The sequence below is a fragment of the Telmatherina bonti genome, assembly GCF_933228915.1.
Source record: "Telmatherina bonti genome assembly, chromosome: 3".
Taxonomy (NCBI): Eukaryota; Metazoa; Chordata; class Actinopteri; order Atheriniformes; family Telmatherinidae; genus Telmatherina; species Telmatherina bonti.
The window spans coordinates 6,902,366-6,974,454 of record NC_136621.1 but is presented as its reverse complement, the minus strand read 5'-3'; positions in this window follow the sequence as shown (position 1 = coordinate 6,974,454).

Here is a 72,089-nt window from a genome sequence, read left to right as displayed (position 1 = left end):
ACTCCCTGGTTTAGTGGGGAGAGGAATGGGACTGCTTCAATGCTAGCCTAAAAGAGAGAGTGCACGTTTTCTGAAATAGAGACAATTACTGCTTTCCTGAAGTGCTGGCTTGGCAACACAAAGATGATTGAAAACATAGATGTGGTTTTGATGTGTACGCTACTGTTCAGAAGAGCTCTGCTTTCTTTGACAATATTTCCTGCCAGCATTTCCACTGAAAAGCCAGCACAGATCCATGTGGCACACAGAGTAACAGCTTGATTTTAGAGGAAATTTTGCTCTTTGATGCAGATTCAAAGCGAAGCGTGTGATCCAGAGACACAATGGGCCACTTGGTGCCAGGCTATAAAGGACAGTTAAAGGGTGACTCCAAATCACACAGCTGCAAAACCCAATTAAGCATTTGACAAAGTATTGTTTGGACGGGCTTTGGCTTTGATAGCAGCTCAGAAAACTAAGACGCGCTCACCCAAAGCAACTCTGAGGTAGATTTGCTGGCCTTTGCATCCTCCTCTGCGGGTCAGCAGAAACATGATGCATCTCAGAACTGCTTTTAGAGAATTTCATACTGGAAGTCACAGGAAGGTTGAAGGGTTACAACAGTGTGTGGTTGGGAATAAATACTAAAGCTCCATTCTGTCCTCAACTTTTTCATTAGGTTTGTCTTTATCAGTTCCATCCTCCAAAATTAATATAAGGATCATGATTTTTTCCATTTATTCTTTTTTATTGATTTTTTTTTTTTTTTATTTGAAAGGTGCAATAAAGAAACCAATGAAATGAACACAATGCCCCTTGAATACATTTGATGACTGTGATCCTGAACTGTAAATTAGAGTTGGGATTGATGTTATCCTTTATCGGTAACAGGCTCCAAAACCAGCATTATTAATGGATCAGGTATCGGCCTAAATCCTCCAATCCACCTGAAAATTCCGTTCTTGTCACCTTTTAATCAAAACTGAATAACACACGCACCTGGGTGTCATGTCCTGGTCTGCAGTTATTATTCTCAGAGTGAACTAATGGGACTCGTTCATTATGAGAGACATGATTCTAATTTCTTTCATATTTGTACAGGCTGAGGGCGTTACAAGAGGGGAAGGAAAACAGTGATGCCGATGTCTCCTGACTTTAAAGGTTAGAAGTAGAACAACACCTGCTTCCCAGATTCCCAGCCGTCATTCTTAATAGAAACAATGACATTTAAGAGCAATGAAAGACACTTAGTGGGAAGTTCCTTGTTTTAACCTGAAGGGAGAGAGTTAGAGCCTTTATAAGGATAAGCGTGCGCTTCTGAGTCTTCATTTTTCACTCCACAAATATCATGTGACGTTTTTATTGTTCACGTCAAGAAAAAGCAAAGGAACATTTTATTTACATTTCAGTATAGTGTGGGTCAAAAGCTGCAGTGGGTTGGATCAGGATGTTCCAGTCGATCCTTTTGCCAGTTTGTGAAAACTAGTTTCAAACAATGTTGTCAGAAGGTTTATGATTGCGGGCAGTGAGGATGAGGAGTCCAGAGGGAGGAAGGAAACATCCCTGTGCAGATCTCTGGAATGCTGCTGTGCTGAAGTCAGCATTTATTTTAGCATCAGACTCTGAGGAAGATATTCATGTATTTATTTATGAAACCAGCTAAAAGCTCTTTTTATTGTGTAAAACCAGCGTTGTGTTCTGTGTGGCAGAGTTTGGTTTCCTTTAAACAAAGAGACTCACATGACCTGCAGGTAAACCAAAGGATCCTAGATCTGTTGACGTTAATAATGTCATCACCTCGGCCAAGAACGTTCTGGTGTTGCCATAAGGAGTGACCCCAATGTTTATTTGGGTCCTGGGTCAGCATCTGAATGCAGGAATGTTGTGAAGGATTCTTGCTCATTGTGAGAAAGAACCATTTTCAGTGTTTCTGCATAGAACTTCACAATAAATGGTGAGAAAATCCAGGAGAAGTTCCCAACTGGTTTTACAAGATATCAGAGATAGATGTGGGTTCTGGATGCTACCATCCAAAACAGGAACAAGGTTCTGGAAACTTCCATCCAAAACAGGAACATTCATTCATTCATTTTCTGAACCGCTTAATCCAGTTCAGGGTCGCGGGGAAGCTGGAGCCTATCCCAGCTGGCTTTGGGCGACACAGAATAGGAACAATGTTCTGGAAACTTCCATCTAGAACAGGAACAACTTTTCATCACTGCAAGAGAACAAACATGCAACAAACACCACAATGTAGCCGAGACACTGTGGATTCATTATCAATGGATCTGGGATCTGATGGTGGATCCATATTAAATGAATGTGTGCATGAGGCCATGTGCATGCAGTGCTGTGCATGCATCACTGTGCATGAAGCAATGTGCACGCATCCCTCTTTGATCCTGGTTAAAATGCAGAGATTGGTGTTTTGCCTTTTATACTTGCATGGACCTGAGACATGATTGCTCTCAAACTCGTCATGCAGCATTAATGCATGCAGCATGTTTTTCTTTGCTCCCTGAACTCCACAGGATGGCAACATAGCACTACATTATTATTATAACCTTGATGCATGGGGCTCATAAATGTTTTGGAAAGTGAGATTGTTTTCTGGTGCCAACTCGGTCTGCGTCTGAGTGGAGACATAATGATTTCATTGTATGTTAATTAAGTGACTGGAGTGAGTGTGCTCCATCACCGGGTGGTGGGAGAGAAATACTGCAGAGCCACAATGGCAATGCAAGCAGCGACTGCACAATGGAGACATTTCTCAAACACTTGAACTTCTTGCAAAAGGCATGCATGTAACCATGAGCCACCCAGTCTGGAAGGTCTTGTGAACGTTGGGGAAACAGACTGAACACAAACCCTGAATGCATCGCAAGCTGGATATGACTTATTTTAACATGACTGCATTAATTACCAGCTGATACTCTTTGTCATTGTGACACAGCATGGTTGGCCATTTTTTTGAACATATTACTCTGAAGATCATTGCATTGATCCCCTCTCCTTCTCTATTCACTAAATCACTTCAGATCTTTGCAGTTGACACAGGCATTGCGTTATTTTTCAGATATTATTAGAAAAATAGGAAGAACAGTAAGAAAATATCATGTTTTCTTTGATGTGTATGCATAATTCTCAAATTACTGTCGTGTTTCATTCTTCATAATGTTAACGAGCAACATTATGCGATGACAGAATATACTTCAGAAGATTTTTAATCATAATACACGTTAGAGTTTGCATTTTTTTCTTTAAAAGCATCATGTAGACCCAGATAAGGTTAGTGTTTTCTAAAATGTGTACAAACTTACTGCACATGCAAAAAAAAAGTACAAACTGATTTACTAAAAGCATACAGAGCGCAGAGGTTTATGTTTTTAAAAGATGGAAAATAGCATAAAAATGCAATGTAGGGGGGCTGCATGGCGCCATGGTGGTTAGCACTGTGGCCTCACAGCAAGAATGGTTGCTGGTTCAATCCTCAGCTGGGGCGAGGTTGGGACGGTGGCCTTTCTGTGTGGAGTTTGCATGTTCTCCCCGTGTAAGCATGGGTTCTCCAGCATTCTCCCACCATCCAAAGACATGCATGTTAGGTAATTGGGTACTCTAAATTGCTCATAGGAGTGAGTGTGTGCGTTTGTGGTTGTTTGTTTGTGTGGCACTGCGATGGACTGGCGAGCTATCCAGGGTGTACCCTGCCTTTTTTACAAAGTCTGCTGGGATAGGCTCTAGTTTCCCCGCAACCCTTAATCTGACTAAGTGGTTTGGAATGAATGGATGAATTAATGCACTGTAGGGTGTTCAATGCTATTATGTGTGTGTGTTGGGAGATATAAATGTAAATATATTAATTTAGCATCTGCAATGTGATCAGTCAGACCTGAAAACAGCTTTGCTCATAGAAACTGTGTCTGTATTCAAAACGTCTGTGACTGTAATTGCCACGTGGCTGCCATCATTGTCACATAGAAATGTTGAAACAAAGCAAGAAAATGCAGAGAACGTGTTTTATTTGGAATGAAGGAGGAAAAAAATATTGTTTGTCACATCTGGCCACCCCAGATGTGTCCAAGTCCTAAACACCCTGTGTCAGCAGACGGTTGGGGAAGCAAGTTTACGCTCTCTCTGCAGTCATTTAGTGAGTCATTCAAGTTTTGTTTTTTTAGCCAGATCACATAGAGTAACGGGAGCAAATGATTGTGTCCATGCGCAAAATACCTCAGGTCAGTGGCTGATTCTTTTATTTCAGGAAAACAGACTTCTGTTCTGCAAGTTGTGAGCTGATTAGTTTTTAGACGGCTGGTTTGTTGGTCGGTCAGTTTGTGAACTCCTTAGTAAAAAGAAAAGACTCAAAAATAAGCCTTAACCCTTTATTAGAAAGAGGGAAACAAGTGGTAAAGACTTCGGTGGGGAGTTTGTCAGATAAAAGAAAGAAGTGATGAATAGAGAAGAAAAGAGATGTGGTGTGTCAAGTCACTGCTCTCATTATGCTGTTTGCTAATAGCTCATGAGCAATCCTGTTAGATTTTCTAGCTGCACAAAACAGCATAATCTTTATTTAATCGTTCTGTGTTTAGTTTTCACTGATTTCCCGTTTGGTGCTTTGCATCTGGCAAAGTGTCCAGATTACAGTCCAAGGAGGCGATGAAGCCTCCGATTTCACCACTCTGGAATCACAGAGGAGCATTACGGAGAGAAGAAAAAGTTTCTAATGTTGTATATTATCCACATTTATTGGAGGACAATGCCAGTTGTTTATTACATTGGAATAATTGTAAAGTTTGTGGTGAGGGGATACTCAGTCTTCACAGCCGTATAACAGCTGCATTTGGCATTTACAGTAATACTATTGTAGTATTGTGTGTTAATCTGTCCTCTGTGTGAACAAAGCTTTCCGTTGGCATCACCAGCGTCTGGATGAGTTATGGACAAACAATACCTCTGAATAAATACTATTTCTTAGTGTGTCTGTTCTGAATATCTTAGGGATACAGCTGAGATACAAACACTTGCTCATTCCCATGCTGAGCGGAGTGTGTCTGCAGTATGTCTGTTGTCCATTTCTGCTTTATCAAGTTTACGTTCTTGATTTGGGTGTTTGCTTTATTTGTCATTTCATCATAAATATTATACTTATTATTTCTCTGATATTGTTTTATTTCTGCATTAGGCAAAGTGTATATGTACAAAGTACTTTCCATAAAACATTAAAAACTTTTACAGATGGAGCAAAGAAAGCACAAAAGAAGCAACAAATAGCAGAAATGACAGTAAAATGATTATGAAGGAAAATGATTAAAATGAAATCTGTATATGATAAGTTAAAAGTTAAGGTGCAGATATCATGCAGAGAAGCAGGAGAAAAGAAGTTTTTTTTTTTATCTCTGCTGAAAGTTTGTTTCACTTGTTGCTGGGATTATAAACCATCAGTCGGATTTTACTTCTAAATTGGTACAAACTGGAAACCAGTGGAAAGATGTTAAAACTGGTGTGATGTGTTCAGATCTCTTAGTACCAGTCAACACTCCAGCAGCAGCATCTGGATGAGCTGCAGATGTTTAATGTTCTCTTTAGGAAGTCCTGTTGAAAAAACATTCCGGTAATCCAGCCCGCTGGAGATCAGCGCATTAATGAGATTCTACTGGTCTTACTGGGAGACTAAACGTTTCTCTCTGTTCTGCTGAAAGTCAGATCAGAGTCTATCAACACTCTGAGGTTACAGACCTGCTCGGTGGTTTTTAGTGCCTGAGGCTGCGGGTGTTTACCAGCGCCAACCCTCTTCTCTGTGCTACCAAACAGAATTATCAGTTTTTGCTCATTTAATTGTAGAAAATTGTCTCCAGACGTCATAACAGTGACACAGTAAGTCTACTGGACTGCAGTCGTCTGGTGACGAAACCAAGTTGTGTGTTGTCTGCTTAACTGTGATAATTGAGGTTATTGTTCTATAATATTTAACCAGAAGGGATCAGATAGTGTTAAACAGAAGAGGTCCAAGGACTGTTCACAACCACTGGCTCAGATTCAGAGCTGCTGATCAGAACTAAAAAAAACCAAATAGCACCTGAACTGATGGAGATCTACTCCGTAATGAGGTCATCTTACTTGTAAATATATTCAACTTGGATTTATGTGAAGTTAATTTTCACCCTGAAGAAAAACCTCCATCAGGACCAGAACCCAGAAGCACAACCAGATCAGTTCCAGACTGCTGGAAGTGAAGAAAGAAATAAAGTGTTATTGTTAGGAGCTGAATTGTACATGCAAGGGTGGAGTCTAAGCTGAAGAGGAAACAGAAAACAGGTCTGTTAATGCCCCAATCTGAAGACTTTCTGGCTGAACTGTTCAGTTCTTCTGTAGTTCTTCTTGTTCATGCTGGACTCTTCGCTGCCTCTGTGCTGGTTGAAGAAATAAAGCGGTTAGAGAGAAGCAGCGTGTGCTTCACTGCTAACTCACTAAGGAAGTCAGCCTGGATGGATACATGTTGCCAACACACAAGCCAAATTTTCCTGAGAACCCGTGGTACACACAACGGTTAAGACAAGAGTATCAGGTCTGCAAGGTGCGGATAAAACCGTACGTAGTGTCCGTGCATGCTCTGCTGCACGGTTCCATGGTCCCACACATTAAACATTTTATAACGATTGTTTATTTCTTTTTTAAAAAACTCTAAATATGCTAATGTATGGAAACTAGTTTATGTTAAGTAGTTTTTATGCTAAATGGCCGCTGTCAGCGACAGTGTGTTTCTCTCATTCACCTGTCAAAAGCAGCTGATCTGAACCAGTCAGATAACAAGTTGCTATGGTGACACCTGTCTCAGAGTGATATAACAGTGATTTAACTTGCAGAACTACGAGTGTGTAACTACGGCAATAATGCAGCCAGTTGGCATCAGAACTCTTCCTGACCAGGTTATAATGCGCCTTACAACCCCGTGTGCCAGTATAGTCCAAAAATAACAGTACAGGGCTCCTCCAACTCACCTGCGCCACGTCCTCCCACCACATACCTGTTCCAAGCTCACAAAAAAGCAGCAAAATAACAAGAGCGTCATCTTCCAGGTGTTCTGCCTTTTAAAAGGCGACCTCCAGAGGTGATTGGAGCATACAGTGTAGAAACAGCCAATGAAGAGACGGGGTTGGGCATGTCTCCCGAACTGGTTCTTGTTAGGCTGTGATCAGCACATCACAGCTCTGTATATGCGAGGAAGAGTCTCTCGCACATACACACACACACCCACACACACAGACACATGCATGTACGCACACACATAGACTGAGACGGAGTGAAGTTATGATGACGCATCAAATTAACTGACAATTTGACTTCACCTCTCACTGGACAAGATGAGATACACGCAGGAAACAATTACTGCTGATTGGCTCATCTGGAACACACACACACATAATGACAAAATCATTCTATTAAATGAGCTGCCTCCCAAAAACTACCAGTGTGCACACGTGCACATGCACATACACGTGCACATGCACACTGGCAGAGCCAAAGTCAAGGAGGTTAAAGTGATAGCCTTGCATTTACAACACGTGTGTGTGTACGTGTGTGTGTGCGTTTCCTGGATTACTGGAGTGTTACTGTGGCCAGTGACACCACGCTCTGCTGAACTCTGTCACCAAGAGAGGAGAAACTCACAGAGGGAGAAAAGCTGAGCAGGAAGATGAGACGTCAACAGAGAGTCAACAAAAGAAAGCAGGAAAAGAGCGAAAAGGGAAAGAGGGAGCTCCACAGGGAACACACGAAAGATGGGACAAAAAGGATAAAAGTTGAGGAGAGGAGCAAAAGACGGCAGCAGAGGCACCACAGTTGCCTGTTTCTGCATTTCTATGTGTGAGGAGGTGTTTTTATGTTTATCAGGGGGAAAAGAGCTCACACATGCATGCACAGATGTAGCGCTTGCACACAACACATTGTCATTCATTCACACTGCGAGGAGACCACAACAACCGCTGCGTTCTGCTGCTGCTATGGGCCACTAAGCAGACCTCTGGGCTCACAGGCAGACGGCTGCAGTCGTCCCGCGCTAAAAAATAAAGTATAACAGATACAATGCTGACAACACTGGACATAAATACCGGCTAGAACCAAATGATGCACCCGCGGATCTGAAAGGAGCCAGTAGATGTAACAAAAACACAAATGAAAAAGCACTTCTACTCCTGAAAAACGCAACAGTTCGTTTCATAGAAACTGGAATCAACTGGAGTCGATTCTTATTACCAGCGTGCCGATTTTCTTTCCAACTGAAGAAAACCGTGTCGGAGATCTCTACAAGCACACAGACGTTTAAGTCCTCGCTGTATAGCTGTGTCTGGACCCGTCAGTCTGAAGAGAAGATCAAACTTGTCACTTGTAGGAGGGTTACTGGGGGAAGTATCCTTTAATCAGAATCTCATCATGCAGCTGCAGGTGGAGGCTGGATGCAGCGTTGCACATGGTTTCTGTCTAATCACTTTCACTTCCCAAATATAAAGTGTCAAATGAAGCTGGAGCCGAAAATCTGTCAACCGTTCCTGCCTCCTTCCAGCCAACATGGCCGATCGATGAGCCGCTTCAGGAGACGCGCACGCCATCAGCTGCGTTTTCTCTGCAAAGGCTCCAACATTTTCCCAATGTCTTCTGATGTTTGTGCATCTATTTTCTCTCCAGCATCCAGATCATCATCTTCTCCCATCTACAGCTCATATCCCAATATTTCCCCTTTTATGCCCACTTTTCCTTTACAGACACTGTACATGGAAGACTTAACAGAATACCTAAAACCGAGTGATACTGTTCATTGAACAGTTTCACCTCCTTCCACTTCTTCCAGTCCCACATGGAGAGTTTAGAAAATGAACTAGTTGGAAATATGCTGACAATGATATTTTAATCATTCTAATAATTTCTGTCCTGTTTAAACTTTCTTACTGCCTTCATTATGGAACGTCTCATTTTGAGACGGCTTGATTCTTTAGGAACCAGTCGTGAGGAATATCAGGGGGTCTCCAGATAAAAAAGATCCATAGTGTGACACAACCTAATATTTACAACGGTAGGTTGTGTTATCTTTGGGGTCGTGGCTCAGAGAGTTTGCTTCGGGTCATTTTGATCCCTCAGTTCATTGATCATGATGAAACTTTTCCTTTCCTTCAAAATGAAATCTTTCTGTTTAATCCGTGTTCTGGTTCTGTTTGGAAGAAACCCAGAACCTTTTGATTCTTTTTTATATTTCATTTTTTAAAACAAAATTAAATAAAATTTTCAAGCACTTGAATAAAAAGAATCAGAATAAAGCGAATCTTTTAAAACCTGCCTTCTTACACCCATAAACCAAAAAGAAATAAAGGTTTTTAACCAATTAAACTAAAAAAACAAAAAGAAACACTTACTGGCAACACATATTCATATTTTACTTCATTTATCATCTAAATCAAAACAAATCAATTGTCATATTTTCTAATTATCTTTTTTAAAAAAAGTGATTCTTTAGTTTTTCATCCAGATTTTTACGTAAAACGACTCCGGAACCTGAAACATCTCCATCGCTTCATCTCTGAAGTCTGGTTCTTTAAATATTTCACTAAATGATATTGATTATGTCTTTTTTCAGATAGTTTTTGTGTTTTTGCCTGCAAACATTTCCTGTTGGCGTCATGCACCAGCTTCAACATCCTGCAATTCTAGTTGTACTGACTGGATTTATTTATGTGATTCTTTTTAATCTTTTCTATAGAATGAAAACAGGATTGTTGTTCTTTCATATTTCACTGTGATAATACAGATATGGATAAATAATAGAATGATATAATAGATAAAGATTTTTATTGGTGAATGAATCCTTCATGTAACACAGTGTTGTTTTTGCTATATTCGTTTTTATATCATCAATATTTTCATCAATAATAAAACCCCAAACCTTAACTTCTTCCCCTCTGTTAATATTAATATCATCTTTATTATTATTATTTTTTAAGTTCTTTCTGGACCACCTTGTTTAGATGCTCATCCACAAAAAGAGGGGTGTCATCTGCAAAATAGCATTTTAATGGTGTAGATCATTAATGTCATAAACAAACATTTGTCTCTGGCCGACATGCAGGTTAAAGAATAAAATATTTATGTGTTTAAATGGGTTTTCACAGATGCAGCTCAAGGTTTTTGATCCAGCATTTTCTGATTGGTCTCTTCAAGGAAATTAGCTTCTTCTTCTTACCGACATGACAGGAAATCTGCGCCGGTGGTTTTCACATAGTCTAGATGAGAGAGAAAAACCAGGCAGACAAACGAGAAAATACAAAAAGTAAAATAAAGTAAAAAAAAGGTTTTCCCTGGACGGCGTGGAAACCACAGCTGCAGGTAGTTCCGTTTTCTCTCGTCCACTCATTCTTTCCTGACCTGCAGAAAGCAGGTTGAGGAAATGATGGTGGAAACTGGGCAGCGATCAGATTTTAGGCTGTTTTTTATATTTATATGTAAAAGAAAATAATTTCATTCTGTGTGAAATGTTTGTCCTGGACTGCACATCCTGTTGCATGGGACAGGATTAACATGAACCAACATGGCAGACGCTGGTGTCTCACTTTTCCTGATAAATGGCTTCATAGAGGAAGGATGCACTCATTTGGTCCAAAAGACCTGAAACCTGGATGAAGTTCAGGCGAGAACAGAACCCTGTCATCAGCAGAAACTTTCTTACACGGCCCAGAAGTCACACATTACAGTCTCTGAAGCCTTCCGAAAGGTTCAGGAGGACTTTTTACAATCATAAACATGTAAGTATGAAAGGAAAAGAAATATACACATTCGCATACCGTCTTTTTAAGGCTGGCGAGGTCAGTTCTCCCCCATTACTGCCATTTTCCTCCCACACGGCGCTCTGGCCGTGTGATGCCTGCATAGTGTGCCTTCTACCGGGTCCTGAACCCCTCACATTTATCATGGCAGAAATATCAGCCAGAGACCCTCCAAAAGTTCATGCTGAGGCTTGAAGAGCTGTCTGAGTGAGCGATATTATGTGGGCTCTGAGATGGCCGTGACTCCTTTCAGCTCGTACCTCAGGAAAAGATGACTAACATCAGCTTGTGTCTCAAACTGTTGAAGCAGTGTATTGATAAATTGCTGCCACCTTCTCCTGATCTTTTGTCGTTGATCATTTCCTCCAGGACCTTAAAATCAATTTCTTAATTATTTGCTTCCTTCTGCCCTTTATTTGTTTTTGCTCGTGTCTCGGTGTTTGTTGGACGCTTCCCCGTAGCCTCACTTCCCGTCAGCCAACCAATTCATTCTTTTTTTATCTTTGCCCAATCTACTGGCTGATCTTTCACCGTACCATTTAATCTTCCTCGCAGTAGCCTTTCTTCTCTTTCTACATCCCTTAGCCTCTGCTCCTGTCTGTAATTCTTTCTGTGTCTACCTTTGTTGCACGGCGCTTTCCATTATTCGCTTCTTTTATCCTCTCACCTCTCTCTTTTTTCAGTCATCTCACCCTCATTCTTTTTAGTTTCCCAAACTTTTAACATTTATCTTCATAACATTTGTGTTCAAAAGAAATAAATGAGAAAATGGGGGACTTGTTTATGAAAGGATCTTTCTGTAAAGAAACAGCTTTTAATGGGATGACATCATCAACATGCATGATAAATAGTTCCTTGGCTTTGACTAATTTAGTTTGAAATGACACTAATTTGAAAAATGAATGATGCTGTAATGAGAAAAGTGTCTTATTAGACTCAGGCCATTTGATGTTTTCTAGTTTCTCTGCAGCACTGAAACAGTTTCCGATCACCTTAATGTCACATAAAGCTGTGCTCTGTAATTCTCGCTTTGAAGACTTTTCTCAGCAACTTTCAGGGGAACTTTCACATGACAGTTCCTGGATTTATATATAGTCTGCTCCTCTGGCTGTGCACCCCACTCAGAGCTTTATACGCTGTGACCATTTTATAAGTGGAAGTTTCTGTAGAGAGAGGAACAGCTCCTGACCATTGCAGGGTAGAACTGTGCAGCTATTCAACATGCACTGCAGGAATGCGTGCAAGAAAGAACCAGCCAGAGGCTCGAGATGACAACAACTAAGGGACAGCGGTGGCCATTTTCCTGCTGAGAGCCGCCGCTAGCTTAATGTCACAAGACCGGATCCTGCAGAATTATCCAGAATCCACCTGAGCTGCACCAAATGAGCAAACAGGTGAGAACATTTTCCCACCTTGCTCTGTCTGGTTGGATGGTGGCCGTTCCCCCGTTGCTCGCGTTTATCTGCAGTTTACTTCGACAGGTCTAAGACAGAGCAGGCATGAGGGAGATGAGGGAGGTGGTGAACTGGCCTGAATGCCACCACCCGCCCGCTCAGCCAACCAGCTCACGGAGGCTTACTCATTCGGCCCTGTCCAAACGGGCGGTGACCATTTTTGCAGCACTAACAGGAAGCAGCCATTAACCATGATTTACACAGAAGGGCCGAGTGTCAAACGAGCAGCCTGAACACCAGGAACCTCCAGCTAATGTCTTTAAGCCTGAAGCAACTTCTCATCCAGGCTGAGCCTGATGTGAGGAGTGCAGAGCTAACAGCACTTTGTGTTGCTCTGACGGCAGAACAGTTACTAACACATAAAACTATTTAAGCCCCCCTCGCTCAAACACCAACATGAAACAGAAACACCTGGCAGGTTGGCCTCAGGTGTGTTAGCAACATGCTGCAACGTGATGTGAGATATGCTTCCGTTTTATTTCTTCTGCAAGAGAAAATTTCCAGAATGTCAGCCTCAGCTGGTATTTTTCCACACTTCCCACATCTGTGTGGATATATTAATGGAGACTTAGAAGAGAGAAGAAAGTTGACAATCATGAAATAATTACAAGCGATTTGGAGTTCTGATGGGTGAAAAGTTAATGGAAAAGTACCAAAAATGAGCAGTTTCATTATTACATCCACTTTAAAAGGCTGCTGTTTGATGAAAGTCTCCAGGTTATTGAGGTTAAATGGACTCCATTCCAGTTAAGATCCACTTGGTTTTACATCAACAGCACTAATTCACAAGAATTATTCCCAGGGTAGGGAGAAATGAAACTGCTCTGACTTCCAGCCATTTAGACGAAAGTGAATTTAATTTGCTGTAATAATATGATGCAAATTCATGAAATGTTGTTTAAATGGTTGATTGTTCAGACCGTACCACTCCTGCAGAACAACTAAACTTCATTAGGAACAGCACACCAACCAGCCTGTATGTCACGTTCTCCCTCCGAGTCCCCATCCTTAGTGAACAGCTGATAACGTCCATCCTGCGTAGAGTAAATCCTGACAAAGGCTCAGGGTGATTAAAAAACGCTCCGCCCAGCTAGATGTGGTGTTTCAGCCTTTAACACCATAAACACCAACATCCTCTCTGAACGGTTCACTCTAAATCATTTAATAGACTGGACACAGACCGTCATGAACTGGTTTCAAATCCAGTTCAGAGACAAGGCCTCCTCATGGCTGTGACCTTTATCCTTTTATCTGCCTACACCGATGGCATCTCCTGCAGCACAGGAGGAATGACCAGAAGTATGAAGATGACATGGGTCTGCTGGCCTACTTGACTGATCCCGAAGGAGCAAGACCATGTCTGCTTTGGGTCCAAACCCTTGTCTAAACCTTCGCTGAAACTGAACTTCACTGAACTTTTAACATCTTCACCATTCTGTCCAGAACAAAACTTCTCCCTGTCTTATTAATCAGGTCAGATAACCAGAAGAGTCCATCTCCCTCCGACTGACTGTACCAATGCTGAGTAATGAGGCTGGAACCATGTTCCATGTTACTGCCATCATATTCTGGTTGCTAGTTACATCCCTCCATTTATAACACTGGAAACAAGTTTGACTTGTGACCCAACAGATCAGGATGCCAGCCAGTTGACTGACTAACTAAAGTCAACTCTCCACCTCAACAGAAACCAAACGAAAAGTTATTTCAGTTTTTTCACTAAGTGCTCAGAGAAATGTTTAAAAAGCAACTGAGATGTGAAATAGCCTGTACAATAATAGGTGTTTGCACAAAAATCTAACATATCAACACAAAGTGCTCCCTGTGAACACCAGCAATCCATCCTGCTCTCTCCAGTTTATGTTTTTAAAGTCTGGGATATGCTCCAGCCCTCTGCGACCCTGACTCGGCTTATATGAGTACAGAAAATGGAGGGGTGGGTATAAAAGGATAATACTGTTTCATTGCTGATGCAGTCAGTTGTACATAACTCTTCTCCATTTTATATGTGTGCCGTTTGTGTTTCCAAGCCAAACTTTGGCTCCTAAACCATCTGTCTCTTTCTGACCTATTGGGTGTCACACATCTGATAAAATCACTTGCATCGGCTCTTTTACATGTTGGAAGGTCCTGCAACAAACTGTGTGTAGTTTCGTTAACAGACTGAAAAAGGTTGCAGTCAGGTGTTCAGCACTAAATCAGAAACATTCAGTAGTATTCACTATTGCTGCTACTTAAAGTCACACTACTGAAATCTCTGTGAGGTGTTCCCTAATGACGGCTAACTGGCATCGTCTTTGTCCCGTCTCTTCTCTGAGACTTCCCATAACATTTGGTTAATCCTGCATCGTCTTCATCCTGTCTCTTCTTTGCAATCTCTCCAGATAGTAAAAGTCAATCCTGTGCCGACTCTTGTCTTATTTCTTGCTCTGTACTTTTCTCTCTTTTATATTGTTCAGCAATCGTTTCTTGTGTTTCTTTGGGGAATGAAGTCACAGTGTCCGTTCTAAACAATGAGTGTTGATACCACTGTTGGGTGTGTGAAATCTTCCCACTATCAGAGATCTGATGGATACAAGATATTTCAGGGGAAAGGTTCTTCCAGGAAAACGCTAAGAGATCTAATTTACATGAGAACACAGAGCCGATGATCTGCAGTGAACTTTAGCCTGACAAATATTTTCATCATAGTCTTTTTTTTATTATAGCGTTTTTTTGTGGTTTTTTTCCCGGTTGCTGGATTTTCCATTTAGACATAGTTCTTACTACAGACAGCATGTGTCTGCAGGTGTGTGCTCCATGTATCTACACCAGTGGTCAGTTTATATGAATATAATCTGGCCTGTCAGAATATAAAAATTGAACTGATTTCAAGAGTTATTTGTCAATGTGAAGACATGGTGCTGTTTACAGCACTGACGATGTACACATTATCTACATGACTAATGTAAATTGGCCCATCAGGTAAAATCATACATGAATACAATATTACAACATGACCATAAAAAGTCTCCCTAAAAGAATTATCTGCAATTTTTTATTTTTTTCCATATTTACAAATGTTTGTCTTTCCAATACTGACAGACAGAAGTTAAACGTCTGGTCATTTGGCGGCAACTTCACACTACTTAAACTTCTTTTCATTGACTGGATCTGTCAAAACTCAAGCAAGTAAAACTATTTTGGGGGATTTATTATGTACAGAACTAAAGAATCAGTTTTAAAATGTACTGAAACTGAATCACCAGTTCTACAATGTGTGGTTCAAAACTGAAATTACTGTCGTAAATATAAACACACCAACAACAGGACCTTTCATTTAGTCACCTAAAGTAAAGCTTTTTTCTTCATTATGAATTATTATGATTTATGAAGGACGTCCCGCTCAGATTTGTGAAACATAATCCCGACAGGATGAGTGCAGATCATTTATGCAACGCCTTGAAAGCTGGAAAAATTCATATTTCCATGTTTCACTGGGAATGGCTTTGAGATTAAAGAGAAAAAAAGGGTTTTAGCTGCAACAAGCAGCTCTTCATTCCCTCTGTGTGCCTCATTATCTAAAAGTGCCGTACTGCTGAGTCTTAGCCACATTAATGCTTCTGGCCGACACGTCTGTGATTCTGTGTACAGCACAGATCACCTACCACCCACCGGACAGTTACAGTGTCCAGGGAAGGAAGATCAGAGGGCACTTGGACATGTGGAAGGACCGGCTGGGGCCTCTTTGCTCCCCTGCTCAGTCACAGCTTAAGGCTGTTGTAGAGATTCAGGAGAATTGCCCTTCGTCGATGAAAAAGCTTCATGAGCCATCTGCGCTCCCTGAAGACCTCCATGAGCTCAGTCAGATCATAGAAAAGTGCACTTCTGCTGCACGTTCTCAGTTTGAGACTTTTTTATGCCGTGACTGGTAACCTACCAACGACAAAATCTGGTTCTGTTTCTGCTTTCTGTGGGCTGTAAATCAGAGAGGATTAAAGTCTGCGGTTGTTTTCAAACAACACAAAACTGGGAATATTTTGGAGATGAAATATTCAAGTTTTAGTCTCTGCAGACTAAGTTCAATGCAAATTTAGAAATAAATGATGAAAATCTTAAATAAACGGGCAAGATGATAGAAAGGAAGATGGATTCCACGTCAAACGAGGACGATAGCAAAAGAGAAAAATTAGACAATGAGACGCTTGGCCACGGTTGCCATGGTGACACAACTCTAAATGAAGCAGCATGCAAACATGCTGCTTCTTTGCTCATTTTGTACAAATGTCACGTCTAAGTTCTGGTCCGAAGCAGGACGTGATGCATTACCATACGTTCTTTTGTACTTGATCATCACAGATAAAATAAAATAATTGAATGTTTTGTTTGTTTCATCTTTTTAATTCCTTACTTTCCCGCTAGAGATAAAGAAAAAACAGTTTTAGTTTAATTAATTTACTTTAATTTCATCAGTTTTCAGTCATTGCATGCCAGAGGTGATACTGGTCATCTCTCTGGGTTGCAGCAGACCTGAAGAAGCCTCTGACTGAACACTGGGTTGAGTGTTGATCCTGTCCAGCTCCATTTGCAGCTTTTTGCTCTGGCCAATCAGCTCATGGATCCAGACCAAAGATGACAACCAGAACTTGCAAATCTTGATTCTGGAAGATAATGTATGAAAACTCACTTTGAAAATCATTCACTGACATGAGTACTGAATGAGAAGGAAGCACATGTGCAGAAGGTGACCTTCAGAGAGACCCGGTCCAGTTTCAACCCCGCGTTCTGATGCCAGAGATTAGAAAGTGGAAGATATCTGAGACGTTTGTAGCATTTACAGTAAACGTGGTCACATTTTTACCCAGATCCACAGACAAACGTTGCTTACCACCCCGGCTAAAAACACGTGTTTTTTTTTTAACTCATATTTCCATTTTGTCTATTTTGGATTAACTGAGAAAAATTCAACAGATTTCAGAAACAAATATTTGTGGTATTTTTACTTCGGTCGAAACAAGCCAAATCTGCCGTGAACAGTGCATACGGGTTAACAGCTTATAGGGAGGTTGTCTTTCCCCTTTCCGAGAAAGTCTTTCCTCAGTCCGGTGATTGGAATGAAAAAGATTCATGTGATTAACATGACTTAGTTACAGACACAGTTTACTTATTGTCACTCCCACTGCTGCATCATTTCTCTGAGGGAAGAGAAGCATCACTGTCTGGCCGACTCAAACCTCTGCGTGTGTGACAGATTTCTGTAAAGCAGTTCCTGCTGTCAGACAGACAAGCTTCTCTCATTTACATTAAAACTATCCACAACACATGTAGTTCCTTCAGTCTGCGTTCCTAGCCTGGTTACTGAAGAGAAAGTGACATGTATTCATGCATGGTTGTTCTCGACGGTGTTAAACCAAGTGCTGCTCACTTCCTGAGCAGGTGCTGTTTCTGCTGGACTGCCTGCCAGTAATTGGTCGTATAAAAAAAAAACTGAAAAAAAGAGCAAATGTTTTTATTGTGCCAGCTGATGTGAAAGAATCCGCTAGGCAACATCAGCCCTGACCCCGTGCTGACCTTTGTCCACTTAGTAAATATAATACAACAAACAACCAGTTCATGGATGGAGGCCTGGGAAAGGGAAGGAACATGTCTGCACACAGATAATACTGAGGTCAAATACGGTGTACAGATTCTGCTGAAAAGGACAAAGTTAGCCGCCTCGCTAACATGGAAAATGCAGTGGAACAGCATTTTGCATCTGGGATGACAATTTGCAGTAAATTTCACAGTCAGCAGTGAAATGTCATTTTAATTCACTGCAGACAAAGTTTCTATGAAGGAAAAAAGCAGCAATCTGGGCTCTAATGTGATTGGACGGTTTACTGTGACATTGTGGAAAAAATGGTTCATTTATGTGGAACCAGTTCAGCTACAATAATTACAGTGATTTATGACCTTACACATGAGTCTGCATAAAATTCTGTTACATAGAGCAAGAACAGGCTGATTTCCAAGCTGACATACCTGTAAACACACACACACACACACACACACAGAGTTTGATGAAGCGCATCATGAGTGAGACCTGCCAATGAACCAGAAAGGTGAGGCGAGGAACTCTGTCACAACCAGTGAGTCTGAGCATGCAAAAGTGTGTGTGTGTGTGTGTGTGTGTGTGTGTGTGTGTGTGTAGTGGCTGAAGAGTTCCCAATAGATGATCTGAGATCTAGGAAAACTGAGAAATATCTCACCTTCCTCATGTCTCTTCCAAAACACCCATGTAGAGTTTTCACATGAGCAAGCAGACATCTCACATGTGCTGTTCCGGGCCACGAAGAGGAATTATGTGCAGACTCATCCAACCCAGACCCTCCAACCTGCCCCTAAATCCCAGTCCCAGATTCACCTTTAAAACCTCCTCGTTCTCGTTACTGGACTGACTTCATGTGGACTTGTGTTTTGTCAGACAGGTCCTGACAATATGAGTATGTAAAGACTTTTATTTTCCTCCAGCATGAGTTATATACACACACACACACACACACACACACACACACACACACACACACACGTGCATGTGACATCTGGAGTTTTTTCTGCCTCACTGCTTGTGTTACCATCCTGTTATGACTGACAGATCTATCACTCTATTTCTGTTTATTTTCTATTTATTTTTTTTAATTCTACTCTCTTGAGGAAGTTTTGTGTGTTCAGGTTTGTGCTGTGTTGTAAGACGTAAGTCAGGAATCTTCCCAGTGAATGTTTTTCTTTATAAACATTGATAAACCAACTGGTAGTGATTAAAGAGCCTCCGTGATTCAGGCCACAGTCCCACTGGAGATGTTTGGTCCACTTTAAACAAGCCCTGGTCCACGCCCACAGACAGCGCTTCCAGTGGAGTAGCATCGAGGTTCATTCTCACTCCAGTGTGGACCAAAGAAGTGAACTGTGGTCCAGATTAAAATTGGAGTCTCCTGGTTGGGTTCTCTTCCGATGGACCAGAGACAGGAAGTGAGACAGATAAAATTTGAATTAATGAAAGTTAGCGTTGTTTCAAACGGAGATAGTCAGAGACTTTAAGCAAATGCCAGAAAACGTGAAAATTAACAGGCTTGTTTCTTTCTATCAGTCTTGTTGTCTTAATGCAGACTGACAGAATAAAGTAGCTCCACAGCCAAATGAGAACTGCTTCAATAATCGACAACAACCAGTTTGCCCATGGGATGTTTTGGCTACTTTGAGTTCCAGAATGGTACCAAACGCAATCAAAGTGTTCCCTTTAAACATCTTTTAGCTGACTTTGGTAGAAATATATCAAGTATTTTTGTTTTGCTTTGCAGATTCCTCACATCAAAGCTGAAGCGCCGCCCCACCCGTGCCCCCACAGAGATGGAATAGAAAAAGAGGTCTGTTGCCATTGGCCAGTTCCAGTGGACCTACACACAAGTATGCATGCGCAGATAATATATGTGGACAGAATGACTGCAATTGTTTTGTGATGCTGAGTCTTCAAGCTTCAGAGTTTGAAAATTCAAAATAGAAACAGTCATGTAGGAAAGGTTGCGCCGTCAGAGCTCAGTCGCAGCGGTTTGTAGCTCCTCTTATTTTAGGTTGCATGGAAGCTGCTACCTATTTCTACTAGACTGTGCAACAACAATACTGTTGATTGATTGACTGTAGATTAATTTCATACATTTTCCTACTTTCTCAGAACCTCAATCTGGTGTTTAGAAAAAAAACAACAATTTAACATGCATCATCAAAAATGTCCATTTCTTACTTTTTCCTGTTCAAATCAAACCCAGATTAAATGTTCGACCAATCACACAAAACAAAATGTACTGAATGCTTAACATAAATGCCCCCATTCATGTCAGCAAGAACCAAATGACGTAATTTTGTTCTTTTGACCTCGAGAACAAGAAAAAGCTCTTGCTTCTCCTGAAGGATGGAACAGGCTTAGAAGCTTGAGGAAGCTCTGGCTGAAGCATCTAGACTGTAGAAAAGTAATCACTGTGCTGCACATTTTGATTTCTGATTCATTAATATTGTATCGTCTGCAGATTTTACACAATAAGAGTCAGATAATTTCTGCAGATGTTCCTTCCATATGTTGCTACGACAACAATGTTGCTTTTGGTCTGGATGATGTGTTTAAGTCTTGATATGTGTGAGGAGTAATTGTCTGCTCCTTCGTGGTGAAGTAGCTGCTCTAAAGAATTCCTTTATGTCTGTGGTTGGTCAGATGCAGCAAACTCCGCCCCTTTTCTGTTAGCGCTCAGACGCTGCAAACTCCGCCCCTTTTCTGTTAGCGCTCAGACACTGCAAACTCCGCCCCTTTTCTGTTAGCGCTGAGACGCTGCAAACTCCACCGCGCTCTGATGGAGATGGGAAAACTCTGGGTTGAATTACTGCGTTCATAACCAGCTTGTAGTAACGCTTATCCACATATCCGGGTTAGGTTGTTACATTTTGCCCTTCAGGCTTCAGAAGTCAGAATTGCGTGAAACAGAATTTATTAAACATTGATTCCAACAGAAAAAGTAAAAGAATCTGTGATTGTGGTGGACTACTTCAGACCACAGATAAACAAGAGATTAGTCATCTGTTCAATGGTGCTGATCTTTCCAGTTGATCTGAAAATTATGTTATTTGAACCAACTTTAAGAGACACGGTGTGAAGTTAAGAGGGTAGATCATTTATTCCAGGGAGGGATTGTATTCAGTACTTTAGTCATTATATAAGTTACTACTTTCTTTTGCTCTGCATTAAAACTGTCTTAGCTGGTAAAGAAAATGTCATGTTTTCAATACTTTAATAATTAAGAGGAGACAGTTGATTAATTCACAGTGTGTCATAATGTGAAAAGTCTGAGTGTGGACTTTAATGTCAGCATCCTTGTCTGGAGAAGTGATAAATGTGCAGCACTTGTACAGGTAAAGGTTCCTTCAGGTCCATGTTGTCCACGGTTTGCCTCTCTGCATAACATTTAGACTGTCTGGGGCTCCTCACAATGCAAACTAGTGAATGGTTTCATTAATAAAATGATGACAGGCTGTCGTCGCAGCAGAAGCTTTATCAAGATTTAAAAGAGGATTCTGTTCATGTAGCTGAACGCTGAGCCTCCAACCCTGTTCAGACGTTGGCTCTGAATGTGAGCATGTTTTATCTCATCTGGTACGTTACAGCTTCAATTAAAATAATAATTCCACTTTTAGCTTTCATTCACGATTAATTGGTCATAAATGTATACACCTCTGTCAGTAATTATACTCTGATCCATAAAAGGAAGACTGAGCCTTCAGTAAACTTACTTGCATGATTGTATTATATGATGTTAATAACATCTCAGCTAGAATCAATTGTTAGAATCAATATTTCTTTAGAAAACTGTCCCTACATCCCTCTCTGGCATGCTCATTTGGATTTACTTGTGTTTGTATCATCGGTATAACTGTTTTCTCTGTAAGAACTTTTTCCCCAAGAAGCAATTAGAACATGTCTGAAATTATTATTTAGAAACCATTATCATCTGTCATCTCCCCCTGACCTTTTATTCAGTAAGCGTGGTATCACAAAGTTCAGAGCTATCGATCAATCAGTTCATCCCCTCGTCTGCCAGGATGCTCGTTTTTCAGCCAAAGCCGTTTCACTAAAACTTTTTTCCTCATCAAGAAGTATGTCAGGTCGTCAACAAAGTCCTCTTCCAATCACAGTTGATAATGTCAGTAAAGTCAGCCTCCTGAGCAAATCGATGAATTACCAGTATAATCCATAACATTTTAGGCTCTTTGGTCAACTTTGTTGTGTTAAATGTTGTCTAGAAATTAGTTTGACATGAATAAAAGTACTTTGGCTTATATTGATGGTTTTGTTTCCACGGAAACTGATATGTTGGGAGGAAATGTGAATGGACTTAAAGATGATATGTGTAAATAAATGTCCAGTTAGTCCAAAGAAAAGTAATTATACTGGTTGCATCAATGGCTCGGATCCACTAAAAATTGTGCAAACTCACTGCACATACATAAAAAGCACAAACTGATTTACTAACAGCACACACTGAGAGTTGCATCTTGCAAAGGTGCAAAATAGTGTGTCTCTATCCGGTTTGTATGTCTGTGACCATTAATATGCAATATTGGAGCAATCACACACTATTCTGCATGTGTTGGGAGGAAATATATTAATTTAGCCCCTGCCATGAGATCTATCAAACCTGAGAACAATTTGCTCATACAAACTGCAGCAATTTTAACATGTTTTAAAAGTACGTGCAAACTGTCTGAATGCATAATTTCGCACATGGCTGCAGCTGAATGAAAACTAGAAGAAACTTTAGTTTGATGTTGTTTTTCTTTATGCTTGGAGAATCTGGGATCAGACTTTCAGTATGGCAGAATGGAATTAAGGAACAATCTTGCAGATCATCCTATATAATATGAAAGTATTAAGTGGCATAAATAGAAATGAGGCTATGGCTCATGAGGTCACTGACAGAGCCACCGAACCCGCTGTCTTATCTGTAAAAGGACCCTTGATGCTGTCAATGTCACTGAGAGGACAGTCTTCTTATGCAAATATGATGAAGGGACTTAGTCCAAAGTCTTGTCAGTGGATAAAAGAAATGTTTTTACAATCTAAACTAATCCATTATCAGGGCTGTAGTCTGGCGAAGGGATTGTTATCCTGCAGCATTCCACACAGCTTTCCTGGTGGATACGACGTCTTTGGGGAGGTCCCTCTGAAAGCTATGAAGTCTCAGTGGGACGATATCTGTTATCCTTTAAGATTAGTTGTTTCTGCTTTGGTAAAAGTGTTTTTCATCATTTGCCCTTTACTAGAAATTTCCTTACGGATGTATTAAACAGCAGCTGGTTACAGGAGCTCAGACTGAGACCTTGTCCCGTACGATGGGGTCATTTTCCTCCCGGAGATGCTTTGTCAAGTGTCATGTTAGTTTGTTTGGACTGACAGACGAAGTTTCAATTTTGCCCTTTTTTCCCTGGTTTGTACGACAAACCATTGAAAAGCTTGTGATCAACTGCCAGCTGAACTGAGCTGGAATCATCACCACACATGCAGCGTGATATAATCACTCTGCGCCTTCCACTGGTGTTGAGAGAAGAATGTTGTTTATTTATCAGTCTGAGGACAGTCATAATTCTGCTTCATTGAGCTAAAATAAATACTTTTTAAATTGTTTCCATGTATTTTATTCTCCTGGATATTCCCACAACAACATACTGACATCTTCTCTTACATCTGAACAGAAGATGCAGTAAGTCTTTTTCCTGTCATATTATCATCTGACTGCCATCATCCATCAGCCTCTGCAGGGCAATTACTGTGACTATTAACCTATACAACAAGTATTGATTGATCTGTTGTCACTCAGACTGAAAATCTGACATTTCTCAACCTGCCACCATTTATTTTCTATCAGAATGATTAACCAAGCATGTTAGATTATTAACCTATTCAGGTTTTATTGATAAATTCATTTGGAAACGTTTTACTTTTAGCAGTCTATGATGACTTTAGGCTGTTCTTTTTCAGCTATGCTACATAATGTGATTCTTAATATATTGTCTTGATGCACTCATTAATTTAACTTTTTGTTGTCACGCATAATTGGTTTCAGCCTCACCAATACATCAGTTCTCTAGTAAATTAGCATATTAGCAAAACAAAATGAAATTAGTGTGCAGGCGGCACACTTCTCCAGCAGAAACAGTCACATTACGGTGAGCTGCCACTACTATCAGTGCTTGTTATGTTTATAGGAAAATGTTTGTGCACACGCCCACAACAGCTGCTCTTTATTATAATCACAACAAAAAATTACATGCAAAAAGAAAGACACCAGTCAGAAGCAGAAGCAGATTTTCTGCTTCATGTCGCTGATGTTCACATTATAACTGCTTTACAGTCAGGAATGAACGAATGAATGAAACAACAATCAGTTCATCTGATTCAGGCGTAGCAGCAGACTCTAAAACGTGCAGGACAGCCTCAGTCCTGGACCAACCGGACACCTCTGACCTCTGGTTTTAATAGCTTATTCCTACAGAAAGTTATGTTCAGAGTAAAATGCTGTGAAGGGTAAGTCAGAGGTTGAACAGCCCTTTTCCTCAATATTTTATGAACAAAATGTTTTTATTTTCCAGATTTTATGCTTGCAAAAAGTTTTCCTGAATGGCCATGATGGTGCTTTTATTCAGACGCTTTTAAAACAGCTTTTAACATGTAAGTCACTGTTTTCACCACATTACACAACAGACTAAAACAGTGGATAAAACAGCCCGATGTCCCATCTGCAGCAAGGTCAGATCTGGGTCTGGTTCTGGCTACATGGACAATGATCAGATGTATGGATCTGGTTCTGTTTACATGGACACAATAATCATCAGATGTATGGATCTGGTTCTGTTTACATGGACACAATAATCATCAGATGTATGGATCTGGTTCTGATTCTACTTCTGGTTACATGGAAACTGATCAGATTATTGGATCTGGTTCTGGTTCTAGCTCTGGATAAACACTGAGATGAGTTCAGCCTGGAGCACGTTCACTAGTTGCTTAAAAACTCTGAGCAACATTTAAAGCTATAAAACTCGAACTTGTTTGATGAAAGAAAAGGAAACAAAATGTGATAAAATCATGTCTGACGTCTTGCTTTTACATAAAGTAGCTCCTAAATGTTATAGTTACAAATGAAAAGTTTGATCATTCATTATCAATGAAAAGTTCACATGTGCATGTCAACATACGTGTGTTTCATATCCAAAAAACAATAAACTGTCAAACATGGAAAACTTTTTCAGTTTTAATCTGAACATTTTCTCTGAAACATTTTACATTTATATTAAAGGAGGGGATTATATTTTTCATTTCACTTAATTCAATCCTGTCAAAGTCTGATATTTAATCTTGAATTTACGAATAAAAGATTTTCTTGAATTATTAAAGAGAACCTTTTTCAAAAAAAGTTTTTTGGTTTTTTTTTGTTTTGTTTTTTTAAGTAATACAGAAAAATGTGTATTGGAGACGATGTAAAAAGCTCTCCACCGTCTCAGTGGAACCTCTCATTCTAAATATGCTTCTACGGTAATCTGTGCGAGGTCGAAGGTGTGGCCCAAGTGGCTAATATTTATGTCCATGTACGATAAATGGAATAATGAATGCCACTTTTATTGGCTGGCTCGAAATGTGTTTTGCAGCAACATGATGAATGGCCGACATTAGACAGCTTTCTTAAAAGGCCTCAGTGAAAACCAGCAGCTCTGAGAGAGAAAAGAGTCGTGCAGAGTGTGTAATGGAAACAGTGTTTTATCCAATGTCACTGCGCGGAAGACCAGCATCTCCTGATTTACCTGGTTTACCTGGTTTATTCGTTCAGATATGAAAACTAATGATGAGATTAAATATCTTTCATTTTGATATGCCTGGAAACTTTTTTGTGGGAGAATATGAAGCATCCTTATTCAAACAGGTGAATAAAACGATTAACAAGAAACATTATTGTTGTCAGACACGGATTCCTAATGAAGATAAATGGGAGCAGGACAAAGTCCAGCAATGATCTAGACTGCCTGCTTTGACCACGTTAATATTAACCATGTGAACAATGTTGGCAAAGAAGCCCACATTCATAGTAAAGAGTGTCAACTGGTGTCAGCATCAGGTAGTTTTATGAGTCATGAGGTGGACACAGTTTCCCATGTAATCGAATGAGGGACAACTAAAAAAGATGCTTTTGTACTGTTTTACAAATATTTGTGATTATTTCAACAGCCAATGGTTTTAAAGTCCCTCTGTTGGTGTAAAACTAAACTGAACATGTTTCTGCAACATCATCAATAAGAAGAATGTGTTTCTTAAAATGTCTCCATAGTTTGTTTGATTGAAATGGTGTGCTGAAGATCCCAGATCCCAGCCAGCATGTCCATGTAGGGCCCCTGCAGGTTAAATTTGAGCTGCTGGTAAGGGTTTCACATGGGTTGGTCTGCAGTTCCCAGAGCAACCTCAGCTGCTGAGGCCCAACTGAAGCCCAACTTATTGCCCATTTAGCAGACTTGGCCCCCAATGCTCACCGAGCCACCTGTGTCCCGTATGGGGCTCATATACAGGGCTTATCCAGGGTCTTAAAAGGTCTTTAATTTACAAATCCGCCTTTGAAACCTTAAAAAGTCCTTAAGTTTGACAATTTTGTTCTCAATTTTTTTATAATAGGTCTAAAATTATGCCAGCTGTATTGCAAATGTTTAAAATTTATTGTGGTAAAATGTGCAGAACTGCAACATCAGGTAATCAACTAATTTCCTCCTGTTTTCTACTTGTTCTATTCTATAGTCATTTAGCAGACTCTTTTATCCAAAGCGACTAAAATATGAGAGTGAGAACACACACACACTCATACTCAGATATTCACATCGTGGGGGGAAACCTGGGGTTCAGTGTCTTGCCTAAGGACACTTCAGCACATCAGATTCATGAGTTTCGGATGACGTCAAGCATCCAGATTTAGAAATGGCTGCGCCCAGTGCAGCTTGTAGTCTATTGTTGTTTTTATTAAATTTCATTGTAATACATTTTGTGTCCATCTAAACAGCAACAAGTTGTTTTTAATATAATTATGTTGTCGCGGTAGCTTGTTCATACTTGGGAAAAAAAAAATCATTCCAATATATTTGATTTATTAATTATATTCACTTTATTTGGCTGGTCTTCACATGGTGTACAAACAGGTTTGTGATTTTCTTCTTATTCAACATTTGCAGATGCTCACAAATGACCTATTTTGTCATTGTATTTCCATTTTTCATCCATTTTTCCTGACTTAGTGCAACTGAAACGGCAAATACCTGATAACGACATCACCTTTCGACTGCTTGGAATTGCACAACAGTTGTGCAAGCTTTCACCAGCGGACGGAGATGGAACATGTCTGCAAACATGTAATCAGGCTGAAAATTAGACATACTTTTTGTCCTTTTTCTGAACACTCTGGGAATTGATTGAAGATGGAAGTGACGATTGCATGTCCATCATGGGAACGTGCACAGCTGAAAAACCTGAATTTATCATCATTCTATCATTTCTGAATCATATTTTGGTCTAAAATGCATCAAATATTTGTAGCGGCAACCACTGGTGGTTGAAAGTAAATCTGATGTGGATGTGCCAAAAATTGTAGTTCACCCCTCATCCACAAAGGGCTCTGCGTATTTATTCTGTGTTTGTGTGGATGTTGTTGTTTCATATGTCTCTTTTGACCTTGTTTTGTGATCCTGTTTTTTTATTAAGCAATTTATACGAAGCCAATGAAGCCAAAAATTGGCTCACTGCTGATCAAATCAAATCAAATCATGGGGATGGAGATGTAAAGCTCTTGTCACACTGGTCTTAACGAGGTGGTCAGGATGCAGATCAGTCTTGATGAGGTGGTCCAGCTGAATCAGATCAGTCTTAACAAGGTGGTACAGATGCGGATCAGTTTTAACAAAGTACTCCTGAAGCAAATCAGTCTGAAGCAAATCAGATGCCGATCAGTCTAAATGAGGTGGTCCAGAAGCAGATCAGTTTGAACCAAGTAGTCCTGAAGCGGTTCAGTGTGAGTGAGATCTTCCAGAAGCAGATCAGTCTTGACGACGGGATCTGGAAGCGGATCAGTCTAAACGAAGTAGTCTTGAAGTGGATTAGTCTAAAAAGGTGGTCCAGAAGCAGATCAGTCTGAACAAGGTGGTCTAGATGCGGATCAGTTTTAACAAGTTGGTGTAGTTGCAAATCAGTCTAAACAAGGTAGTCCAGATGCAAAACAGTTTTAACTAGGTGGTCCTAAAGGAAATCAGTCCACTCACCAATCATTCTTAAAAATTGTGGTTCTGAAGTAGATCGGTCTTAAAGAGATGGTCCAGATGCAGATCAGTCTTAACGAAATGGTCCACTATCTGATCGATTTTAACAAGATGGTCCAGAAGCAGATCAGTTTTAGCAAGGTGGTCCAGAAGAGTGTCTGTCTTAACAAGGTGGTCGGGAAGTGGTTCAGTCTCAATGAGGTGGTCTACACAGATAAATCGGAACCACAGACTGTATATAAAAAGATGAATGGAGCATTCCTGACGTCACCCGTAGGTTTCTGAAGAGCTGAATTGAAGCTCGGTGGGCGGTTCCTACCATCGCCATCTTGGAAGCGTCATGCGTGTCGTCTCACCTGGAAATAATCTAATATCTAAATATGGGCAAAGAGGTGGAGCTGAGAGGGGGGCTGTGAGCGTCATGGTGGATGATTGACATTGAATAAACTTTGCGTTGCTTGTAGCTAAGAGCTAACCAAATCAACCCGGAGATAGCAGGAGCTAACCAGCTAACAGAGGTAAGCGGGAGAAAACTAAGTCACGTTGTTAACTGACGAAAAACTGCCGTTGTTCTGCATTCTTCGTACTTGAAGCGGGAGATTGCGTACCTGTCAATCAAAAGAGCACGTCCCTAAATTTGCGAATTTTGAGATTTATTTACTTTTAAATAGGCAAGTTAGAAAAACATTTACTCCCCCCACAGTTGTCATGAAGGTAAACCTGACCTATTAAACCGAAAATGGATTTTTGTACCAGGCTGTAAATATGTTTATTCCTGCTGTAAACATGTTTATTTCTGCTGTAAACATGTTTATTCCTGCTGTAAACATGTTTATTTTGGCTGTAAACATGTTTATTTCGGCTGTGAAGTTGGTCTTTTTAACATGGGAGTCTATGGGGATTTGCTCTGTTTTGCAGCCCCTAGTGGATGAAGGGGGAACTGCAGTTTTATGCATTTCTGCATAGGCTTCACTTTTTCTTTCTTTTTTTTTTAATCATGTCTTGTCCAGCATTTAAACAGCAGAATGATGGTCTGAATGCTGTGTTCTGCTGAGCAAATTTACTTTGCCAAGGGGAACATTACTGGTATGATGATCCCCTTGATTTTCTGGATTCTTATTATACAGAGTTTCTACTGCTGGACATGACTGGAGAGGATAGAAGAGAGACAGAAAGACAAAGGGAAAGAGAAAGAAAACACCTCATAGAGAGAGAGAGAGAGAGAGAGAGAGAGGAAAAGAGAGAGATAGAGAGAGAAAGAAAGAAAAAAAAAGACATTTGCATGAACTTATGCATATACACCCATACATATAAAGACTCTATAAACGCATGGACATACACATTCACACAAACATACACAAACAGGCCAATCTAAGATTCATGCTCCCCCTGCGGAGGACATAGGCTTCACTTTTAACCGCCGGAAGTTGCCACTTGGTCGGAACGAGGGGGTCCTGAAGCGGATCAGTCTAACGTGGTGGTTCTGAAGTGCATCAGTCTGAACTAGATGGTCTGGAGGCGGATCGAGGGCGCCTATGTACCTTTTGTGCATCTGGAGGGAGGGGCTGGGAGTTTATGCCAAACATCTTGTGACGATAATAAAAATCTGGGAACACACATCTGCTGATGAAGGGACATGTCTTGTAACGATGAGTCTCTTCTGCTAAACGTACATAAAGAAAAAAAGAATAACACTGATGCTGATATTTTCCTCACATCTGAGGCATGTGGATGTAAATGATTATAGAGAAGAGAGCGCCGACTCGTTGGATGTGTTTATTTGCATCTTTCCTCCTCAGCGTAGCACATTTCAGCTGGTCAGTCGTGACTTTCGTTGGCGCCTCTCTGTCGTGCTCCGCCAAACTATGCACTTACCAAAAGCCCACTGGTAAAGAGGCTCATATCTCCCCAACTTCCCCCCTTAATTGGTTGATCAATTATTAACACACTAATAAACTTGCTGAATAAGTAATGGCGTTAAGGCTGATGTGCAGCTTCGAGCCCACAGCTCAGACATTTGGGCAAATATTTGTTGTTGATGTCTGAGAGACGATGATGTTTATTGTATAAAACTTATTTTAATCTTCATCTAGTCATTTATTTAAGATCAGGGGAAGTTTATTAGATCAGAGTCTGGGTTGGGTGATGAAATAAACCAGACAAAAGAAAATTAACAACAAAACAAAACAGAATAATTCTATATTTTGTATTTCTAATAAAAAATCATTCAGATTCATTATTCATTGATTATTTTCCTTTTCCTGAGAGTCAAACTGCACCTTGTTTGTCGTATGAAACTGAGCGGAACAAACCACATTCCCTAAAATTCATTTATGCTGCAAAAGAACAAAAGTCTTTTCTGAACTCAGGAATGTTGGAGAGAAATATAATCTCATCCTAAATTCAAGGAACAATCATAACAGAAAATTAAACCAAAATATTATAATGCAGCATTTTTCATACTGACGAGCAGCGCAAAGTGTTTTCCATAAAACAAGTTATTAAATATGAAATTAAAGGCTTTTTAACATCAAAATAAAAATATGCCATGATGTAACCGTAATGTAAGCGAATTAAAAATCCCTAAAAATCTTCAACTTGATTTCAGCATGAAAACATCAGCTGTGGTGAACCAGTGCGACCAGTGTGACCACAACCTTCCAGTAAGGTTTATTTATATTAAAATGCTGCTTGTTATATTTTTTATTTAGTTTTTATTGTTTTGACTTCAATCAAACTTTCTGAACTTACTGAATTTCAGTCCATTTTTACCTCAAAGAGACTCTGTTTCTGACAGCTGGCCAGTCATGTCACTGGTGTTACTGGTTTGTTACCAGTCAGCCAGACTGGATGCAGCATGTTCCAGCTTTAAAACATTTGATATATATATATATATTTTTTTTTTGTGATTTTTTTTGTGATTTTATGAAATTTTGGGCCTTTTATTTTATTTACTTTTTTTCCAAACTGGTGGTAAAATTTCAGCTCTAACTGGGATTATTTTTTATTCTGGTGTTCTGTTGGCTGTGAAGGAAGTTTGTCAATCTAGCATTTATTACTAAAGAAAAGACCAGTTTATTTATTGAACATGTGCAGTGAAAAATCCTCCAGCAAAAGCTGCTTAATAATAATAATAATAATAATAATAATAATAATAATAATAATAATAATAAACAACTACTGACTTGCAGCTTATTTTTTATCATATCATTGTATTTCATCCCGTAAACAACAGTAACATTAATTTGTCCTTCGGGTGTTTCTTAATTAAATTTTTGTGTTGTGTTGAAGACGTCCGACTGGAATTAATCTGAAATAAAAACATACAGCTGTTGCATTTTTTTCTTTACATCACAGATTTACATTTTGATTGAGAGAATTTTACAATGACAGATTTGTGCGGATGTTTTCAGTTCCAGGTCTTGCAGACATGATGCCAGCTTGTAAAAGCCTTAAAAGCTTTCTGATATGACATCAGGCAGAGATGTGAGTGAACTGGCTGGAATGTGATTAGCTTCCTCCTGCAGTCTCAGGACAACAGCACACACACCTGGAGACACAAGTTCATGCAACTTTATTTAGAAAACATCTGCTTAGAAATAAAGAGATTGTTTGGTTATGTATCGTTTCATCTTATATCCAGGGAGGAAACAGTGAGGGAATCCCTAACTGTAAAAAGGGGAGGATTTTGCAGAATCTACAAGCAGTTTTGTTTTTTATAATAATCAGTTTCATGTTGGGACACATTAAGCTGCTCGGACACATCCGGAAAACTGAAAACACGAAGCTCTACTATCAGAACGTGCTCTTCACTTCTCTGTTAGATGTTAAACATGCATCATATGGATGCTTTTTAGAAGTTTTATTCATTTATTCTAGTTTAATTTGAGGGTTCAGACAGGAGAACGTTCTGGAACTCAATTCAGTTGAGGAAAACCAGCTTCCAGTTCCAGTTCGTGTGAGAGACCGTCCCACTGGTGAGGAAGGTAAAATCGATGATTACTGGTGGATCTGTAGAAAACTTACTTTTAACCAAACATTTGCAAACAGTAAGGACAGCAGAACATGTGTTGATGTGTCTTTTATTATTTATTATTCAGACTAATTTAATTCATGAACATCCATTTTATGAAGATCTTTTATTATTCATATTTATATTTATTTATAAATATAAATATCATTTATATTTATTTATAAATGTGAATTTATATTAATTTAATATATTTAATATATTTATATTAAAATATAATTTGATATAAATATAAATTTATATTTATTCATATTTAGTGGAATTTCCCTTTGGGGATTAATAAAGTATTTTTTATTCAATTCATTTAAATCCGTCTGAGGTGAATGTCGAGCCTGTTAGCATGTTAGCATGCGTTAGCATCCAAGCACATTTCTGAGCCAAGCTGCACCTCTGCAACATCCCAGAACCTGTTGCGTCCAGTTACTAAACACAAAATAATACTTTTACTTCTGTCATCACAACATTACTGTTTTTACTTTCTTTTCTTTCTTTTTTTTTTGTCTTGTTTTGTTTTGGTAAAAGAAAAAGAGATTAAAAGCTGATGGCTGAGTTGTTTGTGACTTTCTGCCGATTCTGTGGTTGTTCGTGGCTTCACCTGAATTAAACCTACTCTTTGACTTCTACACACACACAAACAATAAACAAATAAATAAACAAACAACAACAAACCAAAACACAGCAGAAAGACAAGATTCCGTTCCAAAATCCCTCACCAACGTTTCACCTGAAGAAATGAAGTCGGCTGCATCGAAACAAGCAGAAATGAGCCGCTGCCGAGAAAATCATTCATCATCAGTCTGCCTCACGTCACAGTTGTGCTTTTTTTTTTTTTTTTTTTTTTAAAGGAAGGGACAGTAAACAGCGGACATGAAGAAAGAAACATTTACACGGTTACTGATGAAACGCAGAGCCAGACGTGACGTCAGAGAGAGCAGCTCCAATCAGAAACGGCTGCGTTGCGACGCTGCGGTTGTTTTTTTAGGATGACAACGTTGCAACAGAAAAAACCTGTTTTCATCGTCCAGCTTGTCCAGCTGACAGCGGAGTCAAAGCTCCTGTCAAAGCTGTTTTACACAGGAAGGTTCCACTCTTCTTTCCAGATGTTGACTCACCCATCTATCGCACTTTAGATAAAAATATATTTTATATCTTATATATATATTATATGACTTGTTTTTAAAGCAGCTTCTTCTAATCTGCACATTTCCAGACAGAAGAGCTTCTGAGGAAGATTTGATTCACACGTAACTCGTAACTTAACCCTTAGTAAAAAAAACTGCACCACATTCCTGTTTCTGGATTCTCAGGCTTCAGCATGAAACTGTTCACGTCCTTTTTTACGGGATCAAAACTCGGCCAGAACAGAACCTGATGACCAAACCTTGTGGAGACGGTAGGGGTGGGGCTTTAGTTATGATTAATTAAGTACAGAAACATTTACTCATTAAAAAAAAAAAAGCATTTTGTTGTGGAACCTTTGTCACACCACAGTTTGCTGGTACACTGATTACACTGATACACACACTACTTCTGCTACTAACTTAGCTGCGTTGGCGCTACATGTAGCGATGTTTCAGACCCGTCAGGGAGTTCACTCAGAGACTAAATGAGCATAAACAAGTCTTCTGGTGGTATCAGGGACTCTTGCTGAGTTATAATAGAAGACGTGTAGCGCTTTGTTCTCCATTAGGAGCAGCTGTGAGGCTGCCTCTCTCCCTCCATCGTCCGACAGAAGACACACACACACACACACACACACGTCTCTGTCCTCGTGCAGCTCCATGCTGCAGTCAGAGCAGGAGGTGATCACCTCTGCTGCCAACACTGGTTAACTTGTCCTGTATTTCTGTCAGATATTAAGGTCTATTAATGAAGAGTTTTGTGAAAAACATGTATAAAGTGAAAGTAACTGCAACGTGTTGTAGACTGTTGATTAAAGAATAAGTGGAGCTGCAGCTGTTGAAGTATTTATGACACTTTAACTTCATGTCGGTTCAGTTTTGGCCAGCGATGTTTTCGGTTTCTTTTTTACTGTTTTAAAAGTTAAATTAATTGATCCAGACATTAATAGAATTTGAGTTTACAACATTAATCTCTTTTTCTGTTACTTGATTTAATCATCCTTTAAAATTTATTTAAATGGAGAAAATGTTGCTTTTTGGGTCAGATTTTATGATGCAATTAATTGACATTAATAATTGCAAAACTTGTCATTGACTTTCACAAGCAACAACATGGCAGTTTAAACACACACACACACAAACACAAATCTTTTGGTGTGAAAACACTACAGGTGACAAACGTCTCTGTTACAAAAAGATGATTTATTGCTAAACTTTAGAAAATTTATAAGAAAATAGTTTTTTCATTGTTGTGACAAGAAAAGTAGAAACTATTTTCTTGACTTTTATGTTTTTATTTCCTGTTGCAGACATACAAGGTGATGGTGATTGCAACATGACAGAGGACAAATTACATAATAAACCAGAAATTTTAGACATGAAATAAATGAATTTGTTTCATGTCTTACTTTATCTTCATAACTTTATTTATATTCTAACTTTCCAATTCGGCCTTATTTTCTTTCCTGTGTCTGTTTATTTATTTATTTCTAAATTATTTGGTGACATGCAGTTTGGGAAATGTGTTTAATTTGAACCCATATATGATGCAGATAATGAGATAAAGCAAGCATTTAAACTCGCATCATTACATCATAAATCAGCGCTTGAGCTTCCTTCAGCAGGCGTGCGGACGTTCTCATAACTGAGCTATAATTTTACGATGTTCTCCTCGGAGCTTTTCCATCAGTAATGAGCTTCATTTCACAAACACAGGAACAGCAAAGTGCTTGTGATTAGCACCTTATTACCTGACTTCAGACAAATCGCCGCATGTAAACCATCTCATGACAAATTCAAATTAAAAACAAGTTCCTTTAATATGTCTCGGCCAAGCAGGATTGGTTAAAGAGTGCTATTCAATTCTGAAAGTTTTCTCATTGATAATTAGTCAGGGAGCAAACGTATTGTTTTATGGCCTTGACTGTGCATCCAGGCAGGAATGGGATGTTTTTAATGAGCGCACTGAGAGGATTTACTGACTGGAATGAAGCAATGCAATCTAGAAGCAAAGTGGATGACAGAGACGCCCAGACGTTCACTCAAACACATCAGTTAAGAGTCCAGAGGATTTTCAGAGAAGACTTGTCGAAGTCGTGCGTGGGATGGTCGCCGTGGGGAGGCAATGGTGTCGTTGTGAGTGGGTGTTGTTTTTATTTATGTTTGCTTTTTTCATTTCTTGAACCTAGAAAGTATAAACAAAGTAGATGAAGGCTATCCGGATATAGTATTCTACGTAGAATATTATTCTATGAAGGGAACAACAAGGCGAGGCATCATCACCACACATGATGTGTACGATGTGAGACAAAATTTCATTCTGATTTTTCTTTTATCAGATTTTTTTCAGTTTTTATTTCACATTTTTCCACCATTTAAATATTTTCTAGACAAAAATAAATAATATTTCTTGAGTCTCCAAACCCCAAAGCAAAAATATAAAAGCAGCATTTTACAATGATTGCAGCACCAATAAATCAGATAAATATGAATATTTAATATGTTTTCTACATAATACAGATGAGTTATGGAGCTTCAAACTTCCTGCAGGATTTCAAGCAGCTTTATTTAAAAAGATAAAAATGCGGCAGATTTTCACTGATTCTTTATTTTTCACTCAGATCTAAATAGTATCAGACTGTTTTTATTTCAATGCCAAGTTAAGAATTAAATCCATTAAAAACATCACTGAAAGGATGCAAACGTCTTATTTTTCTCTTTCTCTGCAGTTTTATAGAAAACAGGATGAATCCAAGAAGACAAAAATTGTTCTTCATGATGACAATTTGCTGTGAAATTTATTGCATTTCAGTGTTTTTCAATCTATAAAGTGAAAGAACAGTTTTTCCAAAAACCATGTCTGTTTTACTTGTTTTAATTTTAAAAGAATTTAGTGATCAAAGGAGTGAAAAGGGAAGTTTTATCATATTTTTGTTGTTTGATTACATTTGAATTTTCTTTGTGATATAGAATAATTATTTAATAATTTTAACATTAAATCATTCTCAAAAGTAAAAAACAGAAAAGGCTGAATATTATTCTGTATCCCAGCAACGTCGATAGGCAGAGCTCAGCAGTGGCTCCGACCCCCACGTCACCATGTTTTTATCACAAAACCCTGATATCTTCATGAAATGAGCAGCTTTGTTACATCTAAAATTCAACCACAAAATAATAATAATACTAATAATAATAATAATAATAATAATAAAAATAATAGAGTTGTAATAAACTTACAGTAAAAAACTCCTTTCTGGGTTGTTGAGCAAACCTGAAACATAAAAACAGAGAATTTCTAATCTAATCAGAAATGAAAGTTACTACGGATTAAAAACTTCCACTGACATTTCTTCAGAGTTTCAGAATATTATGATTAGAAATGATTGTTGGAGATGTGTTCTAAAACATATGGTCTAAAATATTACGTTGGAATGAATTCTTCAGTGTTTGTATTGAAGCTACTGATTTACTGTGAATGTATTTTACAACATGCAGAACATTTTTCATCTGGAAACATCATTGATGCATCAGATTTATTGTTTAATTTTTCATTATTTTATCATTGTTACAAAAACAGTAATTTTTCCAGAGTACATGAAACCATAAAATCTGATAAAAGGTGAGAATAATCAGACTCTATCAGACTTTGTGGCCTTAAAGTTGGATTAAACAGTTTTAACACACTAGTTGCCATGACGTTTTCAGGTTGTTAGACAAAATCCTGGGATTTCAGAGAACTCTCCGATTCTAAACAAATCCTGCGAAGTTACTGGAAAAACATCAGATATCCAAACTGAGTCAAACTGGTTTTACAGTGACTTCCCAGTCAAATGTTGATCAAGAAGAACTGGTGAATTTCTGCCATGATGTCATCTGTGTTGACACTAAGAGAATGCTGACGTCCTGAATTCACCTCCTGCAGCCGCTTTCACCTCCTGCAGCCGCTTTCACCTCCTGCAGCCGCTTTCACCTCCTGCAGCCGCTTTCACCTCCTGCAGCCTCTTTCACCTCCTGCAGCCGCTTTCACCTCCTGCAGCCGCTTTCAGCTCCTGCAGCCGCTTTCACCTCCTGCAGCCGCTTTCACCTCCTGCAGCCGCTTTCAGCTCCTGCAGCCGCTTTCAGCTCCTGCAGCCGCTTTCAGCTCCTGCAGCCTCTTTCACCTCCTGCAGCCGCTTTCACCTCCTGCAGCCGCTTTCAGCTCCTGCAGCGGCTTTCACCTCCTGCAGCCGCTTTCAGCTCCTGCAGCCGCTTTCACCTCCTGCAGCCGCTTTCACCTCCTGCAGCCTCTTTCAGCTCCTGCAGCCGCTTTCAGCTCCTGCAGCCGCTTTCACCTCCTGCAGCCGCTTTCACCTCCTGCAGCCTCTTTCACCTCCTGCAGCCGCTTTCAGCTCCTGCAGCCGCTTTCACCTCCTGCAGCGGCTTTCAGCTCCTGCAGCGGCTTTCAGCTCCTGCAGCCGCTTTCAGCTCCTGCAGCCGCTTTCACCTCCTGCAGCGGCTTTCAGCTCCTGCAGCCTCTTTCACCTCCTGCAGCCGCTTTCACCTCCTGCAGCCGCTTTCACCTCCTGCAGCGGCTTTCAGCTCCTGCAGCCGCTTTCAGCTCCTGCAGCCGCTTTCACCTCCTGCAGCCGCTGCAGCCGCTTTCACCTCCTGCAGCCGCTTTCACCTCCTGCAGCCTCTTTCAGCTCCTGCAGCCGCTTTCAGCACCTGCAGCCGCTTTCAGCTCCTGCAGCCGCTTTCACCTCCTGCAGCCGCTTTCACCTCCTGCAGCCGCTTTCACCTCCTGCAGCGGCTTTCAGCTCCTGCAGCCTCTTTCACCTCCTGCAGCCGCTTTCACCTCCTGCAGCCGCTTTCACCTCCTGCAGCGGCTTTCAGCTCCTGCAGCCGCTTTCACCTCCTGCAGCCGCTTTCACCTCCTGCAGCCTCTTTCAGCTCCTGCAGCCGCTTTCAGCTCCTGCAGCCGCTTTCACCTCCTGCAGCCTCTTTCACCTCCTGCAGCCGCTTTCACCTCCTGCAGCCTCTTTCAGCTCCTGCAGCCGCTTTCAGCTCCTGCAGCCGCTTTCAGCTCCTGCAGCCGCTTTCACCTCCTGCAGCCTCTTTCACCTCCTGCAGCCGCTTTCACCTCCTGCAGCCGCTTTCACCTCCTGCAGCCTCTTTCACCTCCTGCAGCCGCTTTCAGCTCCTGCAGCCGCTTTCAGCTCCTGCAGCCGCTTTCACCTCCTGCAGCCGCTTTCAGCCGCTTTCACCTCCTGCAGCCGCTTTCAGCTCCTGCAGCCTCTTTCACCTCCTGCAGCCGCTTTCACCTCCTGCAGCCTCTTTCACCTCCTGCAGCCGCTTTCACCTCCTGCAGCCGCTTTCACCTCCTGCAGCCGCTTTCAGCTCCTGCAGCCGCTTTCACCTCCTGCAGCCGCTTTCAGCTCCTGCAGCCTCTTTCACCTCCTGCAGCCGCTTTCACCTCCTGCAGCCGCTTTCACCTCCTGCAGCCGCTTTCAGCTCCTGCAGCCTCTTTCACCTCCTGCAGCCGCTTTCAGCTCCTGCAGCCGCTTTCACCTCCTGCAGCCGCTTTCACCTCCTGCAGCCGCTTTCACCTCCTGCAGCCGCTTTCACCTCCTGCAGCCGCTTTCAGCTCCTGCAGCCGCTTTCAGCTCCTGCAGCCGCTTTCACCTCCTGCAGCCGCTTTAAGTTTCCACGGTTGCATGCAGCTCAGACTCTGTTGGTTCAGGTGTGATGATCACCTCTTCTTAAAGAAATCAGGAAGCAGCTTTTCACTGCCCTCTGTGACTGTCCTTCGGCTAGCAGCAGGAGGTGTAACGCCGTGCAGGTGTGGACTGAACTGTTTTAAAGGCTTGAGGCCTGGAAATGGAGAATTTAGAGCAAACTGGAGTTGTTATTTCTGCCTTTATCTCATTCCTGTTTGGATTTTTAACTCCTGAAGAAACTCCTGGGATGATGTCCAGGCTTCGTCGCTCAGACCCAGGAACACCTGTGCTGGATCTGGGGAGGAGTGGAAAGAGCCAGCATGCAGTTGCTGCACCAGAACACAGTTACATGAGTAAGGATCTCTAAAGACTTTATCATATTAATGAAACAATAAGCAAGTCTATTTTAGAAAGGAAGAAGTGAGACTGAGATGTTTCATGATTGAGCTGAATGCAGGAGGATTACTGTAACTTCCTCTCATCACATGTGAGTCAGTTCTCTTGTAAATGCCAAAGCGCCGTGTCTCATGTGTCACGCTGCCGCTCTCCTCCTGACAATCCCAATCAGTCCGCAGGACTCATCACCACAAGCCTTCACAATCAACATTACAGAGAAATAAATAGGAAGAAAGGAAAAAATCACAAGGAGAGAATGAGGAGCGAGGCGGCATTTAAAACTCCCCATTTTAGACCTGCTGGACCAGCTGGATCTGCTGGATCTGCTGGATCTGCTGGATCAGCTGGACCTGCTGGACCTGCTGGATCTGCTGGATCTGCTGGATCAGCTGGACCTGCTGGACCTGCTGGATCTGCTGGATTTGCTGGACCTGCTGGATCTGTTGAACCTGCTGGACCTGCTGGATCAGCTGGACCTGCTGGACCTGCTGGATCTGCTGGATTTGCTGGACCTGCTGGATCTGTTGGATCTGCTGGACCTGCTGGATCTGCTGGACCTGCTGGACCTGCTGGATTTGCTGGACCTGCTGGATCTGTTGGATCTGCTGGACCTGCTGGATCTGCCGGATCTGCTGGACCTGCTGGACCTGCTGGATCTGCTGGATTTGCTGGACCTGCTGGATCTGTTGGATCTGCTGGACCTGCTGGACCTGCTGGATCTGCTGGATTTGCTGGACCTGCTGGATCTGTTGGATCTGCTGGACCTGCTGGATCTGCTGGACCTGCTGGACCTGCTGGATCTGCTGGATTTGCTGGACCTGCTGGATCTGTTGGATCTGCTGGACCTGCTGGATCTGCTGGACCTGCTGGACCTGCTGGATCTGCTGGATTTGCTGGACCTGCTGGATCTGTTGGATCTGCTGGACCTGCTGGATCTGCCGGATCTGCTGGACCTGCTGGACCGGCAAAGCTTTGACTTCCCCACAGCTGTGATTAAAACCGCTGTGCAATGTTTGTGAAGTGGCGCTGACCCCTGTGTGTCATTGAACGACCCGGTAACAACGCACTGAGCAGCTTAATCAGACTGTTATTAATGAGACGGGCTGAAAGCTGATGAAGGAAGTAAAGAGGAGGAAGATGAGGAATGAGGAAGATTATGTCTTTGTCTCATTCAGATGGCAGGATGTCGGTGTTTAGTTAACGCCCGAAGCCACAGACACTAAGGAACTGACTCGGCTGTAATATACTGAGTCTTACTGCAGATGGAATATAATAACAAAAAAACATAACAAAAACATGTTAATTTTTTAAACTTTTATCAGAAACAGGACAAGCTGACTGTGTGGTGTGTGTAATGTCAGGCTGACGGGGTCATCACCAAAGAGTCTGAAGGTTATAAAATCACACAGGCTGAAAGAAGAGAAGAAATAAAATGTTTCAACATATTTGTTTGAACATGGAGAGGATGATCGAGGTCATAAACATTGTTTTTGTCACAACAAATATCATATCCAACCAAATTAAAAACAAACCTGATTGTTCCAGAATGGTTGTTTTTTTGGGTTTTTTTTTTTAATTTTATTTGTTTTATTTGTTGTTTGTTTGTTTGTGTGCTTTGTTTTTTCCTAACATGTGGAGGTAAATCTGGATTAAAAATAAAGATAAATAAAGACTTTTAATCAGAGCCAGAGATGCTGTTGGCAGTTTTCTGTCTGAGCTCCAGCATGGTCCTGGTTCAGCTGGAAAAAGCTTCAGAACATCCATGTTTTAACTGAAGGCCTTGAGAAGAGCGTGTTGCAGCTTTGTTGACATAACAGATGAAATCTAAACATCTATTTCAATCACTGCATGCATCAAACTAAATATTCTAAATAAAAATACTGAAGGATGAAGTATCTCCTTTCAGGAATCTTAAAGAAATCACCAGACTTAAAAACACATCAGTTAAGTCGTCACCGCGTTGTTCTCTTGTGACATGAAGACAAAGACCAATGAATCCGGAGTCAGGAGATGGAGATTTGATCATGTTTGTTCATAAAACATAAACAAAACAGCCACTGACGTCTCTGGATCAGTTTTAAGTCTTTCACACGTTTCTCGATGCACGTACCAGTTGCTGTGTAACAGGATTAGAGCACTTCTAAAGGGGAAGGAGAAAATACGCAGAGGCAAGCGCACATTCAACCACACGCGAAGCAGAAACATCCATTAGCAATGGACCCACACTCTCCCTCTCACTCACCCTCTTTTCTCTCTGCAGCTCATAACAATCCCTCTCTGGGCCCCTCTCTGGACTTATTAGTGCATTTTCTCTCGCTCGCTCTCTCTCTTCATGATGTCTCAGATACATCAGACTCTTGGTGCTCTTCAGATACTCAGAATGTTTAATCACTTGTACCCTTTTACCAAGATGCCAAGCATGTCAGAAACTTGTATGTACTGTGCTCTTGTTTGCAGTTACTTCATATTTTGTTGATTAATTAATTCATTTTCAAAACTTCCAAAACTACTAACTGACAGCAATCACACAGTCTGACGGCAACACATTCCTTTTATATAAATGGATATGATCTGTTAGTGGAAGCCTGAGTGTTTGAGATGAACCACACATGTGCAGGAGAACATTCAAAGTTTATACAGAAAGGCTCAGGCTACGGTTCCTTCTGCTGTTAGCTAGCTGGGACACCATGTTAATGCAGGAACAAGAACAACATCTATTTACTGATTAAGGTTTATGTTTATTTTTATTTGTTTACAATGACTAGGATAGATTAGAAAGAAAATAATTACTTTTACACAACCACCTTTACTTTAAAGGAGCCACTTCACTGGTTGCCTTGGTAACTTCCCAAGACAACAAAACATTACAAAGCTGTTTGGTCGGTTCCTGGTTCCCCGGTTCAAGTTCAGGAAGTCACACCACTTAGCTAGGAGTGGAAATAAAACTTAACTGCAGCACATAAGACATATTTTCACAATGAAGGCTGTCAACAAGTTAATCATCCTGGAGAATATTGATTAAAAAAGCAACTCATGTCAACAAGAACATCAAACATAAACTCAAAGAAAGTTTAGTCACTGAATGGCAGAAAAACCAATGACCAATTTACTGTGGAAACAAATAACCAAGAAGAAATTCTCAACATCCGTCCATCCATCCATCCATCCATCCATCCATCCTTCCATCCATCCATCCATCCTTCCATCCATCCATATCCATCCATCCATCCATCCATCCATCCATCCATCCATCCATATCCATCCATCCATCCATCCTTCCATCCATCCGTCCATCCATCCATCCATCCATCCATCCATCCATCCTTCCATCCATCCATCCATCCATCCTTCCATCCATCCATATCCATCCATCCATCCATCCATCCTTCCATCCATCCATCCATCCATCCATCCTTCCATCCATCCATATCCATCCATCCATCCATCCATCCATCCATCCTTCCATCCATCCATCCATCCATCCATCCATCCATCCATCCTTCCATCCATCCATCCATCCATCCATCCATCCATCCATCCATCCTTCCATCCATCCATATCCATCCATCCATCCATCCATCCATCCATCCTTCCATCCATCCATCCATCCATCCATCCATCCTTCCATCCATCCATCCATCCATCCTTCCATCCATCCATATCCATCCATCCATCCATCCATCCTTCCATCCATCCATCCATCCTTCCATCCATCCATATCCATCCATCCATCCATCCATCCATCCATCCATCCTTCCATCCATCCATCCATCCATCCATCCATATCCATCCATCCATATCCATCCATCCATCCATCCATCCATCCATCCTTCCATCCATCCATATCCATCCATCCATCCATCCATCCTTCCATCCATCCATATCCATCCATCCATCCATCCATCCATCCATCCATCCTTCCATCCATCTGTCCATCTATCCATCCATCCATCCATCCATCCATCCATCCTTCCATCCATCCATCCATCCATCCATCCTTCCATCCATCCATATCCATCCATCCATCCATCCATCCATCCATCCATCCATCCATCCATCCTTCCATCCATCCATCCATCCTTCCATCCATCCATCCATCCATCCATCTATCCATCCATCCATCCATCCATCCTTCCATCCTTCCATCCTTCCATCCATCCATCCATCCATCCATCCTTCCATCCATCCTTCCATCCATCCATCCATCCTTCCATCCATCCATCCATCCATCCATCCTTCCATCCATCCATCCATCCATCCTTCCATCCATCCATCCATCCATCCATCCATCCTTCCATCCATCCATCCTTCCATCCATCCATCCATCCATCCATCCATCCATCCATCCATCCATCCATCCATCCTTCCATCCATCCATCCTTCCATCCATCCATCCATCCTTCCATCCATCCATCCATCCATCCTTCCATCCTTCCATCCATCCATCCATCCATCCATCCTTCCATCCATCCTTCCATCCATCCATATCCATCCATCCATCCATCCATCCATATCCATCCATCCATCCATCCATCCTTCCATCCATCCATCCATATCCATCCATCCATCCATCCATCCTTCCATCCATCCATATCCATCCATCCATCCATCCATGCATATATCCATCCATCCATCTTCCATAAATGAAACAGAACAGAAACTTGCAGAATAAAATGATTTTATATGCAGATGATGTATTATTGTACTTCGGAAAACCCATAAAACTCACAACATTGCATTATTATTATTATTGCAGATTTCTAATAAATTCTCCAAAATATTGAATTTCATCATAAACTTAAAAAGCTGTGTTTTATGAGGATGCCTGGACATCTGCAGCTCAAAGCTTTTTACTGCACATTAAATATTTAGACATATTTTTCAGAACTTGTTAAACTAAAGCCACACAAATATGCTTTATGCCATCTGGCCCAGTCTTCCACCCTCACACTTCTGCTGAGTGAGGGTTTTTCAATGCTTCCAATAACTAAGTTTTGACTTGATTTTTCTGCCCCAAATTTTCCTGCTAATGCATCATATCCAAGCAAATCAGTAGGTTTCAGAACTTGAACTACTCTATGGCCAAACACTGTAAGGAAACTCAATATGGTAGTGAGCTACTGAAGCCATTGACTCTGATGCCAGGAGTGAGGATAAAGTCAAACACCTCAAACAAAGAGGCATACTGGATTTATTAGCTGAATGGCACCAGACACCCTGGTCTGAATGAGGACTTTAATCTAACGTCATTCTTGTAGTTTCATCCCCTCACATTGTCATAATATGTTCCAATTACTTACATACATACATACGTACATACATACATACATACATACGTACATACATACATACATACATAAATACATACGTACGTACATACATACATACATACATACATACATACATACATACATACATACATATACACATAGATGTGGTGGGGTAGGGGATAGCACGGTGGCCTCACAGCAAGAAGGTCACTGGTTTGAGCCTTGGCTGGGGGAAAATTTGAACAGTAGCCTCTCTATGCAGAGTTTGCATGTTCTCCTTTTCATGCATGGGTTCTCAAACCATCCATGCACATGCCTGACGGGTTAACTGATCAATGTGAGCATGAATGGTTTAGTCTCTCCGTGTTGGCCCTCTGATGGACTGACAACCTGACAGGTGTACCCTGCATCTCGGCTTTTGCTGGGATAGGCTCCAGCTTCTCGTGACAATGAATTGGACTAACTGGTAAAGAAAATGGATGGATGGATGGATGGATGGATGTGGGAGGATCTTGTCTTTTGTACTTCCTCTTTTATTGTGTGGTTCCCCTAGTGGCCAAGAATACATGACTTTACCTGTGCACTCTTGTTCCTCTGTGCCACTACACCCTGAAGGAGGCAGAATCTGCTCGGTATTTGTGTATTTAAATGATTCTTGCCCTTTTATTAAAGGCCTTTTAAATTTTGAGCCTAAAAAAACAAGTCCAGGCACTGGAGGACAGCCTCCATCAGGACTAGGGTCAGGACAGAAAACCTCCATAAGGACCAGAACCAGGAAGGAAAACAAAACTAGAAGTAGACCAGTAAACCTGCAGTCTCTGATGAGAAAATGTGGAACTCTGAGACCTTTAGGATCCAGTGGAGAGAAGAGTTTTAGATTCTTGTCCTTCTTAACAGGTAAAGCTGGAAAAATAATATTTCTGATGGAAATTGTGATTTTTTTTTCTGTTTTAGTAACAAGGTATTACTGTTAATAATATTTTATGAAGTAACTTAATGCATTTTAAATTAAGCCTAAAATACCCCCCGCCCCCCACCCCAACAACACATCCACAGATGCATCTTTAATATGTTTTCTGTTACATGTTTATTTATTGATTGATTTACTCATTTATTTATTGATTTGACCAACTTTAAAATAAAGAGATAAAAGAGAGAAATTAAATAAAATGTAGGAAAAAGCTCATTTATTTTAAAGTCTGTGTAGAGCAGATAAATGCTCTCTCTCTCTCTCTTTCTCCATCGCCCTCCCTCCCTCTCTCGGGGTCAGTTTTCCTCCTCTCAGGATGTCATTTGCTGCTCCATTAAAAAATCAGGACCCATCACCTAAAATTAATCAAAATTTCTTTCGGCTTTAGACACAAAACCCTTCACAGATCGTTCCGGTATTTTCTCTTTTAATTAAGAATGAAACTTCTTATCGGCCGCCAGGGTTGAAAGATCACAAAGAATTTATTTGTTAAACACTGAAAGAAGTTTAAAAAGTTCTTAGAGTGCAGAGACATTAGCATGCCGCTGTGTGATAAATATGTCTGTCGTCTAATCCCAAATTATGTTTAAGTTCTGCAGCGCCTCCATGGAGGCTTTACTCTTACACTGGAGACAAACACAACCCTGAAGAAAAGACAAATTCCGTCTAAAGGCAGTGCTTATAAGATGATAACACCTTCTTTTCTTGAATTTAAACTCTGTTGGCTTTATTTTACCTCATATTTAATTACTGAAATCCATAAAACCAAAGAAAACCTGCACAGTCCAACAGCTTGTCAGGCATGAAGAATCGTGCAGGTGAACGTCAAACCTGGATGATTCTTAATGCCACTGACAGACTGAATAATATGCCGCTGTAAGACGTTTTCATTATTGCTAAAACAGACATTAAAAACAAAGCTCCAAGTTTCTGATAGTGCAGAAACATCAAATCAGAAGCATGAAGTGCCAAAGAAAATAACCAGATTCCAGGACTTTACATTCAACTGTGGGAAACAACAGCAGCGCAAATAAAGCAAAAGTTTTATGTGTTGACTTCTGGTGCAACCAGGCTTATTTCTGCCTGCAGCTCGTCTTTAAAGCCACTCGGTGCAGGAGTCAAATGAGATGTGTTCGATTCCAGCTGTTGTATGTAAATGGGTTAAAAGTGGTTAAGACTGAATAATGTTTAAAGAAATTCATTTGAAACAGGATTTTAAAAATTATAGCTTTAATTTCACCAGCAAGAATCATTTTTTCCCCTTATTTAATAAAAAGCAAATAATTCACACACACACACACACACACACACATATATATATATATATATATATATATATATATATATATATATATATATATATATATATATATATAAATATATATACATATATATATATATATATATATATATATATATGTATATAAATACGTATGTGTGAATATATATAACAGTTTCAATATATCATTATTATTATTATTATTATTATTATTATCATCATTATTATTATTATTATTGTTGTTCTATTTGAGATGAAGAAATACAACAATATGTCATTTATCTAGTTGAAATTTATTCCAAAGTAACTTAAATAATGAAGGAATTCAAAACATTTATTTTAAATCAGATATCCAACTAATTATTGTTTAGTTTGGTTCCAGTTTGACTCACATTTGACTTTTTTCCACTCAGATTTAGTAACTAAAACAAAAACACTGAATTACTGTTGTTCCTGGCTGGTTGGAAGATTAATACATACATAACTAATTCATCTTTATTTATCAGCACATTCAAATTGCTGCACAACTATAGATGATAAAACAGAAATAAATATGTCACAATTTATCCATCTCAAATATTCTGCCTGGATTTTAGCTCAAATCTAAATTTTATTCTGTCCTGGTTGAAATTCAAACTTTTCTAGAAAAAAAAAAAAGCTGTACTTAAATACATACAGCTTTATATACATGATTACTGCTTTCACTTTTATTATTATTATTATTATTATTATTATTATTATTATTATTATATCATAATATTTTCATCATCGTCATCATTACAGCTAACTAGAAGAATAAAACAGAATATTTAATTTATACTTAAATATAGAATTCATAAGCAATCATGTCATCATCATTAAATCAACTTCATGACCTTGATTATCAGACTTATCATTTAAAGATAAACTGTGTGGTAGCTGAAGAAAGACCCACTATGGTCTGATTTCTGCAGAAATCTTCAGAGTTGCATCATGGCTTCGGTTTGCTTCACAGCAGCGTTTAGGAGAAATGGAGTCTCTGAGAGATGTGTGTCTGGGATCGTGTCCTCATTTGCTGGTAAGAAGACGGGATGATTTTACAGTGCAGCTCAGTTTGCTGAATGGAAGCATGAAGAGGGAGAAGTTTGAGTGGATGAAAGGAGATGCTGCACCTTTAGATGAAGGGAGTTGTAGAGAGGAAACAACCAAAGCAAGAACAAAAAAGGAGAGAGTTGTTGAGAGGAAGGAGATGGAGGTGGCGAGAGGGCTGAATGAGGAAAAAAAGTCACGGTTGAAAGACGAAGAGAGAATATGAAGAGAGAGAATAAGAGGCAGATTCCAAAGCTGCTGTTTATTAACTATTTTCTGTCTTCATGTTTAAAATATTTTACTCAAGAATCATTTTGCTGACAAAGAGCGAAAAATCCTCCTGAAATCTGTTTAAGAAGCAAATTTCTACATTTAACTAAACATCTAAACAGTAAAACTAGTTTCATCACACCCAAAAATGCAACCAGTAAAACCAGTTTAAATTAAAACAAACAACACAACCATAAAACCAGTTTAAATTAAAACAAACGCAACCACCAATACCAGTAAAATGGCTGAAATGAGCAGACATGTTGTAACAGGAAGTGATGAAATAAGAAAAATGTTTGTGGTATTTCTGCAGGAACAAACAAATTATTTTAAAACGATGGAAACAAAAGAAAAATTTTGATCTTTCTGTAAACGTTCAATCATAACGACGTGCGATCGGAAAATCATGCTATTGGAACAACGTGCGATCGGAACGATGTGCGATCAGAACGGAACCACGTGCGATCGGAACGACGTGCGATCGGAATGACGTGAGATCGGAATGATGTGCGATCGGAACCACTTGCGATCGGAACCACGTGCGATCAGAACGACGTGCGATCGGAACCACGTGCGATCGGAACCACGTGCGATCAGAACGACGTGCGATCGGAACCACGTGCGATCGGAACGATGTGCGATCAGAACGGAACCACGTGCGATCGGAACGATGTGCGATCAGAACGGAACAACGTGCGATCGGAACGACGTGCGATCAGAACGGAACCACGTGCGATCGGAACGATGTGCGATCAGAACGGAACAACGTGCGATCGGAATGACGTGCCATTGGAACCACGTGCGATCGGAACGACGTGCGATCGGAACGGAACAACGTGCGATCGGAACAACGTGCGATCGGAACGACGTGCGATCAGAACGGAACCACGTGCGATCGGAACGATGTGCGATCAGAACGGAACAACGTGCGATCGGAATGACGTGCCATTGGAACCACGTGCGATCGGAACGACGTGCGATCGGAATGACGTGCGATGGGAACCACGTGCGATCGGAACGACGTGCGATCGGAATGACGTGCGATGGGAACCACGTGCGATCGGAACGACGTGAGATCGGAATGACGTGCGATCAGAACAACGTGCGATCGGAACAACGTGCGATCTGAACGACCGGAACCACGTGCGATCGGAACGACGTGAGATCGGAATGACGTGCGATCAGAACAACGTGCGATCCGAATGACGTGCGATCGTAACCACGTGCGATTGGAACCACGTGCAATCGGAACGACATGCGATGGGAACGACGTGCGATTGGAATGAGCTGCGATTGGAACGACCTGAGATCGGAACGTGCTTCAACGTTCCGGCTGAAGCAGATTTTTCGTGCCGTTACAGTTTGTTGGGATAAAAACATTCATTGTTCTGAAGTTAAAGGAAAGCAGTTCTGTTAACGGGTTTATTAGGAGTTCATCCAGAGGTTTTAATATACTTTTATCAATGAATGAAATATGATAAGATAAATAATTCCCACCTCACTGTTTACATTTAAATCGTTTACCAACAACAAATAAATATATATTTTAGTTAGACTGTTTTTATTTAAAACTGGTTCTGTAAAACTGCTTAATGCTGGTTTTATTATTATATTTTCACTGAATTTATTTCTTTTTTGGGATTTTTCCTTTTTTCATGCCCTCGGCTTAAAATTGTGCGTTGCAGCTGTGAAAAATATGCCTCCTATCTTCTATTTCTGCTCACATTTAGAAGGAGGAGAGGCTTTTTCTTTTTCATTTGTAAAGGAGAATGGCTTGATAATTATTTCCTAAAATAATGACGGTCCCTATTACAGAGATGTATCCTCCGCCGTGGTCATCCCTCCCTCCTTTCACTATAAGAATACATAATGAATAGGATTAAGGGGTGTCTCTCTCGCTCTCTTACGAGCTCTTTGTCTCTCGCAGACTCTTTAGATATCTCCCTCTTTTCGCTGCCGCTCTCTCCATTTTTCCCCTCCACACATTTTCCTCTCTGAAAGAAATCTTCCAGGCATGTCCAATTGGCTCCGGCCACTACATGCACATCTCCCGAGAGAATAAACCTTAAAAATCTCTCTTTTTCTCAAACACACAAACAGAGGCACATGCGCTAAGGCGCGTGAACACGAGCGTGCACACACATACACACGCTTCTCCAAATGAAGCTGTGACTCAGGGAACAGGACACCGAGAGGACATGAGACTTTTCATCAAAGACTTCCCAAACTGTCCCTTTAGCCTGTTTCATGACCAGGGTGTGAATGTATGCATGTGCACGTGTGTGTGTGCGGCACAGAGTCGATCCCTGCAGTAACATTACCGGTCCACCTCTGGTTTTGTGTCACATATGTCCTGTTTAGAGGACCCGCGGTGCCCACAGCGGCTCACACTAACAGACAAAGTAAATTGGTTGGATTTATTTTACTGCTCTTGGAAAACTTTTGCCACTTGCTGGTTTTATTTCAGATTTTTTTACTTATGGGTGGAAGGCTTTTCACTCTTTTCTCTTTTTTTTGCTTCCCGTAGGATCATTTTCCACCTTTCATCCAGTCTGTTCACATGAAACTCTCACACATGTTGTAAAGTTTGTGTAAAAACCCGCACCTACGCCTTAATTTCAGCCTTTACATGGTGCAAAGATTTACTTTTATTTAACCCATGCTTTAATTTCAAAGATGATCACTTAGGTTTCTTGTTAATTAACGCCTCTTTTCTGAAATATGTTCCAACTGAGTCAGTCTCAAGAATACTGCTAATCTGAATCCGGACGATAAATTCAGGGACAAAGTGGCTGCAAAATTTATGTTGTAATTTATTGGACAATTTGCTCAACTGCTAAAACAAACATCTGCAGAGGAAGAAGATGTGTGACAGATTATCATGCAGGAGAAAACAGCTTTCAGCTTCAGCATCTGGAACTAGCTGAATTTTACAGCTATACTCAAACTTTGATAATAAATACCCACATTTGTTCGGTACAAATGGCACCAATTTTAAAACCTGCAAATATCACAGATCTCCTGTGATGATGTCAAACTCACGGTGGTCCTTTGTTACCACCTACACTGGTGGAGAGCTGAAACAAGCAAAGACAAAGACCACAGCGAACAATACGTCTCAAAAAGATGTGAACTGCAATAAAGGAACAATCCAGAACAAGGGGGGACATTTTGTCCACATTTTCTAAAGCACTTCATCCAGACGACTCAGATGTTTTTATCAACCAAGGTCTCAGTATCTTCAGCTGCTTTTCTAAGATCTAAACATCTGTCTCAGTCTTCATTTGTCATAACCTGGGCTTTGAAATTAATCAAATCAATAAATAATTCTTATTTTATTGTGAGTGGATGGTTAAAACTCGATTTACAACACCCCAACCCTGTCAGGCATTATTAATCTAAATGTATCAGGACACTGCTCTGAAATGAGAAAAACAGGAAAATTCATCACATTTAGTCTGAAAGACTATTTTATTCACTGTAGGTCACATGATTTTATCTCCGGTTGTATTAGTCCATTTTCAGAATTTATGTGCAGAACACAATAAATGGGGAGAAAATCCAGGAGAAGTTTGTAACTCACTGGGGAGTAAAAGTCAGGATGAAAAAGTTTGGCCTAAAACTCTTCCATTTGGATTTGCGTAGATAGTAAGAAGTGACGTATATTCAGTCATGTTTGGTGGCGTCGTGTCGGAAAAATGGTGAAGCATCACTTTGTAAATGAAATGTGAGGAAAGTACAATCGTCCTCAATCGTTTTCCAACCTTCATTTAAGGAGGAAATAAACAGGTAAGTTGATATTGACAAAAGTAATAATCAATAAAAACTGGATGAAAATCACGTTTATTATGAATTTTGGTTCAATAGCCAGAAGTCCTCCATTTGTTTTGTGTTGTTTTTTGTCTACTTTTTTAAACTTGGTTCAATAAAAAAGCAATGTCTTATTTCACTAAATTATATTTTTTTCATTTTTATATTGATATAATCCTTTTAATCCTCCATGTATTTAATGTGAAACAAGGTTACTGAAGCAACATTTCAGTGTTTATATAAAGCAAGGCCGCATCTACATTATCAACGCAGACCTGGCATTTTCTCTGACACACACACACACACACACACACACATACACACAAGCAGGCAGGGAGTAATTGTTGTTGGAGTTGTCGTGGTTACTGTGGTTTCCATGTCTTAAAAGCAGAAAAGAAGTGGGGGAGGAGCGTCGTCCCACAAGGCTCACATGTGTTTGAAAACACATCTCACCTCTCAGGCTGCATACGAGCTGCTGGATGGACGAGTGTGTTGTATGTTTGTGGCTGAAGGAGGAGGAATAAAATGTAGATGCAAGCAGGAAAATAAACACATGGAAAGTAAGGGAGGGAGAAAGGTGAGGCAAAAAAAGGGTGAGAGAAAAAGCTCTTGCAGGGTTTGCAATTGGACTATCACTGATGCTGCATTTGGTCACACACACTCAGTTGGAGTGAGGGGCAATTGCTGCAGACACTTGTCTTTTTCCCTCTCATCCCTTTTCCTCTCCAGAGGAATAAAAAGAGACAGACAAGAGAGAGAGGAATGATGAGAGGAAGAAAGCAAAGTTAAAAGCACTTGAGTCATCTTTCTCCGTCTCTTGTTGTCTCTCTCTCTCTCTCTAGCTCTCCTTCAGAGTGACCTTAACGTGTGAAAAATCTGAACACAGAAGATAAAAACATCCTGAAAACTAGCAAAACCATCAAACAACCAAAAAAAGGAAAGAAAAAAGAGGCTGGACCATGCGGTGAAAGACAAAAAGCTTCAACAAAACTCTTCCATCTCTCTTCAATACGCCGTCTGATTTCAAATGCAATATGTGCACCTGTTGGACAAAGTAAACAACGTCGTTTTCACACCCCTCCCCCACGTATGCTGTTTGTATGCTATTAAATAAATTCCTGTCACAACTGGGATGTTTCACATGAATACTTGTCCTTTATCACAGAAGTCCAACGGCACATTCGCAGCAGGGGGGTCATTGGAATCCTGGTCCCTTTGCAGGGAAAACCGCTCCGTTTGGGGGATTATAAGAATGTGCAAACAAATTCTGATTTGGGCAAAACACACAGACCTAGCCTCCTACAAACCCTGGTCTCAGTGGACTCCACGTGGACCACATACAGGAAGTGGACTTGAAAAAAAAGTGCATGATGGGTTCAGCGCACAGCATCATGGGTAAACACAGCCAGCATACACATGTGGGTCAATGGACGGTTTGGGATGGAAGTAAAAGTTCTGATAGAAACCTGATCAGCTCAGACCACTAGGAATTGATCTACCAAGATCAACTGGGATCTGATCAACCCAGATATACTCCAATCTGATTAACCAGGATCTGGTCAACCCAGATTTATTACATTCTGATCAACCCAGATCAACAAGGATCTGATCAACCAGGATCTGATCAACTAGGACCAGATCAATGTAGATCAACTAGGATCTGATCAACCCAGATCAACCAGGCTCTGATCAACCCAGATCAACCAGGACCTGATCAACAAGGATTTGCTCAACTCCGATCAACCAGGATCGGATCAACCCGGATCAACGAGGATCTGATTAACCAGGACCTGATCAACCCAGATCAACCAGGACCTGATCAACAAGGATTTGCTCAACTCCGATCAACCAGGATCGGATCAACCCGGATCAACGAGGATCTGATTAACCAGGACCTGATCAACCCAGATCAACCAGGACCTGATCAACAAGGACCTGATCAACTCCGATCAACCAGGATCGGATCAACCCGGATCAACGAGGATCTGATTAACCAGGACCTGATCAACCCAGATCAACCAGGATCGGATCAACCCAGATCAACCAGGACCTGATCAACAAGGACCTGATCAACCCAGATCAACCAGGATCGGATCAACCCAGATCAACCAGGATCTGATCAACCCAGATTCATGGATCCATGGCTCACTAGTATGACCAGTATTACTGAACCATTTTGTTTCCTAATTATTCCTCCTTAAAACAAAATTGCTGACATATTTCTAGAAGGGATTTGTCCCTGTGAAGGTGCAACTAATAATGTTATGTCTGTATGCTAACCTGAAGCTAGTATGATGCTATGTAGGAGTGCTAATCTATTTCTATGTTAGCAGTAGATTAGCTGTAAGCTAACGTGAGGAAACCATGTCATAGTTAGCTTTCGGTGTGCTTTCACCAATGACACATACAGACTGGCTTTATGTTTCTTGTCCTTGCTCTGTGTTAGCATGTGGGGACTGACCGTGACGTGTTCAGATTTGTGGCTCTACTGCTTTCCTTATTTTTATAAACAGTTCAGTGTTTACCACACAAGCAGTTATAGATGTTTGCATATTGTTGTCAGTCTTGGGCATGTGGACCAGTTGATGTGTGGTTTAAATAATGTGAAGACATTGCTCATGTGGTGCATTGAAATAATGACAACCCTGACTTTTACACAAAGGTCTTGATTGGCAAGATCTTCAACGTCTCTAGATCTTAATGGATGGTTTGGGCTACAAAGCGGTTATGATGCATTATACAAAACACATAGATCTTGATAATATTACCCCATTAAATATTTACAAGTCACATGACTCATGTTTGCACCCATATCTATTACTTATGACACTTATTAAAAGAAAAAAGTTATTGGTATTTCGCTCATCTTTATCAGGACCTTACAGGAGTTTGAAAAAACTCAGTCCCATGTACAAATGGCTTTCTAGTTGGTACATCTCCTTATCATGACACATGTAAAATGTTAAGGGGGTCCTATTCTGGTATTTGGAGTTTTCTGAGCTTTCTACAGTGTTACAGTGTTGAATCCTCATCAGACATGTGAACGGCACTGTTTTTTATCACCTAAACGCATGTTTGAGTTTGAGTTTGAGTTCCAGCACGCTCGCCGTTCGGTTTCCATGGCGACGAAAAACGTGTAGTTTTAGAGCGTTTTTTCTACTTGGAAATCCTAGTGACGTCCCGGGGCATAAGGTTCGGTGATCGGTTACCTTCTACTGGTTAACAAAGGCATGTACAAATACATCAGGCGGGTGGAAAACGTGGGATAAAGTTATTTCCAACGATGGCTGGTGAGTTTACCAAAGAGAGACATCCTGCTGCATTCGTTGCTGTGGGTTGCTGTTTTCACTTCGTTTTCAGGCTCTGATCCAGGTTCCAACATGTAGGGCTGTATGCTATGTGTTGACATTTTAGCTTGTTTTTTTTTTATTGAGTTTATATTCACCAAATCCTTCTGTTTATGAGACGTTACAATGACGGCGAAAGCAGGTGCGGTGCGCGCTTCCGATGTAGTGCAGTGGCAGGAGGCGGGGCTTAATGCAGAAGAGTCTCAATCCAATCGTTTTGCCCACAGGCTGATCTGACAGCCTACGGAGAGGGTCAGTCTGAAGTAAATAAAGCCATTTGTGACAATAACTCGATCAATCCCAGCCCTTCTGGTCTCAGAAATAAAAATAAATTAGCCTGAAATCCACATAATAGTTCCACTTTAAGCAACAGTTAAGCAACAATGAAAATGTTGAGTAGGAAATCATAAAATAATAAAAAATGATCTGATATAACCAGTTAGATTTCAGTGCACAACCTTTGATGAAGCTAAATCACTTGTTTACATGCCACCAATTTGTTTTAACATAACCTAGTCAGAGGACGTGTTATTCAACAGCACAGAAGTTTCTGTTTGTGCGGAATGGTTTGTACAATGTTTGCTTGCTCATGTTCACACATGTGTACATGCACATATCAGTCAAGGCTGAGTAGTGGCTCCGATTGTAATATTCCCTGGAGGGGTAATTTAGCTCCTTTTAATTAAAAGATGGCAGAATGAGCTATATCCATCTGTAAATGTCAAGAAAAAAGCTTAAAAATAAATCTGATCATAAATAACTTAGAAAGTTGAAATAATGAATTGGTTTAATAGATATTTAATCAATGCATTCTGTGTTCTGTAGAACAAAAATGTCTCCTGTGCTGAGTTTTAGTCAAACTGGTAAAGGATTTGCTGAAAACTGATGTTGTCGTATGGACCAATGTCATTATTACCTTAGCAACCAACAGCAACCAATAACCTGCATAGGTTGAAACATTTGGTTAAAAACTGTGATGATGCATTGCTGTTTGCAGCAGATAGAGATGCTCCTGCTCATCTCTTCTGCAGTTGCACCTGCTTTGATTGCTGTATGGAGATATGGCCTGTCATAATATGTATTTTATAGACTTCTAATCATGTTATTTTGTTTGTTGTTCTCTGATACTGCTGTTCATAAGTAACTCCATGAATGTTTTTCTTACTTGGATGAGGAACCAGATGATCCTGAAGCTGTTCTGTAGGATTACAGCTGTTATCACTATGACATTGACAGAACAGGGAAATATAAATATGTCTTGTGTTGTTTCCAGTATAAGATGGATGGATGGATGGAGGAATCAGGGGTCATACCCAATCTTCAGTCTTGTATTGTTACCAGATAAAACAGAAGTCTCTGTTTCTGATGCAGCTGAGATGGAGGTGCTTTAGTGAGGATGGAAGGTAAATAGTAGCAGAAATAAGTGCAAACAAGGAAAAAGTCTAAATATGTGAATAGTTTCTGTTGTGTGTTTGTTTCAGTCCCAATACGTCTCAAGTTGGATGCACTTTTGAGATTCTTAGGAGTCCCACGGGGATCAAGACTCGGCCCACTGTTTTTTCTGTTAATATGAATGAAATCCTGAAGTTGTGATGCAGCGATGTTTACATCAGCCAGGCTGCAAGCTCAACTCTCACATTCAGAAAAATCTCAGAAAATTCTGCTAACAAAAGTGTAAATACGTAAATAGTGTGTGATTGTTTCAATGCCCGTATTTTTTTCTCCTGAAAGCCAAGACGTGTGAGAATGCTGCTGACCTGTGTGTTTTTCCTACAAAGTTGCGTTAGTAATGAATTTTGTTTCTATCGTCTGGTTGATCTTTATGTTTCTATGTCGATTCATACATTAATTTTACATTATTTTAGCCTCATAATCTAAAAAATGAATAATAATACATTATGGTGAATGGGATTAAAAGCTTCAGGTTAAGGATGTTCAATTCTACTCTTTTTACAGTAAGTTAGTAAAATTAAATGTAAGAAGATTTTTTTGGCTCTACATTGAAGGACATGTTTGCACATGCTGTAATTGGGAGATTGTCTCTGTCATTTAGGAAAGCCTGCCTTCATAGTTAAATGGTCGGGTCAGATGACCCCCCATCACGTCCATGTTGATGTGACCTGCTGGTTAATCTGAACAGCTGATTGACTTCAGCTCTGCTGCAAAAAGCTTCATCATCAAATATTGTCAGTTTTTTTCTGTCTCTTTCTGAGTATTTTTAGTTTTTCCTCCCAACATGTAATCTCCTAAACCATGTGTGTGAGGGCGTATCTACAATGGCTGTCTGATGGCTGGCGTCAGCATTGACCATATCTTTCCCTGGTGACATTGCATCATAGTGCACATGATGCATATTTACACACACAAACAAATACACACACAGAGACATGTATAAAAGCATTCACGTGAACCTTGTCTAAAGATTCTATAGGTGTGTTTATTGTATCATTGATGAGCACATCACATTGAAATAATTAAAGCTGATATTAATCTTACAATTCTTTGTTTTAAAATAATATATCTCCTAAAAGAGAGAGATATCACTTCGTATTTGTCTATGCAAATATAATCAGAAATCTGTCCCAGGTACTTGTAAGACATAGACTTAAGTGCCCCTCCTTACCTAATTCATGTTCAAAACTCTACCCCTCTCTCTATCTATCTCTCCCTCTTTATCAGTAGCCTCTCTTACCAGCCCTTTCTACCAGCCTCGCTGTCTCTCTCTGGAGAGCATTCAAGGCCTCCACTCTGGATTTGGAGCAGACATACTGTCTTTTGCTGAAACAGACTTAGTACTAATTAGCTGGAGAGAAGTTTTGAGACGGCAGGGAGAACAAAGTGAGAGAAGCAGCGAGAAAAAGGTTGAGAGAGAGATAGAGAGCATGTGTGAGTGCGTCAGGAATGTTTGGAAGACTAAAAGTACTTTAAACCCATAATGGACTGATATCCACACAGGCGCCATTTAAGCCTCGTACCAGTGCTACACACACATGCAGAACCACACACACATTTAAGTTATCAGAGGACTGAAATCCGTTGCTGTTGTATTTCAGTGTAAATGTGTTTGTTTGCATAAAGAATTTTACTCAGGCTGAACATTTGAGACAAACCCGTCTGAATCTGTTGAAATTTGCCAAAGATCCCAAACACCTTTTTACCTTCCAGCAATTTTTCACCTTTACTAGGCAGCGTGTCCTCTTAATGTTGAAAATGATGCAGAAGATTCAGATTAAAGCTAAAGCTTCACATTTTACATCATTACATAAAAACATGCTGCTGATTCTACTGGGTGCTGTTGGTGGACTGAGTGTTTGATTTGAACATTTCTAACAAAGGTCATGTTTTGCATGTCGCTGGAGTTCTGAGAAGTTTTGAGATATTTAAACATTGTTTTATGTAAGATGTCTGGACTTTCTGTAGAAGATAAACCTCCAGAGTATCTGAGGTGCTCCAAATGTGTTTGCAGGCACCGAACATGACCTGGAGAGACATCAGTCTTCTCAGCTGAACAGTACAAGGATTTCCTCTGGCAGATGCATGCAGGACCGCCTGTATGATGTTTTCCGCTTGCAGAAACATGCTGGACTTCCAATACAATGTTTTCTGATTGTAAACGCATGCTGGACCACCTGTAGGATGCTTTTCGCTTGCAGGAACATAGTGCGCGTCTCTGTTGTTTTGTGTCATTTCTGCATCATATGCAGCAGCGATCTAGTAACATAAACTATACAGATTTCTACAGTAATGATCCACCAGTGTGAAAAAATGACTTTGCAGACATTCTTTTTCTTTTTCATTTTGATTCATAATGTAATTTCTAATTACTTCTACTTCCTATAGTGACTTGTTTTTTAACTAACCATCTTACACTGAAAACTCTCCTGGAAAAAGTCTTAGCGGTAAATTAGAGTTAAATATTCGTGCTTATTATCTGGTTTTTCTCTCTTTTTTAAAACACTGTTTTTTAGCATCACAATGGAAATTTGCAAACATGCATATAAATGTATTTTGCCATAATTTCCACCAGTTTGTTTTTGGCCCTGTGGTCACCCAGAATAGATTAAACATCTTTTTTCTATTTCTCTCTCAAAGTGTGCAAACAGAAGCTGACTTTGATTGCAATATCAGAAACATTAAAGTCAATACTTTTTAATTTGCAAAAAATTGGACTTAAAATTGTGTAATGTTTAGTTTTTCAACCTTTGTTTAACATGTCCATTATTTCAGGATTCGGGGGGGACTGTTTTGATTGTCCTGCCGTGCACGGAGAAGCGTGCACATTGATTTTTGTGTATTCCTGTTGATTAAGTGTAAATACATCACATTGTCTCATCTTTTTACTCCATGCTCACATAAGACATGATAAAAGCAAACTCCAGTTTCTGCTGCTTTTCTTCTCAGCTGCAGCATGGAAGATCACGTAGGAACTATTTTCACCTTGGTTTACGTTGTAGTTTTAAGGCAGCAGATGGACGCCAGCAGACTTCGCTACTTTGGTCATCTGAGGAGAAGAGAGCGTGTGCCAGCATGAAATGTGTGGGTCATGGTGGCATGGCAAGAGCATGAGCATGCTCAGAACAACCAGAATGAATTAAAAACAGAACATGATGGAGGAATTATTCAGTTCGGATTAAAATGAGAATAAAGCAGAAACTTATTTTGGATTTAAGTTTAATTCAGAATGGTTGTTTTTATTAGGAATGAGGTGTTTACAAGGTCATTTTTATTGTTTTTGTCATTTTCATTCTGATGAAAAGGGGAATAAAAACTCTCCTGTGTACACAGCCATACAGCAATGCAACATGCAGAACTCCACATTAATGCTCATTTTTACTCGTACAATATTACAGGAGAGGATTATATCACTTCATTTGACTCTCAAACACTCAAGCATTTTTGTATAATTTCTGTTATTAATAGTTTACATTTTCACAAAACTCCCTTTTGTTTCCATTTTCTTTGAGAAGTTGGATCTTAATTAATTTTTTCTTCTTGAATGAAGTTTTATATGAAGTAATAAAGGCCACAAAATCATTGTTATCATTAAATACAGCAAATATTCAACAAAAAATGAAAATTCAGTTATTGCTATTTTAATTATTTTATTTCACAGTCTTTTTTTGTTTTTCACATCACAAGCTCCTGTCCACCGAACATCACTCACACTCCTATTTACCTTTTTGTCCCTGACCTCCTGATCTATATACTCGCTCTAGAATAGATCTATGTGTCTAATGAATGATTGTTGACATGCGGAGGCAGATGATGTAGAGGTGAGGTGATAACAACGTGTCCTGTGAGGATGTTTCTTGTGTGAAATAGCTGAATAACTGGAGACAAAAAGCTACAGGACTTGAAGGAAATGAGACGGTGTGATTTTATAGACTAAAATTGAAAAGACGAGGTGTTTGTTACAGCTGCAGGAGCAAAACGGTGCTCCGGAGAGTCAAACTCTGGAGAGGCTGAACTTTTCACCATCTTCAGCAGCTTAAACCGGGCCAATCGATGTCAGATATGAACTTTATTCATATTTGTGCACTTGCCCCTCGGCATTAAGCATCTTGTAATTTCATATGCAGTGATTATTACAGTGGGGAATGCTGGGAATAGCTTTGATTGGAGCCTGCAGAGCTAATGAATCGTCCTGCAACCACACAACAGTCTCTGGGCGAGAATGAATTAGACTGACACCTCAATAAGTGGAGTTGAGCAACACAAAAGCAGGCCGGCAACACGCTTTCCAACACTCACACACTTGCACACATGAACAGCCTTCATCTTACACACAAGCACAATCAATTTACACGTTTGGCCGGGTATTGATCAGGCTCTTTGCTGCTACCATCCCCTGCCGTGGCCTTTCAATTAAGACGGGAAGAGACAGCGTAAATGGAGAACTGAAATATAGATGAGATAATAAACAAAAAGATTTTCTTTTCTTTTCTAGCATCCATTTTAATGTTGACTTAATTAGAGGTCAAACAGTGATATTTTTTTTGTATTATGGGATGTATTTGATAAAGATCCTTCAGATGATGCTGTTCAGGGACACTGGAAAGTCTAAAAGCTTTTATTTCATTTTAATGTTCAAATGAACTTATTTGGAATATAGAATGTGCAGATTCCTGCTTATACAATAATGAAAGTCTTTTATTTTTTAACATTTTATTCCATCCAATAATTCTTGGTTCCAGTATCATAGATTAATAGTAATAAGAAGGTATTTTATTTGTAAAGCTTTAATGCTGAAGAACAATAATAGTTCTAACAGAAAACCATTGACAAGGTAAATGAATCAAATTAATTGAACACACAAGCAATTAAACCATTTAAGACTGAAGATGTTTCAAGTCCCTTTTTAATACTTTCAGTTCCTGCATTTGTTGTTTTGGATACAAACAAATGTGGAAAAGTTATAAGGAGCAGAGATTAAGCCTAAGGAGAAGCCTTATTTTGGCCTGGTGGTGACCTTTTAAATAAATGTTCTGTGTGTATATATATAAACATATATATATATATATATATATATATATATATATATATTCCACAACCAAAGTTTTTGTTTCTGGGCACTTTATCACAGCAACAGGACTGTTGGTTTTGGTCCATATATGGTCCACATACCACAGACATGCAATAAGTCTTTATTTACACAGTTGACACAATAATTATAGTGCATACTGAAATTATTTTAATCATCTTTTTTTTTTTTTACCATCAGTGTTTTATTTACTTATCAGGCTTTTTCAAATGATCTCTCGCTTATAATCTGTCAGGACTTAAAACATCTGACTTCCTGTAATGTTACGTACGTCGCCGCTAATTTCAGGTGATAGAAATTCCAGAGAAAAAAATAATAAAAAGAAATATCACTTCCGTTGTGGCAAATTGTGTTGTGGCTTAATGTGTTGTGTTTTGGCTTAATGTGTTGTGTTGCTGTGACACTTCTAGGCCACCGTATGAATCTCTACCAACTAGGATGGCATGATTGCATGTTTGTCACAGTGTTTCAACAAATCTCCAAACTATTCTGACAAAAAGAAGCTTTTGTTTTACCCACCGTTTGTGGTAATTTCCAGTCAATCCACATTATTCTATTCCACATTATTCCATCTAAATTCACAGAACGCTCATCCAAAGTAGTGAAACTGTCATGGGCTGCAGTTTCGGTCACATTTTTTTTTTACGCAGCTCTTGGAATAAAATAAAGTTTGGAGACATTCTCCATTTCATAAGCTTTCGAACAATATCTTACCCTTGAATGATACTTCATCTGTCTTGGAGCATAAATGCAGAAACATCACTAGGACATCTTGGACAGTAAAAACTTTGACTTCGACAGGCGAGATGATATGATAGATGATAGATTTTACTATAAAGGCTAATAGTAATCAGCATGGTTAAGATACTTGCCAAAACAAAACACACCCTCTTAGAATCTCTCTGTGAACCACAGAGATGTAGTTTTATTCAGTTCTGAAGGCAGCAGCAACGCTAATGCTAAGTTTGACTGATTTAATACGTGATGATTTTTTATTGTAAACCACAGGTCAGCAACTAGATCTGATCTGGGGCCAATATTTTTCTGACCAACTAAATGGTGGTCCAAAATGACCTTTTCACAGCTAAAACGTCTTTTCTCTATTTAAATTCTAGTCTATTTTATTCTAGTCTATTTTATTTATATATCTTATCTTATCCAAACAAAAAGTGTAAAACATATTTTTTTCTATACTGTGTGTGTTCCTTACATGATTTTTTTTCTTTTACATTCCGATATTGTTAACATTGTGTGAGCTTAAGTGTCCTTTATTGTTCAGCAGTAGATCAGAAAGAGAAGTTGGAATTGAACCTTACACCTGACTGTGTGTAAGGAGCAGCTGTTTTATCAGGCGATATGAACACCGCACCCACATTAACATTCAGCATCAACAAAACCAGTTATTTCCGTCATCTTTCTATCTGGTATTTTTGGTCCTGAAATGCAACATTTATTTAATGGTTTAGTCATAGTGCTGCTCTGGTCTGTTGCCTTCACTATCTGAAAACTTTGACCGAAGCAGTTGTGAAACTTTCCACCTCCAAACCGGGCTGAGTGGAGGGGAAGCCGCAGCTAGCTTCAGACTAAATTCCCTTCACTATACCCAGTAGGAGTGAAGCAAACACAGGACTCTCTTGGAACTAGAAAAGCTGTGTGGTGTTTATTGCTACAGCTTCCACCAAGGCTTTCATTACTAAACAGACAGTTTCTCATAGCTAACTTCCACTACACCCAATGCAGCTGAGGTGCTGTGCGTCCTGCTCATGGACTGAACATATAGAATGGACAGCCTCCATGATGTAACCCATAGGTTTCTGAAGTGCTAAACTGAAGCACAGTGGGTGGTTCCCACCATTGTTATCTTGGCAGCACCATTGCTCCCGGAAAATAGACAAATGGGCAAAGAAGTAGAGCTCAGAGGGGGGCAGAGAGCAAAGAGGTGGATTATTACCATTTTTCAAACTGAACTGCCTGTAGCTAAAAGCCCAGAGCTAACAGGAGCAAACCAGCTAAAAAAACTTAGCCAGGCTAAAGCTTAGTTATGCTATAAACTGGCTAAAAACTGTGGTTGTCCCTCAATCTGTCTTCTTTCAGTTGAATGTCAGGTACCTGTCAATCAAAGGACATGTCTCCACTTATGCCAAATTTTTAGATTAAATTACTTCCAAATGAATGAGTTACATTAAAAAAGAAAAAAAAAAAGAAAAAAAAAAAAAGAACGTGTTTATTTCGGTTGTGAAGTTAGTCTTTTTAACATGGGACTCTATGGGGATTTGCTCTGTGAACTAGTGGATGAGGGGGGAACTGAAATTTTGGCATTTCCACAGTGGCTTCACTTTTAACCACCAGAGGTTGCCATTTTGTCTCTCTCTACTATTTCTAGCTTGACCATTCTTAAAGTGGCCACATTGGTATTTTAACACAGTGCTGTACAAAACAAATTTTTCCACCTCAAAAAACTCTTTCAGTTTTTATCTGTATAATCTTGTGGGCCAGATATTATTGTCAGCGGCCATTTTAAGCCCACAAGCTTCCAGTTGTCAACTGGCAGGGAAGGACTGGCGGAGCAGACAATGAGTTCTGTTTTGGATAGATTTAGCTGAAGGTGGTGAGCATTCATTCATGCTGAGATATCATCAAGGGAAGTTATTTTTCTCTCACAACATGTTGTGTCATCTAGTGGGAAGAAAAAAAAAAGCTTAGTGTCATCTGTATTGCAGTAGTAGGAGAAGCCATGAGAGCTCAAAACTTTGCCAAGTGAGGAAGGGTATAGTAAAAAGAGCAGAGGTCCAAGCACCGATCCTGAGGAACCCCAGTTTGTAACTCATGCAATCTGGACACTTCCCCTTGCCAAGACACAAAGCGATCTTAGTTTTAAGTTTTGTTATAGTCAGCTAAACATCAAGAGTTGAAACAATATAATGTAGGATTAAAAGGGTATACTGAATGGATGTAGCAAACCTCCAAATGGCGTACACTGCCAGCCAGATCCCTTTTGTTTCACACAAAGTCCAAGCGAAGACTCCTGAGCTTCTACCTTAGTGAGGCAGCCCCTTGATCGGTCTGAGTGATTTGAGGAATACCAAAGATAGAGATGAACTGGGTTAAAGCCTTAACCACAGACTTAGTGGTTATTGACCGCAAGGGATATGCGGCAGGATAACGCGTGCTGAGGCACATCACCATTAGCAGATACTTACACCCAGACTTAGAGCTTGGCAATGGACCAACACAATAAACCATGAGGTGTTCAAAAGGGTTGCTTACAGCAGGGATAGGACGTAAAGGGGCAACATGCTCATTTTGGTTAGGTTTACCAGTCATCTGACACACGTGGCATGTTCTAATATACTCAGATATATCACGCTTCATGCGAGGCCAAAAATAGTGCCTAAGAATGCTGTGATGTGTCTTTCTTTCACCAAAATGACCACCTTCATCATGCGCAGTTTTCATCACCAAAGGGCAAAATACACAGGGGGACCAGCAACTGAAACACCGGGGTCCCCACAGCCTTGTCGCCTAAAGGAACCCACTTTCTAAATAACAGATTGTCACGCACAAAATAACCACATTTCTTATATCAGATGGTGACATTGCGCTGGCAAAGAAATCTTTTAACGTCACATCATTGCTCTGCTCATGTTGCAAATCATCCCCAGACACAGATATGGGGAAATCGGACAAGTTTAAACTGGTTTCACACGCATCATCCTGGGAAGTTAAAGCAGATATCTTTGCAGCCCTGCTTGCTGCTCGGGTGACTGCACAAGCAGAAGAGCTGGTATTATGATCGGATGGTAAAATGGAAACAACAGGTGCACAGGACGTCCAGCTTAGTCCCATCGCACACTTCTGAAGATACATCAGTCCAGACGCTGCCACCCGCCAATCCGTTGCCCACAATAAGATGTATGCCGTCCACAGGTAACCCGGGAAGAACCCCTACAGAGACATTACCCCGAAAAAGGTCACAATCTAAACAGACTTTGTGCACGGGAATAGGTAAAATTGTTAAACCCATGCCCCGACACAAAATGCGCTCCCCGGTATCAGAATCCGCATCTAACCGTAATACCGAGTCCAACAGATACGAATCAAACGCACCAATATCCCTCCAGATCTTAATGGGAACTTTGGTGTCATTACCCACCAGCGACACAAATTCGTTCCTGATGAAGAGAGCATAAGCAGCAGACACGTCAGAACCGCACACTGAGGGTTTCCCCATAATAGTGACACGCCGATCAGAAACAGACGCTGCCAGTGCAGTCGGCTTAACATTAGTCTGTTCGGTCTTACGTCTCGCTTTTAACACAGGACACTCACCTTTCCAGTGACCCATCCCATGACAATAATGACATCTGCTGCTACGATTTACACCTGTTACAATAGAATGTGGTGTACCGGGGAAAAATGTCTCGACTTTTGCAGGTCTGTCACAACTCGTTAAAACACGGCGCATAGGTGGAGACCCCCGCCTCCCAAACCTGGTCTTATGAATGAGCGTGAACTCATCTGCGGAAACCGCCGCATTTTCAACAGTGACTGGTTTATTCTCTTTAATATATGTAGCAACACGCTCAGGCAGAACGCTCTGAAACTGCTCCGTCACAATCAAGTCGCACAAACTGTCAAAAGTGGTTACGTCAGATGCTGACAACCAGCCTTTGAAATGCGACGACAAGTCACGCGCAAACTCGACATAAGTTTGTCCAGCTTTCTTTTCCCACGTCCTAAAACGCTGTCGGTAGGCTTCAGGCACCAACTCATAAGCCTTCAACACAGCTCTCTTAATTTTGCCATAAACAAGGCCGTCATCAGGTGACAACGCAGAATAAGCCTCCTGTGCTTTTCCTGTTAACACACACGGGAGCATTAAAGCACATTCTTCTGACGACCACTTCCTAATCTCACTCACCCACTCAAATAATACAAAAAAAGGAATCGGGATCCTTCTCATTAAACACTGGCACCCACCGCAAGTTATCAGACGACAACGATCGCAACTGTGATTCCCGTTCATCCCCTGACCGTTCGTCCTTACGTAGGGTCAGGCGCAGCGTCTCAAGTTCCAATTTATCTTTCTCCGCCTGCTGGCACAAGCGCTCCACCTCCAACCGTCCCCTAAGTTCAGATTCCTTTGTAGCCCTGTCATGCTCCAACTGCAACAACAACAATTCTTTCTGTTGCTCAAAGGACAAACCAGTCGCTGGAACAGAGAGCTTAAAAGGTTCCAAACCATACTCCCGGTCCCCCGAAACAATCGGCAAAAGACCCAGTCCCACTAATGTCGTCCGCAAAGCAGCCTTAAGGTCCGCCTTCAAAGATTTATCAGGCAAATCAACCTCAAAATGTTCCGCCAACCGCAACAGCTGCTCTTTTCTCAATGTGTTTAAAGCATCCTCAGATGGACCAGCAATAAACGCCTCCACATCTGCCATAACCAAAAAAGATTTTACAACTGCACACCAAATACCCAAGAACAAGATCCACAGCAGCGAATCGAGCGCGTTCCAAACACCGCACACCGTATGGAGCAATCCCACTAAACTGCCTACCCCAGACTCTACGTAAGCTCCCCCTAGTCTTCATGCAGCTCTGTTGGAGGTATTTACACACTAAAGCCCGCTGGAGAGGGAATAGGCGACTAGCAAGCTAGCAACCCGCCCTACAACCACGGATGTGCCCCCAAGCAAACACTTTACCCACGCGGCCACAACACTACCCCCCCAACCACAACGAATCCAAATGGGGAACGCTGCTACACCTGTCAGGGACGCCCCACACAGCTCACCATAGACGCACTCGACTCAAACCACCAGATCCGACCTAAACACGCCAGCCAAAATCAAGCTCTCCAAGCCCCCACACGGAGCAATCAACCACAGCAGAAACCACAAAAGCAGATCAAAACACAACCAAAACCCACTAACCACAGACCTTCCCCCGCTGAACAAAACCGACGCGCAGAACCACGCCAACAAGAAGAATGCCGCCACGCCAACAACAACAAACGGACGAGCCCCCAATTTGTCACGACCGGCGCGGAAGGCCATGACAGCAATGAGGGAAGACCACGCTGTACCCACAGATGTATTTATTTAAAGAAATAACCCCAAGTATATGAATGCAGCGTGTAAACGTGGAAATCAGTGGTGTAAAGTGGTTGCAAGTCAGTGTCTGAACACACCAAGCTGTGGGCTGAGAGAGGGAGAGCAAGACAGCTCACAGCCTCATATAGGCAGGTGCTACAGCCAGATGTTCTGATGACTAGAACCGCCCATAGCACACCTACCTACGAACAAAAGAAAAACATAGTTAAGCCAGGCCGTCACACATGTAAACAGTCTTGTTTAAAAGTCTAATTTTACAGAAATGCTTAACAACACATGCAGTTACACATCACACCATGTGCTCAAAATGCTAGCAAGCTGAACCACTAACCGCTTCTTACAAAGTTTACCACTGTGTCATTCTGAACAGTTTAAAGGTTCAATATTAAATTTTTTAAAATGTATATTTGTTTCCCAAAATGTGAATGTTATTTATTTTTATTTATTAAATTCAATTTTTGTTTTGTTTCATTTAAACTTCATTTTTGAAAATGATTTTTGTCTGTTAAATTATGATTTAGTTTTCAATATGTAATTTTGTTTTCTAATTTTGAAATGTATTTTTTATTTTTTTTTTATTTATTTTTTTTTTTTTTTTATTTGTTTTGCACTTACCAGCACTTGCTAGGAAAATGAATACCACATAATATGAGACCTTTAGTAAAACAAGACAAGCATTTAGGGGCCACTGGATATACAATATCCAATACCAGGTTCCAAACTCTGCATCAGGTACGGTCAAACAACTTCTCCCTGCACCACACTTTCTTTCCTCAAGTTAGATAGTGGTCAAGACATGACAAGACTATTTTTTTTAAAACAAAGTAACTTATGAGTAAGTTATTCTGATCTAACATATTTTATATGAACTGCATGTTCATTTTAATTATGTGTTGCTAAAAAGCCAAATAAAAAAAAAAGAATACACTGACACTTTTATCACAATTTTTTTAGTATTTCTTGTTGTAATATTTTAATTCCAAAATACAAAGCAACTGTGTCTGGGTTACAAAAATACAGTACATAAATAAATATATAAATTTTTTATCAAGAATTAAGCCCTGAGAGACACGTCAAAATACAGAGAAAGAACTAGTTTCACTTGCTGTATGTGTTGAAGGCATTATGAGAACCGTGTCAGTGGCTGAGCAAGTTTAAGGTATCTTATTTCATCCTTAACCTCAATGTAAAAGGTCTGAATTGAATTTAGCCTTTAAGTTTTAGGACTTTGCTTCTGCTAGGGGGAGGGTTGAGAAGGGTTGCAGGTAATAGGTGACAAAAGCACAAACATGAACACCTTGCTTCACACACCTATTTTAGTGCATGCTGGTGGTGATCTGGATAAATGCTGCATATACATGCACACCAAGCAATTTCTCTCCTAAAACATTAATGCAACAGAAGTGACCTTTCTTTGAACTTTGCAGTAAAACATGCGTGAGTGTGTCAATGTGTGTGTCCTCATCTGTGTGTGTTTGTCGAGGATTGTACAAAGTGCCCTCCATAGCCAAGTCATGTCTCTTAAACCTCCTAAGCCAACCAGAGGGAGACAAGACGTCTCACATCAATTATTGAACCATAGAGGAAAAAGTAAAGAGATGGAGGCGGGTGGAGACACGGGGGGGATGCAGAAGAAGGTGGTGCAAGTGCAAGATAAGTGAAGGAAAACAAGAAAAACCAGAGGGATGTAGGACAGGGAGGGGATGGATGGATGAATGAGATGGGACAAAAACAGAGCAATGGAGATGGATGGAGAGCAAGGTGTGACTCATGAGGAGATTGTTTAATTTATGGTCTGGATGAGGAAAAAAGTGTGTTTAAATATTAACATCTGTATGAAATGTTTTCAACTTGACCTCATACTTCATGCACACTCGCAAAAAAGTAGAAGAAGACCTGGACGCAGACTGGGCAAAGAGGGCCTTTTTTTCTTCTTTTCATTGTAATGGTTATTATTATTATTATTATTATTATTAATATTAGTAGTAGTAGTAGTAGTAGTAGTAGTAGTTATTGGTGAAGAAAGTTACTTATGTTTACTCATTCTTATATTGATTGACTAAAATAAAATCCATCTTTAACACATAAAAAACATTAAAGCTGCTTTGAAACCAGATAAACTGAATCATTTCTCAACATTAATTTTCCAATAAAGTTTCTTCAAGCAGTTTTGTGAAAAAGAAGATAAATAAATACTAAAGCATTGTGGAACTGAATTAAAAAATCATTTAAATATAAAAACACAACCCATTAGAAATGTTTAGACAGCATACACTAACACACATACATTTATATATATATATATATATATATATATATATATATATATATATATATATATATATATATAGAGGGAGAGAGAGAGTGGGACTTTAACAAGTTAATCACAATTATTTCATGACAGAAAAATGATCACAATAATTTAAAAAAAAAAAACGCATTTAGGGTCAGATCTACTAAAATCCTAATTTGCGAGTATTTTGATAAGTACACAGGAGAAGCTTGGTCCTCATCCAGTTTATTAATGAATAGACATATTCATGTCTATTAATGAAGAATTTGGATTAAAACATTTTTTAAAAAGTTAAAGTACTATAACATGTTGTAGGCTGAAGCTAGGCTATTTAAGTTTAATGACTTAAATATTCCATTTTAATTTACAGTCTGTTCAGTTTTGGCCAGGATTTTTTTTTCTTTTTTTTGCCACTGTTTTACAGAAATGAAATTAAATGCTTTTTTCCCCAAACATGAGTAGTTAACATAAATATTTTTCTCTATAATTTGCTTTCGCCATGCACTAAAAACACATTGAAATAAAAACTTGCTTTCTGGGACAAATGCACTGAGATTTAGGTTTAAACATGTGACTTGAGCATGTTGTTTTATTGAAAGTGAACATTTTTATTTTTTTCATGTCTGACAGAAACCTTCAGAGATCAAGTTTCAGACAGAACGTGAAAGAACTGGCATATTAAACTAATCTGTAATATTTTCTTTAAATATTTATGAACCTGCATTTCAAAATGAGTCACCATTAGAGTAATAATAGTTTTTATCAGGTATTATCAACTTACCTTCAAGTTGTTATCAAGCTGTCGGTATTTCATGTGAGCAGAAGTGGTGAAGTCTGGTGAGACTGGTGCACAAGAGCCTACATTCTAGTTCAGTACAATCTAAAGTCCAGCACAGTTCTGAGGCAACATTAGCAATCAGGTTTATTAAGTGCAGAACCATTTTGACTTTTAATTCAAGCTATGCCATCAGAGGTAGGAAACCACCAACCATCAGAAAAAAAACAAGATTATTGTTGAAATACTTCCACATGATAAGATTTACATTTTTATAGTTACTAATTATGAAGTGTCTGACTTCATATGACAATAATTTATTTTTTATTGTAATGAAGCAGACTTAAGAAAATCTGTACACACACACACGCACACACACATACATATATATATATATATATATATATATATATATATATATATATATATATATATATATATATATATATACATTACATTTGCACATACATATATATATATATATATATATATACATTACATTTGCACATACATATATATATATATATATATATATATATATATATATATATATATATATATATACATAACATTTGCACGTGTGAGTGTTCAACCTGTGATCATGCAATCAAAGATCAGCTGAGTGCTTGTAGAGGAGCACGACCACGACCCGAGGCGTAGGGAAAGAAGCCAAGGCCCCCAGGACCCAGCAAGCCCACCGCGCACAGAGCCCGGGCAGGCAAAGCAGAGAGAGCCTCCGTCCCCCGAGCCCAGAGCAGTGGAAGCCCCCAGGCAGGCGCCACCCGGCACGACGAGGCAGGGGCACCGGGTAGCACAGGGCGACGGCAAGCCGGCCCGGCGGGCGCCGGGTGCCGAAGCGCGGGCCGCACAGAGAGCCGGCAGCCCACAGGCCCCAGGACCACCCGTTCCCCCCGGCAGAGCCCCGGCCAAGACCCAGCGGGCCCCGCCCACCCAGAGCAAAACCATCGTGGGCCGGCGTCACCGCGATACCAGGGGCGGGATCCCCAAGGACAAGGACACGTCCGTAGA